Here is a 72,089-nt window from a genome sequence, read left to right on the forward strand (position 1 = left end):
TATCTGTAAACTGTTAGGCTTTGTCTGGAAGCTTGAGGGTTTTCTGGTTCTAAATTAAAAAAAAAATGTTTCACATCCAGCATATTATACTGTTTAAAACTGATAACATTTCACATTGTTTTGGATTCTTGTTGTGTTGTTTTATTGAATTATGCTATTTACTTACTAAATTTTTCCTAGATGCATTATTTTATTAGGGGTTCCAATGGAGTAAGATTTTAATTCACTTCATTTTTCTGTAGTTATTAACTATTATTATTCTATAAAATGGAAGCTATCTACATGAAGTGTTTGGTTTTATGAAAATGTAAATAGAAACTAATAATCTTTACCAATTTTTAAGAAAAATTAATATAAAAAATACAATTCAGCTATCTAGTCAGACTTTTAAAAGTTGTATATATTTACAAACTGCATATTGATTTTACTATTGCATGTTAAAATAATGAAGAAAACTAGCCTGATGTGTTGACACACGCCTTAAACCCCAGCACTTGGGAGGCAGATATAAGAGGACTGCTATAAGTTCGAGGCCAGCTTGAGAGTACACAGTGAGTTCCAGGTCAGCCTGGGCTAAAGTAAGACCCTACTTTGAAAAACCAATAATAATAATCATAATCGAATTAAAAAATGGAATACATGGACACAATACTTACTTGTATAGGATGACTTACATTTACATTGCCATATGGTTTCAAATAGTTTAGATATTAAAGAATTGACTCAGAAATATAAAATTCATTTGACTAAAAGAATGAATTATTAAAAGAATGGGCTAAAAAAGCAAGCTATTTCCAAAAAATTGCATTTAAGAAGTTAAGATCCAATTAGAAATATTTATTCTCTCTGAGTTATTCCATAGTAATTGCTAGGCACATTGTTCACAATTTTCCATGTATATAACATTCTTACACTATGGAAAAGGTAAGGATTTGTAAGGGGCTATCACATTCATCAACTATAATAGGAAACCAACTCTTTTCATTGTTTTAAATATACCTTTCCTTAGCAGTGAATTCATTTTAGAAACTTGGCTATTAATGGACTGTGTTTTTAATAATTGAGGACCTTGTGTTTAAATACTTTAAATGACTAAGCATTTAAAACTACATCAATATTATCTTTTAATTTTCAAAGTAACTTAATCACCATCAAAATATTTAAATTATTTTAATCTTCATATCTAGAATAAGTAATTCTGTTTATCTACTCATTTTTTCTCAAAGCAGCAACATTATTTTATACTGTGTTTATTTGATGTTTTATTTCTTGGTAACTGTTGGTTATACAAGCTGGAAATTTCACTCAAAAATAGTTAGTGTCAACAAAACAAAAGAACTGCAAAGAAAAGTCGGCCTTGGACCTGTGAACTCACTGTAAATCAGGATCAGATGGAAGAGCATGCGGCTCACACCTAACGAAAGGACACATCAGCAAAGCTGTGTAGTCCCACCTGGCCAGCTCAAGATTTCCCCCAGTGCCCGACATATACACCTGAAACACAGTGAGGGAGATCCCATTAGGAACAGTTCACTGATTTTTCCACTGCTGTTACAAGGGTTCAACTCAAAGTTGTCACCTAATTTTATTTTCCCAAGCTGTGGATCCAATGAAGGCCAAACCCACCCTGAAGTTTCCTAGAAAGATGAAATCAAATCTGTAGGTGTCCGTGAATTCCTTTAGAGGAAGATGCATGAAGCAGAGACAGAACGGAGCTGGGGAAGGTATTCACAGGAGGAACAGGTAGGAAGCCTGGGTGCGGGCACCCGGCTTTGTCACCTCGGTACTGCAGCAGCACGTGACTAAAGGCAGAGATCAGGAGAGCAGCAGCAGCGCGTCCGTGAAAGTGAGAAGACTCACTTGTCCTAGCGCTGGTCTGACAAGGCCGACGTTCACACACACAAGGGGCGTTTAGAATCTGCCAGGCTGCTTGGTTCATAGATGGAGACGACTTTGGGAGCTTTGAATAAAGCCAACAATAGCCGAACACCGTGTGAAACTTTGTAATGACTTCTTCTCAGGTGTCCATTAACCCCTTACCCTGTCAATTGATGCTGATGTACTACATGCATTGTGGTTGAAGGGAATATTTACTTATAGCTGATGACTGGTATCTGGTTAAATATAACTCTGGAAAATGCATGAAAAATTTTGGAAAGAAAAAGGAAGTCAATTGTCTCAAATCAACGGTTGTATATTACATAAAGGAAGCATGGATGAAAATAGGAAATAATGCATGGTATATGTATCAGATGTGTTCTTCAGGGCATTTCGCACTTTAAACACTTTCACGTGTCTATGTGTGTGTGTGTGGGTGACAGGTGTTTGAAGGTGAGAATGCATCTGTGTACATAGGCGTGTAGATGCTGGAGGTTTGGTGCTTTCCTTAGATACTCTCCAAATTTTTGAGACAGGAGGACCCTTACCAAACCTTGAACTCACAAACTGAACTAGGCTAACTTGTGAACAATTTCTAAGAACCCTTCTGCTTCTTGGATTCCCAGTTCTGGGATTCTGTGAGCATTCCCAAATCTAGCACTTTTGTATGAGTTCTGGGGATCTGAATTGAGGGTCTCCTACTTATACAGCAAGCACCTTATGGAATGAACCACCTCTACAACCCCTTATGAGACCTTAATGGGACTGTGATAAGCTAAATACCTTCACTTTCTTCAACTTAAAATCTACAGCAAAAATTTAAGGAGTGAATAATCACTAAGATTTACCTTGGTCTTAAGACATAATGTCACCATTAATTGCATTTTGGGCATATAAATATATCAAAAGTGTACACATATCACTGCACATTTTATAGCTAAATTTAAATCAATATTAATAAAGTAAGAATGTATTTCTTTCCTTTGGTCTTCTTCTGGTATGTTTCTGAGTTAGTTATGTTGTTTGACATTTGTTTTATTATTAATTTATTACTTCATACAAATACTCATATCTCATTTCATAAATGTTGAGACTGAATGATATCATCCCACATTTTTTTCTAAACTACTCCAATTTAAATCTTGGTGATGATGACATTAACACAGTTCAACACTTATTCATGGAGTCATGTTTTTTTTACATACAATATTTATCCATTTTCTATAAAGCCTACAGATGGAGGCATGGTGAGCCTGCCCTAAACCTGATGAATGAATGAATGACAACATAAAACACTGACCACATATATTAGTGAGCACACAAACAAGGGGGAATGTGCATCTTAGCTGAGTACTTTTTTTTTTTAAATTTTTTGGTTTCTTGAGGTAGGGTCTCACTCTAGCTCAGGCTGACCTGGAGTTCACTATGTAGTCTCAGGGTGGCCTTGAACTCATAGTGATTCTCCTACTTCTGCCTCCCAAATGCTGAGTACTCTTATTAAAAACAGCATTATAGCATGTTCATGTATGAAAACTCAAATAAAATCTTTGCAAGGAGAGTAAATCTTACGTTAAGCATTCTTATGAAAATAATAGTGAGTGTAAGAGAAAACTTCCAAAGTGAGTGACTCCCTTATTAAATTATATTTAAATAACAATATTTTATTAAGATAAAATTATCTCATTATCTTACAAACACACCTTATCTCGGGGGCTAGCAAGATGGCTTAGCAATTAAGACACTTGCCTGTAAAGCTTAAGGACCCAGATTCAACTCCCCAAAACCTACATAAGCCAGATGCACAAAGTGGCACATGCATCTGGAGTCTTTAATACAGTGGTTAGAGGCCCTAGCATGTCCATTCTCTCTCTCTCTCTCTCTCCTCCTTTTCCTCTCTCTCAAATAAATAAATTAATTAAATATTAAAAAACACATTATCTCTGTTGTAATCTAAAGGGGAAAATGTTTATAAGGAATAGATATGTTAATGATGCAAATTGTGCTAATGGTTTCAGGGATGTGTATGGTGAAAAAACTCATCATTATTTATTGTTCTTTATGTATAAAAAAAGACAGCAGTGCTGATGAGATGGCTTAGCAGTTAAGGTACTTGCCTACAAGACCAAAGGACTCAGATTTGCTTCCACAGAACCCACATAATCTAGATGCTCATGGGGACACAAGTATATGGAGTTCATTTACATTGGCTGGAGACCCTCATGCCCATTCTCTCTCTCTTTCTCTCTCTCTCTCAAATAAATAGATAAAAATAAAATAAATTAAATTTAAAAGACAGCAAACCCTCTTCTACAGACTCTTCCAAGTCATTCACTACTTTTTCGGCCAGTGTTGCTTTAGCCCTAAAAATTAAAACAGATTTCCTTAGGGACCTGGAAAGAAATTAAGAAATAATCTGTTCTCATAAATTAAGGATGAATTAAGAATTTATCATTTCTAGCTCACGCTGAGATATGATTTTACCACGTGTTTGCTTTTCCTGTAACAAATCAAATTAAAAGAAACTGAGCCAAGCACACATGTCCATCTGCCTATCCAGGACCAACAAATTCATGTTCTGACACAACTCACTTTGTGGTTCCAAATCCCAAACTACAGCCAAGGACTGACATCTCCTATATCTTGACTAATACTTCTGATGACATAGAGTTACTACGTAGTTCTCAGAATGGTCAATGTAGTAAGAGTGCATTTATGTCCCTTTTGCTCTTCTCTTCAAGTGTCCTAATATTTCAAATCATGCACTAGTTTTACAGATTCTACTGTCACTTCATAAATTAACTAACAAAGCAGTGGATAGTCATGCAGTCTTTTTGGTAGATTTCAAACTTGGTCTTTTTTATCAAAAAAATTCACTTTTGAATTAGTAATTTGGTGACCCACGAGATGGTTGGGTCACGTCTTGCCAGCATTTGCAATCTCTTTAAAGTTTCAAAAAGTTAACTGTTTTGATGTTTAATTGTCAGAGATTTTGTAAAGATCTGTGCAATCTCTGCAAACCAATTACTAATCCTGCCTTAGATTTTGTAAAGATCTGTGCAATCTCTGCAAACCAATTACTAATCCTGCCTTATTATTATCTATCAATATCTTATAAGCAGTTTTTCATCTGCTTCACAATATATCAGAATTATATAACAGCTTCTATAAAAATCCGGATAGTTCACTCAGTATGGATATTTATATCCATTTACATTTTTAGATAGCATTCAACATAATTTACGTTGATTCCTAGTGTTTCGATGTCTTCTGAATTTTATTCAGCTGTTATGAAATTTGTAGGAAAGTGGATGGAATTGCAAAAGAAATATGCTAATGAAACCCAGGTCCAAAAGACAAAAATTTCTCTCATATAGAGATCCTGACAGTCAATGTTTATATGTATATAGATAATGTATATAGTATATGAAACTACCCCACCAGTGGGGGAGCCAGAAGTGAATAGAAGTGGGGTGTTCAAAGTGAAATGTATATCGTGAAGTAAAAGAGAGGCTAGGGTAGGAGGAAAGTACAAGAAAAGAGGGGGAGAAACACAAATAAAATTAGTTTGAAACACAGAATAATTATAAACCTGTTTCTTTGTTTGCTAATGAGAAGCAGAAGAAACGTTGTTAAAAATCCCGTATCTGAGGTGAGTAGCTCACTGGCGTCCCCTGGTCTGAGCCAGATCCCAGACGTTGTAGCAATTTGCAATGCAGAAACAACTGGTTCTAATTAAAAAGACAAAGGCGTGATTGCCGTCAGAGGATCACCGCTGCAGGTTGCAGGTGGCATAAATCAGTATTTGATGGGACTTTGGTCTAAATACAGATGAGCAAAGTAATTGCCATGTAATTACCATCCGAGGTGGATGGAGCAGCAACATGGCCGCCAAGCGCAGAGAATCCCCAGGTGCTTTCGATCCCCGCTGTTTGCGTGCAGGTGTATGTTGTTTGAGTTTAACTCATGTTTCCTTGAATAAGCTTTATGAATTCAATTTCAGTCAATACATTGGCTTTTTCGTCATTGTAGTTCTCTATCCAAATACATGGCATTGTACCAGTGATTGATTAGAGCTACCATCATCTGCTGTCATACGTATCTGACATAATATCCACCACGCATATGTCATACATAACTCTACTGTAGCTCCTATGCATCAAATTTCATTAAGTAGACTCATCAGAATTGAGTGTAATAATACATTATTTTTGTACTGATACTATAGCTTTCATCAAATTCTTGTTATTTACCAGTTTTCTTAACACCCCCTTGAAATGTCCTTACATGAAGTGTCAAGTAGCATTAACATTTCTTTCACTAATAGGATTTTTTTTTTTTTTTTGTGAGCAACTCATAACTTTAAATACTGACACAGATTCTCAACAGGTAGGACGAGTAATAATTTAGTGATAATAACTTCATTTCTTGATATAAAATAATGAATATTTAAGTGAGGGAGAAAAAGTTTATAAGAAGCTCCCACATATATAATCTTCAAATAGAAATAGATCAATATTTAGTATTTGTGCATCTCATATTTTATAAAAATATTAGTAATGATATATCATTTCTAACTCATTTTCCTAAAACTTGGTCAAAGTTTGAGTTATAAATATCATAGTTCATTAATAATAATAAAATTCAGAAGACATCGAAACACTAGGAATAGTTAATTAATGTGTGTGAAGTAGATATTTATAAATTTTCATGACTCAGGTACAATTGTTTATAAGCTTTTGTATTTTTGCTCTCTAAGAGCAAATCCATCCTTTTCTATGGCCTTTTCAGGACTCATTCTATGCTGGTGGGAGAAGAAATATGGAAAAGAAATTACTTTCTACAGTGCATAACAACACCCTAATGTCTGCTAATTCTTCAAATATCACATGACCATTTTGCTATTAAATCACTGATTGTCATCAGCAAAATAATAATAATAATAATAATAATATTAATAACTTGCCAAAGATTAATATTTCTCAGAAAGTATATAAGCTGAATCTGTATTAAAACAAGGACTTTTCCTTATATTAATTAAAATAGCAAGTCTGCACTTCTGACCCCTTCAATTCTGAGTTAATTGTCTATTGTCTTTAACTTTCTTTCAGGGTGATGGTAAGTTTGCTAACACTAAAGAACAAACACGGCTGGAGAGATGGCTTAGCGGTTAAGGGGCTTGCCTGCAAAACCAAAGAACCCTTTTGCGAATCTCCAGGCCCCATGTATAGCCAGACGCAAAAGTGACGCAAGCATTCAAGGTCGCACAAGTGACCCACCGTCTGCAGGTCATTCATAGCGGCTGAACGGCCGTGGTGTGCCCATTCTCTTATCTCTCTCCACCTTTCTCACCTTCTCTCTGTCTCTCTCTCAGAAATAAAAACAAATGAAATAAACTTTTAAAAAAGAAGAAACAATACTATGTGAGGAAAGACACCTGGCATTTTATCATCTATAACTTTGAACTTTATAGCTCTGTCATTGTAACCACAAACATTTTTAAACATGCGATGGATGTCCTAAAGTCATGGTGACTTTGAATTATTAAAAAGATGTTAAATGCAGTGTTTAAAATTGTGTCTTGTCTTCAGTGTTCTCTTCAAGTAGGGCGGGTTCTTATCTTCTGTGCTCCAGAGGCCCCTTAGGGTCACCACGCACCTTTCTCCGTTTCCCATCTTACAATGAACCAGCAAGCAGGAGACTCTGATCATGATCGTCAGGAAGCAGTCCCGGGCAGACGCTGCAGGCCTCCTCCGCCTGGCACAGTCGCATCCCGCGCCGCAGTCACTCTTCAGCAGCCCACGAAGCGTTTAATGTGCGCACAGTTCTCCCCTTGCACGTCCCCACTGCCTCTGGAAAGTGAAACACTTTATTCATCGTCATTCTTTGCCTTTGCAATTCATCTGGTTAAAAAAAGCAATGGGTTTCTAGGCTTCACTAGGTAGATACTTCCTATGACAGCAACAAAAAGAAAGAAAAGAAAAGAAAAAAAAAAAAAAAAAACAGCTGAAGCATGAATATTCCTCAAACGCGGTGCTTCCACCTCAACCAGGCTGCCAAGCAACAGACAGCCATCAACAACATTTACTTTTAACGAATCTCCAGTGACTGGAAGGATCCACTGCTCTTCTCTAGGGCCAACAGCAGAATTTTGTTGTTATTAATTTGTGTGTGTGATTTGTTCAGGACAGCAGCAGCAGCTAATCCACATCAGGGAGTAGGATATATGCTGCGTGGAATGAAAAAAAAAAAAAAAAAGACAGCTTTTATAGCTGGAAATAAAATTTTAATTAGTAAAATAATTACTTCAGAGGCTAAAATGAACAGCCAAGAAGTATACCTATCTTGCATTTCACATGCATTTTGGACCCTGAGACAGCCTCAAACTTGAGTACAATTTTGAAATACCTATGCTCTTGAACAAACCCCACAGAGAGAGAAACTGTCAGTGTGAGGAACAGGCTTAAGACCCAAGCCCCTGGCTAAGAATGATAGTGTAGGGTATTAGCAAAATGAGCCCTCATAGGGAGCAAAGTATGTTGGTGGACAAGCATCATTTAATATTGGGTTGGGATGGATGTGAACATTGGGTTCTCTTGCGGTTTATGCCTAAGAAAGAGAGTTATCTGGATAATTGAGGTGGGATGACAGAGTCCCAAACCCGGAAGTGTGGATGAGGTTAATGCTTAAAGCAGCTAGGGGGATGGGTCCCTAGGCATCACTCAGATATGTGCACCTTGAAGACAGTTAATATGTTTTGTATTGAGTGCAGATTTTCAAAATGTTTGCTGTAGAAAATTTTATATTAAGGAGAAACTTTGTATGGACACATCATGTGTTGGTACCATTATTTCCTTCCTCCCTGCCCCTACCTTAGAGCTTTTATTATTTTTATTTTATTTTTATTTATTTGAATGAATGAAAGAGGGAGAGAGAGAGAGAGAGAATGGTTGCACCAGGGCTTCCAACCACTGTAAATGAGTTCCAGATGCATGTGCCACCTTGTACATCTGGCTTACATCAGTCTTAGGGAATCAAACCAAGGTTCTTTGGCTTTGCAGGTAAGCATCTTAGACCAAGGTTTTTGTTGTTGTTTGTTTTAAGCCCAGCTGGCTATATGCAGCCTGCAGTTAATGTGGTTTCCTTTTCTTATTAAATTAGACACATTCATATTTTAAATTTTATATTCTTCCTGTGAATTAGAAAGTAATTTAAAAATTCTCTAAAGCAGCCAGGCTCCAGGTAAGAAGATCTGCATGCAGAAGCAGTAATGAACTTGGACAGTGCCAAAAGGGGATAAAGAAAACGAAAGAAACAGGAGATGGGAAAACACATGTTGCTCCTTCCTTTTAGTTGTCCATAGAATCAAGTTAGAATCATTGCTTTTTTTTTTTCCATTTTTATGTGATGCATTTAAATTGTAAAGCAACTGGCATATGGAAAGAATGTAGACAATCAAATATACATATTTCATTTTACTATTCTCTTTTCCTCACAATTTAGAAACCACAGTAAAGCCCATTTCTCCCAGAGCATAAATTCAAACAGTTTTTATTTCTTCCTATGATTCAAACTTATATTAGTAAAATCATCATAGCATCAACATATTCCGTAAGATTTACCTGGGATCTCACTCAGTTTTGTCCGGCTATAAGTTCATGGAATAGATGAGGGAATACATTTTTTCATCCTAGTATTTTAAAATACTCCTGGTAAATGCCCAATTTGTTTTAATTGAGATTTTTTTTTTTTAAATTAAGATGTAAGGTGTGGGGTAAGATCTCACATTTCAGAAAAAAAGGTGTGTTTATAAGTAATGGGGTAGAGAGTATTTTATGCTGCAAACTTTCCATCTGGAAGTGTACTGAAAGTACAATTGTTGCCAAAATACTTTAACTGTGTTTAATCTTTCTATGCTAACGTGCTATTCCATGTCCTATTGCTATAACAAAAACACAGGAGGTCATCCAAAATAGAAAAATAAGACATTTGTTTGGGCTGAAAATTATGCGGTTCCCAGTAAATGAAAGGGTGGTGTCGCAGCCTTCTAATGAGTGTGCTGAGAATGCAGTTGAAACTGTCCATACACACTGTGGTGAGGAGAAAGAAGGGGGTAGAGTCTCTGGTGTGACTCCCCCAGGCTGATGTGAACTCACTTCTATTCACTCCATTACAAATAGATGTCTAGTCTTCTTTATGTCTAAGGAAGCACATCTTTGCCAAAGCCCCCAAAATAGAACCCTTGCGTTCTATTGAATAAAAATGATCTTCCAGTTCTCTGTTAGTTCACAGTACAGAGGATTCACCTGCCGAAATCATGCTGCTGAGTTATTAAGCATTCATTAATGATAAGATGATGAAAAGACGGGTGAGGATAGTCATTGATTTTATCCAGGTAGCTACTTACTTGTTGTCATGCTGGCAGAGTTGCCAGTTCTTTAGCAAACCCAACATCACAGCCTGGCATTAGCTGCCCCTTGCGTACTGGGGAAATCAGCAGCTTCTCTATTCCCTGTGATGTCAGGGGTCCCTGCTGAAGAACTAAGTCTCCTTCATTGTAATGACATTTCTTCTTAAACAGTCACTTTTTTACAGGTACCAATTCCCACTTGTTATAGATGTTCCCCGTATAAAAAAAAAAAAAGTTAGTTAGGAATATGCAAATGAACAAATATGCTCAGAGAAATGCATTCTAACGTACTCTGAAAAAAATCTTTTGTAACATAGTACACTACAGTTTTCTTACAGCTTTATAATGTCAGTGTTATATAGATTCTTAGAGCTAAGCATATATTTCATATATATGTTAATACAGAATAACAGCTAAATTTCCCAAAAGATATTAGCAGTAAGCTTGACTGCTTGAAAATAAATGCAATAAAGTGCAATAGGTGTATTTGGATTTGACCAAAGCAAATATCTGTTGCCATCAGTGGAAATGGTGTTCTGCTATCCTGTGTCGGCCACAGAGCTGAGCCTCAGCTTTTTATATTTTGAACCAGGATGTTTATTCCTTGTCACTTTCAATTTGACATTTTACACAAACTAGAAACATAAGTCAGAGAGAAAAACATGTTCCACATTGTTTGTTTGTTTGCTTTTTCCCCTCAAGCTGACTATCTCTAACCTTAAATGTCAGCAATGTCAGATTTCAATTTTGTTGCTCAGTGAATCACCACCTTGTGCATTAGAAAATGATCTTTACTACTCTTATTGTTCCAAGAGTTTCCTATGTAGTGATTAAGAAATAAATAAGAGAGAGCTGGAGAGATGGCCAGGTGGTTAAAGGCACTGGCTTATAAAGATTGATGACCTAGGGTTGATCCCCCAGTGCCCATGAAAAGCGAGATACATAAAGTGGCACATGCCTATGGAGTTTATTTGCAGTGGCAAGAGGCCCCATTCTCATCCTCTGTCACGCGTTTTCTCTCTCTCTCTCTCTCTCTCTCTCTCTCTCTCTCTCTCATTCTGTGTGTGTGTGTGTGTGTGTTCAAATAAATTAATAGGGTGTGTTGGACTTGAGTGGAGTGTAATGGTCGGGAGAGGACACAAAACTTAACCTAAATGGAACCGGTATCACACATCCTGGAAGACAGACTAAAATGTTGAACCCTCAACAGTACCTTAGGGGGAGCACCTGAATGGAAGGGCCCTGGACAGGGTGAGATGAAGCCTAACCTTAATTTAATTTTACCATTTCTTTTTTTTCTCCCCCCCCCCCTTTCTTTTTTCTGTTTTCTTTCCTTTCCTTGGCATTGTGCTATACCTCCCAGTACCAGGATGTGGTGAACAACTACAATGAGCTATTGCTCAGAGACCTACAAATTTTCCCAAAATAAGACAGACTTCAGTCAGAGCACTTAATCACCCTCCAGAGGTAATGGTAAGACCCTACTTCTGAAGACACCACATGCTGTCAGTATGGAGCATAGAGAGACCTGGCTGGAATCTGGAAGAAAGACAATTCCCAGTTAGCCAGACCAGTGCTAGAAGACACTACATGAGCTACTGGGGAAAAGTAGCCAACATCTGTCCAGGAAACTCAAGGTCTAAGTTACTCAGAAACAAGCAACCTGACATGATGTTCACACAAGTGCAATAGTAGCACACAGCCATAGTGGGTAACCAACTGCTTTTGGATTGGCTAGCAGATCCACTCAGTGGAAAGGAACACATATCTGGAACTAGGAAATCAGTCAGAATCATATCCAGATAATGAGCTTGCTTGCCCATATCAAGCTCTTGGGCTACAAGAGGGTTTATACCCATTGGATTCTTTCTTTTTTATATATATATTATTTTATTTTTTATCTTTTCACAATTTTCTAAACTAATAATGGTTTATCCCATTTAACCTGTGCTGACTTCACTCTCCATTGGAGAATTTCCTTCTCTTTTTCAGATAGAGCTGGGACCTGAGGAGAGAAACGAGCAAGAGTACTCTTTCTCAGTGAACTGATATCAGCACAAGGGTGAAGGACGTAGACACTGAAGGCACTCAACACCTACCACAACAGAGAGCCAAGGCTCCTAAGAGCCCATCACTGAAGTAGATTTAAAACAAACCCAACATGGCTCAGGGGATTTTGTGGAAGAGAGGCAAAAAGATTGCTAGAGCCACAAGATGGGAAATTGCCTCTTCCCCATAACTGATTGCTACCCCCACAATCACAAGCCACAATCCCCATGGGGATGTCCTGCAGTCCCAGTGAGGAGGCTTCCTTTGGAGTGGGGGCAGTGACGAGGGAAAGGATGGTAACAACATGTGCTGTTTAGATACTGAACATGTCCATAACTAATAAAAAATAAGGCCTATTTATAAAGCAAAAACAAACTTAAATAGAAATAAATTAAATAAATAAATTAAAAAACAAATATTTAAATTAACTGACAATGAGCTATGGTTCCTTTTTAAACATTATGGTTTGGACATCAAAAACTAAGCCATGGTGTGCCAATCACCTGTATAGTACTATAAATATTAACAATAAATAATTAATCTTTTAGAAATATTTTATTGATTGATTGATTATGTATATGTGCACATATGGATATGTGTGGTGAGTGTGTGGGCCTGTCAGCCACTACATGCGTGTGGAGGTGGGAAGACAGCCTGGGGTTTTTTCCCTCTTTTCAGCTTCTTATTTATTTATTTATTTGAGAGAGAGAGAGAGAGAGAGAATGTGTGCACCAGGGCCTTCAGGCACTGCAAATGAATCCAGGTGCATACGCCACCTTGTGCATCTGGCTAACATGGGTCCTGGGGAATTGAGCCTGGGTCCTTTGGCTTTGCAGACAAATGTCTTCACCGCTAAGCCATCCCTCCAGCTGATTTTCAGCTTCTTTTTGAGGAAGTACCCCAGTCATTATTTTGCGGCTTTGGGGAGCAGTCTATATTACCACCAACACTCTGGACTCCCCTGGCTGTGCCTCCCATTGTCACAAGAGCACGTTGGGATAATTAGAAGGTTTTCACGGCAGGCTAATTATTTTAGGTTTTCTTTTCTGGTTCTGCGGTGAATGCTATTAACATTTGCGACAAAATTAATGGAATCTGTAGTTCACTTTGGGCAATGCATTTTAACAAAATTTTTTTTTTCTTAAAATCTGTAAATCATCCCTCTATCTCCATTTCATTTGAGTCATTTTCAATTCATTTAATTGTGTTTTATAGTACAGTCTTTGGCACCGTGGTTTAAGGAATAGTGTGTCTTTTATGTATGCATTGGTGTGAAAGTGTACATCATCTTTATGTTCATTATATCCATGAAAATAATACAAATATTTATAAACTTATAAACTTGTCATATATATATATATATATATTTATGCATATATATACATATATATATATATATATATATACACATACATACACATATATACACACACACACACACACACACACACACACACACACACACACATATATATATATATATATATATATATATATATATATATATAGTCACTTCAAGGAATTATTCACCAATAGAGTACAAAAGAGTTTCTCTTACAGTTACAAAGAATAAAATAATGTCTACCAAAGGCTAAGGTAATTAGGAGACAGTAGAAGATCATTGTTTCATGGTGACTATATTCAAATGTGCCACATTATGTTTTTAAAGCTATGAAGACAAGAGGAGTATTTTCATCACAAAAGTCACTAGTAATGAAATGTTTTTAATTAGTTATATATAGCCACACCACTATGTGTACATGTCAAAGCATCCCATAAGTATGAGAAAATTATACAGACTTACAAAAAGCAGAGAATATGGGCTGGAGACTTTGCTCTGTGGTTAAGGCACTTGCCTAATGACCAAGGTTTGATTCCCCAGTACCCACATAAAGCCAGATACACAAAATGGCACATGTGTCTTTTGCTTGTTTATAGTAGCTTAGTGTTCTAGGCATGCCCATTTCCCCCCCTCTCTCTTTCTCTCTCTCTTTCTCATAGTAAATAATAAATAAATAAATAACAAATTTAGAAACAAAGGAGATATTAACACATAATATCTTCAAACAAAAATATTAAATAATTATTTTACATAATCTTTCTAAATTTTCTCCTTCTATTTAAGGACTTACTTAATGGTCATACAAAGGTTATAAAAGAGCATTTTTCTAGAACCAGTATTTGAGCATTTCAGCATTGAAAGCCCACAATTGAGTTTTCACTTTAACCCCAGGCTGACCTGGAATTCACTATGTAGTCTCAAATTGGCCTTGAACTCATGGTCATCCTCCTACCTTTGCCTTCCAAATTCTGGGATTAAAGCCATGTACCACCATGCCTGGAATATTCTTTTTTAATTTAAAAATACATCTTAATAAATAAATGCATATCCCATTTTACATTAAAATCATTTAGACAATCCTTCACTTGTAGAGTCCATTACAAAAAGTTAATTTTGTTAAAAAATTAAACCAGGGATGTGGACAAGGCCTATAAATTAAAGGCACTTGCTTGCAAAGTCTGAAAGCCAAAGTTCAATTCCCCAGTAACTCTATAAAGCCAGAAGTGCAAAGTTATGCATGTGTCTGGAGTTCATTTGCAGTGGCAGGAGGCCCCAGCACACTCATTGTCTCTCTCACTCTCTCCCTCTCCCTCTCTCTCTCTTCCTCTCTGTGTGTCTCTCTCCGAATCTCATAGTCCATCCCTCTGAACTAAATAAATAAATATTTTGAAAAATGAATGAATGCATAGGATAGCCAAAGAATAGTCCATGGTGAGTGAGTGCTTTTCATTTTTATTGTCTGTTCTTTGATTTTTCCACATGTGCACATGTTTATTTCCATGACATTTATAAGGGTAAGTGTCACCATTATTCATACTACCACACGATTCCCATGAGCTCTTGAAGAGATGCAGGTATCACTAGTAATTAGATTTAAGAGTTATCCCACAGTATATATAAGAATACAGATATATGCATCCAAGGTATACAAATTATATCTGAGTTGGCCAAAACATTACTTTTAGGTGGGAATAATGTGTCTTTTATGTGTGCATGGATATGAAAGTATGAAAGTGTGAATTCTCTTTATGTTCATTATATTCATACAAATAATACAGTTACAAACTTGTATGCATATATTTTCCTTAACCAATATATACACTGATGAAATTTTAAAAAAGGTATTTTAACATCTTGTAACAAAAAAAAAAATGTGTTAGGTTCAACCTAAAGAAAGAAAACTGTCTCCAACTGTTTAACCATTTATCTGTCTACTCTTGCTTTCAGTTTCTTATGTTAAATTTTCAGTATTTGATAAGAAAAATAACAACATCTCAGAACCAATATGTGGCTGATAATAAAAAATGAAAATAATATGCAAACTACCTACTTCTCAGTTACAGAAGAACAAGTACAGTTCATCTGAGGGACCATGAGTCTGTGTGATAAGCACCCCATTGATACATGATATCACAACTTATCCCCAAATATTTTCAGAAGCACAGGTTAAACCTCATTGTCAAGTGGTTCCATAAGTGAAACTCCAGTCTCAAAGATTTATTCATTCCTAAAACCTTCATCTTAGAAACATGACACTACCTCAACAATACTTTCTACGATGTGAACACAAATTTTAATAACAAAGCAACTTATAATTATCTTCTGAGTAATTATTACTTAAACATCACCTTTCATAATAAACCACATGGAAGGATAGTAGAATTTTCTCCATTTTTTATTTATCAGAGTGAGTATAATCAAAGAAAATATTATAGCATCTTCATTCTTTCATTAGATAGGTGGTCAAGGGTTTTCAAAGTTGGAAGAAGTAGACAGCGGTTATTTCTTACTAATAATAAGGATAGAATCTCTCTCCACAAGGAGAACAATAACCAGGGGAGACAATGGAAGGTGAAGAATGGGTCAATAAACACATTTTGACATAAATGGGAATTAATTTCTTTAGAATGCCATCATCCCAAGAATCAACAATTGGTTCTTGAATTATGCAAGATGAATGTGACAAGCATTTCCATCAAAGGTAAAAGCAATGTTGGGGTGGAGAGATGGGTTAGTGGTTAAAACATGTGCCTGCAAAGCCAGGGACACAATTTCAATTGCTCAGGACCCACATGAACCAGATGCACAAGGGGCACATGTGTCTGGAGTTTTGTTTTGTTTTCTTTTGTTTTTTTGCAGTGGCTAGAGGTCCTGGCATGCCCATTCTCTTTCTTTCTCTCTTCTCTATAGCTCTCTGTGCTTGAAAATAAATAAAATTTATATAAGAAGTAAAAGCAATGTGAATAAAAGTTGTAAATGACAGTGTTTAAACAAAAGGTGAGCATAAATAATTAAGAAGAAATATTGCTCAGGTAAACTCAGTGCCATGTGGCTTTGTGGCTGCTAAACAATGGCACATTTAAATGGCTCTATCCTCAACTTGAAAGTTAAATGTTACTTTTAAAAAATATATTTTTTTAATTTTTACTTATTTATTCTGGATACAGAGGGAAAGAAGGAGATAGAAAGCAAAAGAAAAAAAAAATGAGAATTCCAGGGCCTCTACTCACTGCAAATGAATTCCAGACACTTTCACTACCTTGTGCATCTGGATTACTTGAGTCATGGGGAATCAAACCTGGATGGTTTGGCTTTACAGACAAGTGTCTTAAGTGCTAAGGCATTTTTCCATACCTAAATATCCCTTTCTACCTAAGGCACTATTGTAGGACTTTATGTTTGATACAAATTTTCAAAACCCACTAGGTAAGAAAGAAGTTCTTATGACATTGATATAAACATTTTCACTGCCACTAGCACTCCTATCAATGTACCATTTGAAACAAAAATCCAGACAAAGTGAGCCTGTAAATATTTTGCAGTAACATAAAACAAAAAGTGATCATTAATATTTGAGAGGATAACATGAGAGCAAAGCCTGCATAAACTTGTATTATCCTCGAGGGGGAAAAAAAAATCTTAAAATAGAATTCCATATTAAATTAATGAGAAAGTTATGTTAAGGTTGTGGATGGAAACCAATGCCAGTAATTTTTAATAGATATTCTTCAATGATGAAAGACAACTCTTTCAATGTCTTGATTACAAATATATTAGCGAGGGCTATGTTTCAAAGACGCAAGTCTTCAAAGGCAAAATTCAACTTCAAAGACATGTACAATGCATACGTAGAGGGTGCCTTGTCTAAGGGATTTTCAAGTGTGGGATGAGTTTTCATGTTATAAAACTGATCTTTTCAGTTGAGTGAATAAAAAGGATGAGGTCCTATAAAATAATATGTGCTTTGAAATGCCCCACAGGAGTATAATTCAATACTAGTAAAGTATAAAAAAGGACATTCCTGCAAAACTTGTTAAATAAAAAATAGCATTAGAGGTTGATGAAGGTCAAGTATATCATGATCTTCTTCTTTTACTTTTTAAAAAGTTTTCACCTTATGGTTAGGGACACTGGACATTTTCTTAAGTGTGTGTGAGCCATTTGAAATTCTTCCTCTGAGAACTCCCTATTTAGTTCTCTGCCCCACTTTTGGAGTGGGTTTTTTGATTTTTTTTTATATTGTTTAGCTTTCTGAATTCTTTGTAGATGCTAGATATTAGGCTTCTGTCTGTGGTATAGCTGGCAAAGATTTTCTCCCATTCTCTGCTTATGGTATGTTTGTCTATGCAAAAGTTTTTAGCTTCCTGAGATCCCATTGGTTGAATGCTTGTTTAATTTCCTGGGCTACTGGGGTTTTGTTCAGGAACTCTTTTCCCAGTCCTATATTGTGAAGAGTGCCTTTGCCCCAGTAAAGAAAACAGACATTAAATAAATCAAATTAAAACAAATGTTGGAGAGAATGCGGAGAAATAGGAATACTCATTCATGGTTGGTGGGAATATAAGCTGGTACAACCACTATGGAAATCAATAGGGAGACTTCTGAAAAAGATGAATATAGAGTTACCAGCAGACATTGTTATTCCCTTACTGGACATTTACCCCCCCTCAAAGCTACACATCTCAGTTCAGAGATATTCATGAGTCATGTTTATAGCTGCTCAATTCCTAAATAGCTAGAATTGGAATTAACCCAGCTACTACCCATCATTGGATGAATGGATAACCAAGATGTGGTACATCTACACAATGGAATTCTACTCAGCAGTAAGAAAAAGTGACACATAGAAATTTGTAGGTAGAACTTGGAACAAATCATTCTAAGTAAACTCACACAATCACAGAAAAACAATCATTGCATGGTCTCACTCATCTTCAGTTCCTAACCTGGATCAGTCTGAGTTGCTGACATATGGAATAGCATCTTGAGGTTTGGACAATAGGGAGGGCAGGGCTTGTGGTAAGGGGAAGGATGGGGGGACACAATACTGAACCCAAGTTGAACTGGTACCATAGAATCCTATATCCTGGAAGTCAGACTAAAAGGTGGAATCCTCAAAAGGACCTTAGGTGGAGCACATGAATAGAAGGGACTTAGAGAGGGTGAGATAAAACCTAACCTCAAATTTCTCCAGCTTCTCTTTTCTTTTCTTTTTCTTTTTCCTTGGTGGTACCCTATACCAGAATGTGATTTAAGTCCACAATAAGCTGTGAATCAGACAGACCAACTAGATCTCCTAAACAAATAAGACAGACTTGTGTAAGAGCACTTGATTACCCACCAGAGGTTAATGGTAAGATCCTACTACTAAAGACGCCATGTACTATAGGCACAGACCATGTGCAGAGAACTGGTTCACAGAAAATTAGCCCATCTACTGCTGGAAGGCACTACATGAGGTATGGGTGGAAAGTGGGAAACATCTGTCCAAGAAACTCAAAGTCTAAGTGATTCGGAAGCAAACAGCCTGATGTGATGCTCACATAAGTGCAATAGTGGCACATGGTCAGGGTAGGTAACCAACTGCTCTTGGATTGGCTAACAGATATGCTCTGTGGCAAGGAAACTATCTGGAACTGTGAAATAAGTCATAATCATATCCAGATAATGATTCTGCTTCCCATTGCCAAGCTCCCACTAACCTTAGACTATAAAAGTGTCTAAACCCTTTTAATTCTCTCTAAATTAATGATTATCCCATTTAACTGGTGCTGACTTCACTCTCTGTTGGAGAATTTGTTTCTCTTTTTCACATGGGAGCTGGGCCTGTGGAGATAAATGACACAGCGCCCTCCATTCCAGCCCCAGCTGAAACCACAGAAGAATTGGGGAAATGAGAAAGAGTGCCACTTTCTTAGTGAATCTGATATCAGCACAAGGGTGATGGAGATACACACTGAGGACACTCAACACCTCCCAAACCAGAGATCCAGAGTCTCCTAAGAGTCCATCCCTGAAGTTGACTAGAAATGCTCCCAGCATGGCTCAGGGAATTTTGTGGAAGACAGGGTGGAAAGACTGTTAGAACAAGTTGGGACATTTTTTCACAGAGATGTTACCTTCCCCGCCCCATAATGCATGACCCACAATACCCGTGGGGTTGGCCTGCATTCCCAACAAGGAAGGCCTCTTCATAAAAGGGGCAGGGAGGAGGGAAAGGATGGTACCAACAAGTATTGTTTATATACTAAACATGTCCATAGCAAATTTAAAAAAAAAAAAAAAAACCCTCAACCAACATAACAGTTACACCAGCACCAGAGCGTTTCTACACTGTAAAATTTAATTAGTAATTTGTTAAGTACTAAAAAGCACCAATGTTCTCCATATGCCCAATAATCTGAGAGAGTAAAGCCTCCTGTTTGCAAGTGAAAATTGTGATAAACATGTTCAACCTCATTTGTCGGTAGATTCATTTTCTTTCAGTAGTTAAGTGAATCTATCCCTGAAGGAACGGAAACGCTGGCATGTTAATGCAGGGTTTGCTAACCAGCGTCTACAGTGATCTTATTCTCTCTCCTTCAACCTGTTTTAAGTAGCATGCTAATAAATTAGTATATATGGATTCAAATTTCATTTCTAGATAGATGAAGCAGGTAACTCACCTGCTATATGCAAACAGCCGTCCTGAAAAGATGTATACACCTAGGCAGTGCTGGCACCTAGGTAGGTAAACAATACCTTTTTGATTGGCTAAGAGATGCAGTCATTGGAAAGAAAGCCATAGCTGGAATTGGGAACCAGGCCTGAATCCTGTGGTTGCAGACTCCAATGAAAAACTTCCACTAATCTTTGAGCAACAAAATAAGGCTACACACACACCAAAATCTCTTAAATTAACAATGCTCAATCCCTTTAACCTATACTTATCTCACTCTCCAGAGCAGATTTTTTTTTTTTTCCCTTTTCCAAAAGTAGCGAGAACCAAGGACAACCAGCATCTACCAGTAGGACAAGGATTGCTGATATTCCATGTCAGCCAGCGATCCACCCCTGGCACAGCAGCCAGGGTCCAGGTGACAACATAAAGGAGTTGTCAAGAGGAGCAAGAGCTTTGCTTCTGCCGCAAACCTGCCAACCTTAGCCAGGGTGTCAGAGACACGACATTGAAAACACCCAAAATGTACCAATGCAAAGATCCAGAAGCTGCTGAGAGTTCAATACTAGAGGAGACTTAAATCCCTCACATCAAGATTCGGGATTTTTTTTTTTTTTTTTTTTTTTGAAGAGTGGTCAGAAAGAATGTAAGCACCAAAGGATGGGAGAGAATTCCCAGAGGCCCTGCTGCACCCCCACGACAACTGACTGACGGCGGCTCTCACCACTCTTCTCCCACAACCCCATGCTGAACACCAGCAGCCCCACTAAAGGAGGGCCCTCAGCGCAGCGCAGCCAGGGAGGAGGGAAGTGATGGCACCAACACTTCCTACGTGACACAAAGTTTCAACTTAGAAAGCTATTAAATTTAATAACGAACAATAAATTAGTAAAATTAACTTTAATTTTCATACTTCTAAAAACCATTTCCCCCTCTCTCTCACACACACACACACACATACACACAAACATACATACATATGAACACCAAGGGAACAGATTTATAAATCATATTAAAGATGTAGGTCTGCAGCCTTAATTGGCACACATTTGTGAAAACAAAGGAACGGGATGACATACTATTGATTTCAAGGAAGATTTTTATTTTTATTATGCCCCAAAGAATTTGCTGCAGTGTGCAAGACAAGAGTACAATTTCTGGAATACAGGACAGACTGTTATTTTTGATAACTGAGGCTGTTGCTGTTTGAACTGTCATTACAGAAAAGTATTGCTGCCTTGACAAGACATAGGATATCAAAAATTAATAAAGTGCTTCAATGAATTGCATGGTACTGCGAGCCCCAAATCTGTATTCTTTCAAAGGCGATACACAGATGAACAAGAATTACCTTCCTCCTCGGTTTACCATAGCCAGGGCCTGTCTGCTACTGTGAGCATCATGGGCAGCGGGAATCTGAATTTGGAGACAGGCTCAGTTTGGTGCTGGAATTAAAAAGCAGACACACAGCAGCAGGTAAAGACCTGCTCTGATTCCCACGCTAGGATCAGACTCCCATGGGCCATACTAAGTTGTAGATTGAACATTCCATTTATACCGTTCTATCTGCTTATTAATTTGATTTAACTTCTTACTTCTGGTAGATTAATGAAATCTAAGGACCCAGACACATGTATAATAGTGCAAAAAAAAAATCACAAATCTATATTGTAATGACATCCCCTCAGAAATCAATATCACTTTAAATAATGACCTGTGTAAAATAAAAGCATCATAGCAGCATAAAGGTGTAAATCTTCGAAGCTTCATCTATGTCACTTCGGCTCATTTCAAAATGGTGGGCTATTTAAAAAATAAGAAAGAAGCAATTCTATTAAATTACATAGAAACCTATCTGAGGATCTTTGTGAAGTGCTTTCATTAATGACTCCCTGGAGATGTCTTTGATCATATACTTTCTTCATATACATATGAAAATACTACTAAAACTTTAGCCATTTGAAATACATAAAAGTCTATCATTATAGCTCAGTAAAACTAATTTGGCTGGAGGATTCAAATTAATCAAAAATGAATCTACCACTTTCAAAGAATATTTTATTTTCTTCATTTATTTATTTGAGAGAGAGAGAAAGAGAGAGATAGAGAGAATGGGCATGCCAGGGACTCTAGCCATTGCAAACAAACTAGAGATTCATGCACCACCATGTGCATCTGTCTTACGTGGGTCCTGGGAAATTGAACCTAGGTCCTTAGTCTTCACAGACAAGCACCTTAATCACTAAGTAATCTCTCCAGCCCACCAGCCCTTTGTTTCCTTTTTTTTTTTTTTTTTTTTTTTTTTTTGTCTTTTGAGATAGGATCTCACTACAGCCCAGGCTTACCTGGAATTCACCATGGGGTATCAGGATGATCCTAAACTCACTGCAACCCACCCACCTCCACTTTCCAAATGCTGGGATTAAAGGATTGTGCCACCACACCCACCTTTATTTTATCTTTTAACCAAAATCTACTGTTAAAAATCCAAGAATTTCATGAAAAAAAAATTACTTGGGCTGGAGAGATGGCTTAGTGGTTAAGGCACTTGCCTGCAAAGCCGCAGCAGCTCGGTTTGATTTCCAGGACCCATATAAGCTAGATGCATATAGTGGCGCATGCATCTGGAGTTCATTTGCAGTGGCTGGATGCCTTGGTGTGGGTGCTTTCTCTTTCTCTCTTTCCCTGACTCCCCTTCTTTATCTGCTAAATAAACAAATAAAACATTTTAAAAACATTACATTTAAATGACTGGCATAATCAGCCTGTGTAAAAATGTAAGCAAATATAAAATAACAAATGAAGAATAGATCATGAAAATGTGGTATATACACACAATGGAGTGTTATTCAGCTGCAAAGAAAAATGGAGCAGTGTGTAGTAACATGGGTGGATCTAGAAAATATGATAATGAGGTAACACAGGCTCAGAAAGAAAATGCCATATGTACTCAGTCCTGTTGATCATCAGTCCTAACTTTTGTGTTTGTATGTGGGAGTTAGTAGAGGCCAGGTGGCTGGACAGGAGCCCTTGGAGAGTTGAGGGAGGAAGGCTTAGGAAAGGAAACAGTAGATATTTAAGTAGAGGAGTGGTGTATTAGGAGTGGATTTCTTTTTATTATTTTTTAAATCTTAAATAACATTTGCAGAGAGGTAAGTAACAACATACAAATATGCAAACACTTTATCCACAATTAATTTCATCTTTCTAGAAGAGTGAAAAATGAAGAGAATATTTTAAGATTGCTTGATAACCAAAGAGTGAGGGAAGGTTAAGGGAAATAGTTACTTATAAAAATATTTTTTAGGGACTGGAGAGATTGCTTAGTGGTTAAAGCACTGCCTGCAAAGCCAAAGGAGCCAGATTTGACTCCCCAGGACCCGCATAAGCCAGATGCACAAGGGGGCACACATATCTGGAGTTTGTTTGCAGTGGCTGGAGGCCCTGGCATGCCCATTCTCTCATACTCTTTCTCTCTACCTACCTATTTCTGTATCTCTCTCTCTCTCTGAAAGAAATAAAAATATTATATATATATATATATGTATAATTTTCATTTATTTATTTATTTGAGAGAGAAAGAGGAGGAGACAGAGAGCTAATGGACACTGCAAACCTAATCCAGACACATGTTCTACCATGTGCATCTGGCTTATGTGGATACTGTGTAATTGAACCTGGATCCTTAAGCTTCATAGGCATGCACTTTAAGCATGAAGCCATCTCTCCAGCTCAAGGGTAACATTTGATTGACAGCAAAACAGCTGCTTAGCTCAGTAATTGTTAATAAGAGTAATAGACAATTTTCATGTTGTTAGTTGTAAAGAAATGAAGGGAAATTTTCTTAATTTTTCTAGGATCATTGAATGGAAATTTCTTTCATTTTTAACTGAGAAATTGAACAAATAATAAAAATCTACAGTATTTTATCATGGTCCCATACATCTTTTTATTCCTGTTGTTTGTTTGTTTGTTTTTTTGATCCTTCTCCCATGTGCTCCATCCCAAGGAATCTCCTCATTCCAAGTCCTCTTTCTTGTGTTCTGTTGTCTCATTTCTTTGTTCTTTTCCATCATTTATATCACATTGTCGATGGGCTCAGAGCCAGGCTGGTCTTGGGAGGGGTATCCATAGAGAGTCTGGTGTTTTGAATGCACTGGGAAGTTCATGTTAGGGTGAAAACTGCCCAAAGTGTGACTACAAGGCTCTTACATTCTTTCCATCCCTTCCTCCACAGTATTCTCTGAGCCTTGGAGACTGTGACAGAAATATCTTTTAGTTTAAACCTTTGATAGCCTCTTTTTGTTTTCCCCACTTTCATGAGTTTTGACTCTCCTCTGTGTCTACCAATGTCCATATAGAGATGGGTCTCTAGCCAGCATTGTGAGCAGTTGAATAATGGAAGTTTCTAAGTGGTCTAAATACCCTACCATTTTCAACAAGGACTTCAGTTCCACAACTTCTATAAAAAGGATATTCCTTTATTTTTTGTAACAATATCTATAAAAGTTTAATAGGCACAGTCTAGTCTGCAAATAGAACTGCCAGATAAAATGTTAGAACTTCCTTTAATTTATCTACACAACATAAGATTTCAGCTGTTCTAAAAATTAATATGTTGTATTTGAGGAAAGATAATAAGGAAATACCCAGAGGCCTGGAAAAAATAACCTAATCGGGCAAAGATTGCAAAATTGGAAAATAAAATCCTTAAGAATCCAATTTGATTCTTCTTACATTAATTTAAATCTTTCTGTTGTAGGAATATTGATTGCACTCTTAGGTAACCCATCAAAGGCCCACTGTCTGTGATAATTTATCCTGTGATCAATAACCTAAGATCATATCCTTTTGCCCCAGAGAAACTGAGTTTTCGACTAAAATATTTAAAATCTCTACACTTCATGTCTGAAAATCATATTTCAGTCCTGTGCTACTGTAATTAGTGAAATCATATGGAGTCAAATGTCATACTTACTTTTACTTAGTTAACCAATTGTAGTCTCTTGTGCTTTTTTATTCCCATATTGCTATTCACTTGTGTGGTACACTTAATCAAGTAACTTTAAAAAATGCTATGACATGAAAATCTCTTGTGATTGTTTTTTGTGTTCTGCATAATTACTTATAACTAGGTAAGATTTGTGTTCCTGCCCATAACCAAACAAGCTGGCAGTTTTCATCATGGAAATTATTGTATTAATGAAGATTCCATTCCAGATCTGATATATATATATATATATATATATATATGTGTGTGTGTGTGTATGTATGTGTGTGTATAATATTAACCATATATATATATATATATATATATATATAATATTAACCATATATATATATTAACCATATATAGATAGATAGATAGATAGATAGATAGATAGATAGATAGATAGATATGTGTATATATCCTTTAGAATCCTCCATTTTACCAGAAATAAAATAAGTGCATATGGTCAAATGTTGATTCTTTCCAAAGTATGTCAACTTCTTATCAAAATAATAATAAATATATGGGCTGGAGAGGTGACTTAGCAGTTAAAAGCACTTGATTTTCAAAACATGGTGGCATGGGTTTGATTCCAAAACACCCATGTAAAACCAGACCCAAAGGTGGTACATGTGTCTGGAGTTTGCAGAAGCAGGAAGCTCTGACACAGCCAGACACACATTCTCTGAGAGGAATAAACAAAATGTTTTTTTTTTTTAATGAGAAGTATGCACATAGAAAGTAAATGCATATGGAGCAAGAATTATGTGATACATTTGTAATTAAAGTAAAACTCAAGACTAAAAGGATGCATAGGGTAACAGATGTGTGTACTAAATAGAATACCCTAGCTAAATATTTATTCAGGAAAGGATTATAGATGATAAACACCAATCCACAGGGAATATAATATAATATAATATAATATAATATAATATAATATAATATAATATATATATATATATGTGTGTGTGTGTGTGTGTGTGTGTGTGTGTGTGTAAAATATGACACCAAAATATGAAAAGTGCACACTGAAAGTGATTGGATTGTATAGCTGATAAAAGATAATATGTAATAAAGTTACAATGGTAAACTGGTTGACCAAAGTAAACTTCACATGGATATGTCATGAAAACTTTGAAGTAGGGTTTGAGAGATGGCTGAGCAGTTAAGGCACATGCCTATGAAGCCTAGAGACCCAAGTTTGATTCTCCAGGTCCCATGTAAGCAAGATGCACATGGTGGCACATGCATTTGGAATTCATTTGCAGTGCCTAGAGGCCCTTGTATGCCCATTCTCACTCTCTATCTTTCTCTACCTTTCTCTGTCTCTAATAAATTAAAAAAAAAAACAAAAAACTTTAAAGTAGTGGGGATGAAACTCAGTAAAATTCTATAGAATTGCTGTAAGCAAAGATTCCTGAGATAATTCAGGGGGTTAAGATCATTCACTTTTCTGTCACTGTTAATTCAAGAGGAAATCAAGAGGTGAATGAATAGGAGCCTTTTTCTGACATATCTTTTCTGCTTCTCCCAATATATTTCACATAACAGTAGTTAATTTTATCAACTGGGTGGATAATTTCCTGCAGAAAAATAGCAAACCTCACAATGGTTACAGCAGAAATAGATTTTGTGCTTTCTGTTGGAATATTTCAGATAAATCTCTCCACTAGGACAGAAAAATATTTAGCCTGGTAAATTTATTCATAAATTATTCAGGGATGTATTACATAGTCAAAAACTTTAGGTTTGTGTCATCACCAACACTCCAGGAAAGTGGAAAAATAAATATTAATTATATTATTAATAATAAATAATATTAATAATTGATCCAAAACCTAATGTTTGACCTATCTGAAGGCATTGAATTTCTATTATTTAAATTAGTGTCTAACTCATCGAGCTATGTCATTGATGCTTATATATTCATAATTTTTATGTGTATGAACTACCTATGAATAGTCCAAATAGTTAAAAAGAGTGTGTATAACCTATCTCAGCAATATACTTACCGATTGTGTTGATTTGAATCAGTTGTTTTCCCCCAAATATCCAGAGTTTTCGGTGCTTAGTCCCCAGCTGGTATCAAATTGGGAGATGGAGCCTTGGTGGAGGATGTGGTTGGGGGGCAGGCTTTGGGGTACTTTCAGAGCTGGGTTCACTCTCCTGATGCTATTTCACACCTGCCGTGGCAAGGAGATGATGCCCAGCCCATGCTCTTCCATGTATTCACACCATCAAGAAGCCTCTCTTTGAGACCCTCAACGAAAGTAACCCTTGACTCCCACCATCTGCTTTGGGTAGGGTGTTTCATCACAGCAACAAAGTAGCATCGATACTGACATAGTTTATCACGACAGATAAATAATCAAGCACAATTACTCTCACCATGACATTTCTGAAGAAACATTTGGGGTTGTCCATAACTCTGCAATTGCAGGTGGATTGCTATCATGGAAAGAATCCTCTCAAATCTACTGAAAGAATCCTTCCCAGGGGATGTTATACTATAGAGTGAATGATAAATCACAATAAGGTTTCAGATCAGAATTGACTCTCATTATGATGCCAGAGTCTGGACCCTGGGAAGATTTAAATTTCATAAAGTGGGCTGGAGAGATGGCTCAGTGGTTATCAGTGCTTACTTGAAAGACCTGATAGCTAGGGTTCAATTCCCCAGGGCCCATGTAAAGCCACACACATGGAACAATGCATATAGCTGGAGTTTGTTTGCAGTGGCAAGATGCAAGCCCATACCAATTTCCCCTTATCTCTCTCACTTGCTTGCTCTTGCTCTCACTCTATTTCTCTCTTTCTGCTTGCAAATAAATAATAAATACATTTTTTAAGAAATTACATAAAGATGCAGAACTCCATGTCCAAGTACCCCAATGTTTGGGTCCTTATATGTGCTACCAAATATTTTTAAAAAAAATAGACTCTGAGAAGGGAAAATTATAAATTATGAGGTTTATTTTTAGGTAGAATTAGGATCCCAGGAGTAGGTTAGCTGAAAGACTCTTAAACCAACATGAAATTCCCCTCCTGCCTAAAAAGGAGAGGGAAGAATGGAATCACCTTCACATAGAGAAATCTCCAGGGAAGAAGTCAATGGAGGAGACACACACACACACACACACACACACACACACACACACACACACACGGGGGAGGGGAGGAGAGGTGAATCAAAATATGATAGCCCAAGCCACAAGATTCCTCTGACAGAGTATTAAAAGATAGTGAAGGACTAAGAATGAGCATGTGTCAAAACAGAAAAAAAAAAAAAAATTCCAAAAACAAGGCAGGAAAGAACATGGGAAAAAATAAATTCCTCTCCCTTCCCAGCCAGGTTGGGAAGGGGGAGAGTTTACCAAAGGAGGAGGCAGGAGATTCGGTATGTAGGAGAAAGAGAGCAGGTCCAGAGAGTTACACGTATGTGCCAGATCCATGTATGGATCCAACATGCAATTAGGATGAGCCTTGTCTTCAGGCTCAGGCATGTAAGATGGAGGCTTAAGGGGCTGATGGACTCAAAAGGCGGACCTAGGAGAGGCCAGCCCCTAATGTGTGTGCTGTGCTGAGGAAGAAGCGTGAAGCTGTGTTGCTGGTGAGAGCTGCTCGCATCCAACTTGGATGAGACTGGATCTCATGCTGGATGGGCACGGTGGCATCTACTGTTCTTATTTCAATAACGAAATGGGCGTGGAAGCTTACAGATGTCCACCTAATGCAGAGAGACTATCAAAATCCCAACCCAAACCTGAGCCTGGCACAAGAACGCCAACACGGACATCTTTCTGGTTCTTCCTCCAAGGAAAGTCCCGTGAGCTTTAGTCCCCTTTCTGAGTTTGCTTTCTTCTCTCTGACCTACCAGCTAATCAAGGTCCTCCACATTTATATAAACTTAGAGCATGTGCCTAATCCAGTGGAAACCCCCTCTCTGCATTGCTCATAGACTCACTGCTGAGCCTGCCTGTTTGACCAAGTTCTAAGTCAAACGGCATAACTTTGTCTCTCACCCACTTTGGATGTTGATAGAGATCCTAAAAAGCATGCTTTTCCTGACAGGGTGAGGATTTATCTCCTGTCCTTACTCATGCCTCATTGTCCTCGTGTTTAGTTTTGTCTGGTAACAAGAATTTGGCAGTGCGAAAATCCCCAACAAGAATAGAAGAGATATACAGCAATATTATTATAGTTGTGCACAGAGTGTCTTAAAACATCTTAATATAGGGACTGGAAAGATGGCTTAGCAGTTAAAGTTGATTATTTCCAAAAGCATGATGCCCTGGGGTCCATTCCCCACTACCTACAAAGTGGCACATGCATCTGGAGTTCATATTCAGTGGCAAGAGGCTCTGGAGCACCAATTCTCATTCATTCATTCTCTCTGTCTCTCTCTCTCTCCCTCTCCCTCTCTCTCTCTCTCTCTCTTTCTCTATCTATCTCTCCCTCTCTCTCTCTCTGTCTCTCTCTCTCTCCAAGCTAGCAAATAAAGAAAAGAAATATTTAAAAAAAATAGGGCTGGGTGTGGTTGCACTTGGGAAGTAGAGGTCAGAGAATCACTGTGAGTTCAAGGCCACCCTGAAAGTACATAGTGAATTTCATGTCAGCCTGGGCTAGAGCAAGACCCTACCTGGAAACACAACAACAAAAATAATAATAAATGCATAAAATAAAATAAATTAATTAATTAAAAGCATTAAAAATAAAAACAAAACATACAAAATGGACAAAATATAAAAACATAGATGTGTTACTGTCAATAAAAAGCAAAATAACACAAAAGCTCAATCAAATATTTTAGTTGTTTGCGATAGGAAAAAAATAGATACATGTATAACAACATATAGGTGTGGATATGACTCACCACCCCACCCCTTCCCTGCCTGAGGTCTCCTGTTTGGAAGGCTTGGCCCCATTTTGTGATTGTATTGAGAGATGACAGGATCATGAGGTCAGAGAGTTCTTTAGTGAGTTAGTTCATTGATGACTTCATAAATGTCTTAGGGAAGCAAGTTGTTCGTACCACATGTGCATTGAAGGATGCTTCTTCTTCCTGGACACTTCCTCTCCCTTTGTCTTCCTGGTTGCCAAGAAGTGAGCATCCCCTTGTTTTGATCAACGTCTGTGTCCCATGAGCTGCCTTACCATTGAACCACAGCCCTGAAGCCGGCTGAACGTGATTGAGATGTCTGCCACTTTGATCCAGTCTAAATCCTTCCTCCTTTAAATTTGTTTCCTTCTTGTATTCTGTAACAGTGATGGGGAAATACACAAAATCTTTGACTTTTGAGTGAATTCTAGGCATGTGTATGTGTGTACGTGCATGTCTCCTATTTCCATAAAACCTTTTAGTCAATGTCACAATTCATTGATGGTCATAAATGCATAATGGATATCACTGAAATTGTGATTGTTCTGTTCTTTCAAAGCACTTTTCAGCCATAAAACATACAAAATGGTATTATGATAGTTTATTAGCAATGAAGTTCCACTTTAAAAGCTTTATACTATTGCAAGAAAATTTTGTGTTAAACTAGCCCCAGTGAAATGCTTCTACAAGGGTAGCCAAATTTACTTCCATTAAAATTCACTTTTCCCACATGTAAAAATAATGATCAGTAAACTGTATGAGAACAAAATTTAAGTATGGTTTTAAAGAACATCTGTTATTAATGGATTTAAACTAATAGCATTTTATTTTCTGGAATTACTTGACCAGTGACATTCTGATTCTACAGAATAGTAAAAAACTTAACTGTCCTTGCCTTTTCTTTGTATAAAACACACATTTAAATATGAATTTTAAGACTGACTGGGAAAAATCTTGTGTGTAAGAAATCCACATGACTATTTGATGATACTTTAGTATTACCAAAAATTAAATAGTTAACGACTTTATGGAAAAATGACTTACTTGAAAACTGTGTTGATCAACTCAGATATAGGACACAGCTAATTGTTCTGATGGGTAAAACAGCTAGGTAGGTAATTCAGTATCTAGCAATATTCACTGGCTTATACTCATTGAGCCATGTAGGGTGTCTACAGCTCAAGTCACCTAATCAGAAAAGATTCATAAATCACTTCAGTGTAACCATTAAATACTGATTATTGCTTTAAATATTCAAATTCCTCCCTCATAACATATGAGATGTATGTAGACAACAAAAGGGAACGTTAGTTTCTTTATTCATTGTTCCTTCCTATGCATGCTTTATATAAAGGGGTGTTTATATAAAGTTTAATAGCTGGAAATACATAGTAGGCCATCAATGAACAATACAGAATAATCAGGCTCTTATTGTAAAGATTATAATGTGCTTTATGGTGGCTTAATTCTGGCATCCCCCAAATGCTAAGTTCCCTAGCTAAGGGCAATTGGAAATTAAAGCCTCCTGGAGGCAGTGTATTCTTGGGGGTAAGCTTATGGTTATTATAGCTGGTTTCCCCATGCCAGTGTTTAGCACACTCTAATGTTGCTATGGTATACCTTATGTTGGCCAGAGGATGCTGTCCACCCACACCTCATGTCCATAGAGCTTCCTCCTGAAGCCTGTAGCCCCACAAGCTGCTCTTGGTTGTATGATTTCTACCAGCAATGTGAACCTGACTGCAACAGGCTTTAAAATTAATATTTTTATGAATAATTTCTTCCATGCTACTAGGAATGAGTCAGATCCTCTCCTTTCCTTCTCATATCACTCAATTCCATTAAAAAGAAAACAGTTATTTATTATTGAGTTGTGGCCTATCTTTGGAAATAAAAAGGTAAGGAAGATTGAATTACATGAACACTGCCAGTTGCTGATTTGTTCCAAAAAAAAAGAAGTCTGTGTCAAAATGGGAAGAAGGTACCAGTAATGTCCTATCTGAGTTCCTGTGTTCTCCCCCTTCACATGGTCAGGGAGTGTGTCTCTCAAGCTAGTTCCAGTGTTCTCGACCCCTCACGTGGTCAGGGTGTGTGTCTCACAACATAGTTCTAGTGTTCTCGACCCCTCACGTGGTCAGGGTGCGTGTCTCACAAGCTAGTTCCAGTGTTCTCTACACCTCACGTGGTCAGGGTGTGTGTCTCACAAGCTAGTTCCAGTGTTCTCTCCACCTCACGTGGTCAGGGTGCGTGTCTCACAAGCTAGTTCCAGTGTTCTCTACACCTCACGTGGTCAGGGTGTGTGTCTCACAAGCTAGTTCCAGTGTTCTCTATACCGCACGTGGTCAGGGTGTGTGTCTCACAAGCTAGTTCCAGTGTTCTCTACACCTCATGTGGTCAGGGTGAGTGTCTCACAAGCTAGTTCCAGTGTTCTCTGCACCTCACGTGGTCAGGGTGCGTGTCTCACAAGCTAGTTCCAGTGTTCTCTATACCGCACGTGGTCAGGGTGTGTGTCTCACAAGCTAGTTCCAGTGTTCTCTACACCTCACGTGGTCAGGGTGTGTGTCTCACAAGCTAGTTCCAGTGTTCTCTATACCTCACGTGGTCAGGGTGTGTGTCTCACAAGCTAGTTCCAGTGTTCTCTACACCTCATGTGGTCAGGGTGAGTGTCTCACAAGCTAGTTCCAGTGTTCTCTATACCTCACGTGGTCAGGGTGCGTGTCTCACAAGCTAGTTCCAGTGTTCTCTGCACCTCACGTGGTCAGGGTGCGTGTCTCACAAGCTAATTCCAGTGTTCTCTACACCTCACGTGGTCAGGGTGCGTGTCTCACAAGCTAGTTCCAGTGTTCTCTGCACCTCACGTGGTCAGGGTGCGTGTCTCACAAACTAGTTCCAGTGTTCTCTACACCTCACGTGGTCAGGGTGTGTATCTCACAAGCTAGTTCCAGTGTTCTCTACACCTCACGTGGTCAGCGTGCGTATCTCACAAGCTAGTTCCAGTGTTCTCTACACCTCACGTGGTCAGGGTGTGTGTCTCACAAGCTAGTTCCAGTGTTCTCTGCACCTCACGTGGTCAGGGTGCATGTCTCACAAGCTAGTTCCAGTGTTCTCTACACCTCACGTGGTCAGGGTGCGTGTCTCACAAGCTAGTTCCAGTGTTCTCTACACCTCACGTGGTCAGGGTGCGTGTCTCACAAGCTAGTTCCAGTGTTCTCTACACCTCACGTGGTCAGGGTGCATGTCTCACAAGCTAGTTCCAGTGTTCTCTGCACCTCACGTGGTCAGGGTGCGTGTCTCACAAGCTAGTTCCAGTGTTCTCTATACCGCACGTGGTCAGGGTGCGTGTCTCACAAGCTAGTTCCAGTGTTCTCTATACCGCACGTGGTCAGGGTGCGTGTCTCACAAGCTAGTTCCAGTGTTCTCTATACCGCACGTGGTCAGGGTGCGTGTCTCACAAGCTAATTCCAGTGTTCTCTACACCTCACGTGGTCAGGGTGCGTGTCTCACAAGCTAGTTCCAGTGTTCTCCCCCTCACGTGGTCAGGGTGCGTGTCTCATAAGCTAGTTCCAGTGTTCTCTACACCTCATGTGGTCAGCGTGCGTATCTCACAAGCTAATTCCAGTGTTCTCTGCACCTCACGTGGTCAGGGTGCGTGTCTCACAAGCTAGTTCCAGTGTTCTCTACACCTCATGTGGTCAGGGTGCGTGTCTCACAAGCTAATTCCAGTGTTCTCTGCACCTCACGTGGTCAGGGTGCGTATCTCACAAGCTAGTTCCAGTGTTCTCTACACCTCACGTGGTCAGGGTGCGTGTCTCACAAGCTAGTTCCAGTGTTCTCTACACCTCACGTGGTCAGCGTGCGTATCTCACAAGCTAGTTCCAGTGTTCTCTGCACCTCACGTGGTCAGGGTGCGTGTCTCACAAGCTAGTTCCAGTGTTCTCTGCACCTCACGTGGTCAGGGTGCGTGTCTCACAAGCTAGTTCCAGTGTTCTCTACACCTCACGTGGTCAGGGTGCGTGTCTCACAAGCTAATTCCAGTGTTCTCTACACCTCACGTGGTCAGGGTGTGTGTCTCACAAGCTAGTTCCAGTGTTCTCTCCACCTCACGTGGTCAGGGTGCGTGTCTCACAAGCTAATTCCAGTGTTCTCTACACCTCACGTGGTCAGGGTGCGTGTCTCACAAGCTAGTTCCAGTGTTCTCTACACCTCACGTGGTCAGGGTGCATGTCTCACAAGCTAGTTCCAGTGTTCTCTACACCTCACGTGGTCAGCGTGCGTATCTCACAAGCTAGTTCCAGTGTTCTCTACACCTCATGTGGTCAGGGTGCGTGTCTCATAAGCTAGTTCCAGTGTTCTCTACACCTCACGTGGTCAGGGTGCGTGTCTCATAAGCTAGTTCCAGTGTTCTCAACACCTCACGTGGTCAGGGTGCGTGTCTCACAAGCTAATTCCAGTGTTCTCTACACCTCACGTGGTCAGGGTGTGTGTCTCACAAGCTAGTTCCAGTGTTCTCTCCACCTCACGTGGTCAGGGTGCGTGTCTCACAAGCTAATTCCAGTGTTCTCTACACCTCACGTGGTCAGGGTGCGTGTCTCACAAGCTAGTTCCAGTGTTCTCTACACCTCACGTGGTCAGGGTGCATGTCTCACAAGATAGTTCCAGTGTTCTCTACACCTCACGTGGTCAGCGTGCGTATCTCACAAGCTAGTTCCAGTGTTCTCTACACCTCACGTGGTCAGGGTGTGTGTCTCACAAGCTAGTTCCAGTGTTCTCTCCACCTCACGTGGTCAGGGTGCGTGTCTCACAAGCTAATTCCAGTGTTCTCTACACCTCACGTGGTCAGGGTGCGTGTCTCACAAGCTAGTTCCAGTGTTCTCTACACCTCACGTGGTCAGGGTGCGTGTCTCACAAGCTAGTTCCAGTGTTCTCTACACCTCACGTGGTCAGGGTGCGTGTCTCACAAGCTAGTTCCAGTGTTCTCTACACCTCACGTGGTCAGGGTATGTGTCTCATAAGCTAGTTCCAGTGTTCTCTACACCTCACGTGGTCAGGGTGCGTGTCTCACAAGCTAGTTCCAGTGTTCTCTACACCTCACGTGGTCAGGGTGCGTGTCTCACAAGCTAGTTCCAGTGTTCTCTACACCTCATGTGGTCAGCGTGCGTATCTCACAAGCTAATTCCAGTGTTCTCTGCACCTCACGTGGTCAGGGTGCGTATCTCACAAGCTAGTTCCAGTGTTCTCTGCACCTCACGTGGTCAGGGTGCGTGTCTCACAAGCTAGTTCCAGTGTTCTCTACACCTCATGTGGTCAGGGTGAGTGTCTCACAAGCTAGTTCCAGTGTTCTCTACACCTCATGTGGTCAGGGTGCGTGTCTCACAAGCTAGTTCCAGTGTTCTCTACACCTCATGTGGTCAGGGTGTGTGTCTCACAAGCTAGTTCCAGTGTTCTCTACACCTCATGTGGTCAGGGTGCATGTCTCACAAGCTAGTTCCAGTGTTCTCTACACCTCACGTGGTCAGGGTGCGTGTCTCACAAGCTAGTTCCAGTGTTCTCTACACCTCACGTGGTCAGGGTGCGTGTCTCACAAGCTAATTCCAGTGTTCTCTACACCACACGTGGTCAGGGTGTGTGTCTCACAAGCTAGTTCCAGTGTTCTCTCCACCTCACGTGGTCAGGGTGCGTGTCTCACAAGCTAATTCCAGTGTTCTCTACACCACACGTGGTCAGGGTGTGTGTCTCACAAGCTAGTTCCAGTGTTCTCTACACCTCACGTGGTCAGGGTGCATGTCTCACAAGCTAGTTCCAGTGTTCTCTACACCTCACGTGGTCAGCGTGCGTATCTCACAAGCTAGTTCCAGTGTTCTCTACACCTCACGTGGTCAGCGTGCGTATCTCACAAGCTAGTTCCAGTGTTCTCTACACCTCACGTGGTCAGGGTGTGTGTCTCACAAGCTAGTTCCAGTGTTCTCTCCACCTCACGTGGTCAGGGTGCGTGTCTCACAAGCTAATTCCAGTGTTCTCTACACCTCACGTGGTCAGGGTGTGTGTCTCACAAGCTAGTTCCAGTGTTCTCTCCACCTCACGTGGTCAGGGTGCGTGTCTCACAAGCTAATTCCAGTGTTCTCTACACCTCACGTGGTCAGCGTGCGTATCTCACAAGCTAGTTCCAGTGTTCTCTACACCTCATGTGGTCAGGGTGCGTGTCTCATAAGCTAGTTCCAGTGTTCTCTACACCTCACGTGGTCAGGGTGCGTGTCTCATAAGCTAGTTCCAGTGTTCTCAACACCTCACGTGGTCAGGGTGCGTGTCTCACAAGCTAGTTCCAGTGTTCTCTACACCTCACGTGGTCAGGGTGCGTGTCTCACAAGCTAGTTCCAGTGTTCTCTACACCTCACGTGGTCAGGGTGCATGTCTCACAAGCTAGTTCCAGTGTTCTCTCCACCTCACGTGGTCAGGGTGCGTGTCTCACAAGCTAATTCCAGTGTTCTCTACACCTCACGTGGTCAGGGTGCGTGTCTCACAAGCTAGTTCCAGTGTTCTCTACACCTCACGTGGTCAGGGTGCATGTCTCACAAGATAGTTCCAGTGTTCTCTACACCTCACGTGGTCAGCGTGCGTATCTCACAAGCTAGTTCCAGTGTTCTCTACACCTCACGTGGTCAGGGTGTGTGTCTCACAAGCTAGTTCCAGTGTTCTCTCCACCTCACGTGGTCAGGGTGCGTGTCTCACAAGCTAATTCCAGTGTTCTCTACACCTCACGTGGTCAGGGTGCGTGTCTCACAAGCTAGTTCCAGTGTTCTCTACACCTCACGTGGTCAGGGTGCGTGTCTCACAAGCTAGTTCCAGTGTTCTCTCCACCTCACGTGGTCAGGGTGCGTGTCTCACAAGCTAGTTCCAGTGTTCTCTACACCTCACGTGGTCAGGGTATGTGTCTCATAAGCTAGTTCCAGTGTTCTCTACACCTCACGTGGTCAGGGTGCGTATCTCACAAGCTAATTCCAGTGTTCTCTGCACCTCACGTGGTCAGGGTGCGTATCTCACAAGCTAGTTCCAGTGTTCTCTGCACCTCACGTGGTCAGGGTGCGTGTCTCACAAGCTAGTTCCAGTGTTCTCTACACCTCATGTGGTCAGGGTGAGTGTCTCACAAGCTAGTTCCAGTGTTCTCTACACCTCATGTGGTCAGGGTGCGTGTCTCACAAGCTAGTTCCAGTGTTCTCTACACCTCACGTGGTCAGGGTGCGTGTCTCACAAGCTAGTTCCAGTGTTCTCTACACCTCACGTGGTCAGGGTGCGTGTCTCACAAGCTAGTTCCAGTGTTCTCTACACCACACGTGGTCAGGGTGTGTGTCTCACAAGCTAGTTCCAGTGTTCTCTCCACCTCACGTGGTCAGGGTGCGTGTCTCACAAGCTAATTCCAGTGTTCTCTACACCACACGTGGTCAGGGTGTGTGTCTCACAAGCTAGTTCCAGTGTTCTCTACACCTCACGTGGTCAGGGTGCATGTCTCACAAGCTAGTTCCAGTGTTCTCTACACCTCACGTGGTCAGCGTGCGTATCTCACAAGCTAGTTCCAGTGTTCTCTACACCTCACGTGGTCAGCGTGCGTATCTCACAAGCTAGTTCCAGTGTTCTCTACACCTCACGTGGTCAGGGTGTGTGTCTCACAAGCTAATTCCAGTGTTCTCTCCACCTCACGTGGTCAGGGTGCGTGTCTCACAAGCTATTTCCAGTGTTCTCTACACCTCCCGTGGTCAGGGTGTGTGTCTCACAAGCTAGTTCCAGTGTTCTCTCCACCTCACGTGGTCAGGGTGCGTGTCTCACAAGCTAATTCCAGTGTTCTCTACACCTCACGTGGTCAGCGTGCGTATCTCACAAGCTAGTTCCAGTGTTCTCTACACCTCATGTGGTCAGGGTGCGTGTCTCATAAGCTAGTTCCAGTGTTCTCTACACCTCACGTGGTCAGGGTGCGTGTCTCATAAGCTAGTTCCAGTGTTCTCAACACCTCACGTGGTCAGGGTGCGTGTCTCACAAGCTAATTCCAGTGTTCTCTACACCTCACGTGGTCAGGGTGCGTGTCTCACAAGCTAGTTCCAGTGTTCTCTACACCTCACGTGGTCAGGGTGCATGTCTCACAAGCTAGTTCCAGTGTTCTCTCCACCTCACGTGGTCAGGGTGCGTGTCTCACAAGCTAATTCCAGTGTTCTCTACACCTCACGTGGTCAGGGTGCGTGTCTCACAAGCTAGTTCCAGTGTTCTCTACACCTCACGTGGTCAGGGTGCATGTCTCACAAGATAGTTCCAGTGTTCTCTACACCTCACGTGGTCAGCGTGCGTATCTCACAAGCTAGTTCCAGTGTTCTCTACACCTCACGTGGTCAGGGTGTGTGTCTCACAAGCTAGTTCCAGTGTTCTCTACACCTCACGTGGTCAGGGTGCGTGTCTCACAAGCTAATTCCAGTGTTCTCTACACCTCACGTGGTCAGGGTGCGTGTCTCACAAGCTAGTTCCAGTGTTCTCTACACCTCACGTGGTCAGGGTGCGTGTCTCACAAGCTAGTTCCAGTGTTCTCTACACCTCACGTGGTCAGGGTGCGTGTCTCACAAGCTAGTTCCAGTGTTCTCTACACCTCACGTGGTCAGGGTATGTGTCTCATAAGCTAGTTCCAGTGTTCTCTACACCTCACGTGGTCAGGGTGCGTGTCTCACAAGCTAGTTCCAGTGTTCTCTACACCTCATGTGGTCAGCGTGCGTATCTCACAAGCTAATTCCAGTGTTCTCTGCACCTCACGTGGTCAGGGTGCGTGTCGCACAAGCTAGTTCCAGTGTTCTCTACACCTCATGTGGTCAGGGTGAGTGTCTCACAAGCTAGTTCCAGTGTTCTCTACACCTCATGTGGTCAGGGTGCATGTCTCACAAGCTAGTTCCAGTGTTCTCTACACCTCACGTGGTCAGGGTGCGTGTCTCACAAGCTAGTTCCAGTGTTCTCTACACCTCACGTGGTCAGGGTGCGTGTCTCACAAGCTAATTCCAGTGTTCTCCACACCTCACGTGGTCAGGGTGTGTGTCTCACAAGCTAGTTCCAGTGTTCTCTCCACCTCACGTGGTCAGGGTGCGTGTCTCACAAGCTAGTTCCAGTGTTCTCTACACCTCACGTGGTCAGGGTGTGTGTCTCACAAGCTAATTCCAGTGTTCTCTACACCTCACGTGGTCAGGGTGCGTGTCTCACAAGCTAGTTCCAGTGTTCTCTACACCTCACGTGGTCAGGGTGCATGTCTCACAAGCTAGTTCCAGTGTTCTCTACACCTCACGTGGTCAGCGTGCGTATCTCACAAGCTAGTTCCAGTGTTCTCTACACCTCACGTGGTCAGCGTGCGTATCTCACAAGCTAGTTCCAGTGTTCTCTACACCTCACGTGGTCAGTTGTGTGTCTCACAAGCTAGTTCCAGTGTTCTCTCCACCTCACGTGGTCAGGGTGCGTGTCTCACAAGCTAATTCCAGTGTTCTCTACACCTCACGTGGTCAGAGTGCGTGTCTCACAAGCTAGTTCCAGTGTTCTCTACACCTCACGTGGTCAGGGTGCGTGTCTCACAAGCTAATTCCAGTGTTCTCTACACCTCACGTGGTCAGGGTGTGTGTCTCACAAGCTAGTTCCAGTGTTCTCTCCACCTCACGTGGTCAGGGTGCGTGTCTCACAAGCTAATTCCAGTGTTCTCTACACCTCACGTGGTCAGCGTGCGTATCTCACAAGCTAGTTCCAGTGTTCTCTACACCTCATGTGGTCAGGGTGCGTGTCTCATAAGCTAGTTCCAGTGTTCTCTACACCTCACGTGGTCAGGGTGCGTGTCTCATAAGCTAGTTCCAGTGTTCTCAACACCTCACGTGGTCAGGGTGCGTGTCTCACAAGCTAATTCCAGTGTTCTCTACACCTCACGTGGTCAGGGTGTGTGTCTCACAAGCTAGTTCCAGTGTTCTCTCCACCTCACGTGGTCAGGGTGCGTGTCTCACAAGCTAATTCCAGTGTTCTCTACACCTCACGTGGTCAGGGTGCGTGTCTCACAAGCTAGTTCCAGTGTTCTCTACACCTCACGTGGTCAGGGTGTGTGTCTCACAAGCTAGTTCCAGTGTTCTCTCCACCTCACGTGGTCAGCGTGCGTATCTCACAAGCTAGTTCCAGTGTTCTCTACACCTCACGTGGTCAGGGTGCGTGTCTCACAAGATAGTTCCAGTGTTCTCTACACCTCACGTGGTCAGCGTGCGTATCTCACAAGCTAGTTCCAGTGTTCTCTACACCTCACGTGGTCAGGGTGTGTGTCTCACAAGCTAGTTCCAGTGTTCTCTCCACCTCACGTGGTCAGGGTGCGTGTCTCACAAGCTAATTCCAGTGTTCTCTACACCTCACGTGGTCAGGGTGCGTGTCTCACAAGCTAGTTCCAGTGTTCTCTACACCTCACGTGGTCAGGGTGCGTGTCTCACAAGCTAGTTCCAGTGTTCTCTACACCTCACGTGGTCAGGGTGCGTGTCTCACAAGCTAGTTCCAGTGTTCTCTACACCTCACGTGGTCAGGGTATGTGTCTCATAAGCTAGTTCCAGTGTTCTCTACACCTCACGTGGTCAGGGTGCGTGTCTCACAAGCTAGTTCCAGTGTTCTCTACACCTCATGTGGTCAGCGTGCGTATCTCACAAGCTAATTCCAGTGTTCTCTGCACCTCACGTGGTCAGGGTGCGTATCTCACAAGCTAGTTCCAGTGTTCTCTGCACCTCACGTGGTCAGGGTGCGTGTCTCACAAGCTAGTTCCAGTGTTCTCTACACCTCATGTGGTCAGGGTGAGTGTCTCACAAGCTAGTTCCAGTGTTCTCTACACCTCATGTGGTCAGGGTGCATGTCTCACAAGCTAGTTCCAGTGTTCTCTACACCTCACGTGGTCAGGGTGCGTGTCTCACAAGCTAGTTCCAGTGTTCTCTACACCTCACGTGGTCAGGGTGCGTGTCTCACAAGCTAATTCCAGTGTTCTCTACACCTCACGTGGTCAGGGTGCGTGTCTCACAAGCTAGTTCCAGTGTTCTCTCCACCTCACGTGGTCAGGGTGCCTGTCTCACAAGCTAGTTCCAGTGTTCTCTACACCTCACGTGGTCAGGGTGTGTGTCTCACAAGCTAATTCCAGTGTTCTCTACACCTCACGTAGTCAGGGTGCGTGTCTCACAAGCTAGTTCCAGTGTTCTCTACACCTCACGTGGTCAGGGTGCATGTCTCACAAGCTAGTTCCAGTGTTCTCTACACCTCACGTGGTCAGCGTGCGTATCTCACAAGCTAGTTCCAGTGTTCTCTACACCTCACGTGGTCAGCGTGCGTATCTCACAAGCTAGTTCCAGTGTTCTCTACACCTCACGTGGTCAGGGTGTGTGTCTCACAAGCTAGTTCCAGTGTTCTCTCCACCTCACGTGGTCAGGGTGCGTGTCTCACAAGCTAATTCCAGTGTTCTCTACACCTCACGTGGTCAGGGTGCGTGTCTCACAAGCTAGTTCCAGTGTTCTCTACACCTCACGTGGTCAGGGTGCGTGTCTCACAAGCTAATTCCAGTGTTCTCTACACCTCACGTGGTCAGGGTGTGTGTCTCACAAGCTAGTTCCAGTGTTCTCTCCACCTCACGTGGTCAGGGTGCGTGTCTCACAAGCTAATTCCAGTGTTCTCTACACCTCACGTGGTCAGCGTGCGTATCTCACAAGCTAGTTCCAGTGTTCTCTACACCTCACGTGGTCAGGGTGCGTGTCTCACAAGCTAGTTCCAGTGTTCTCTACACCTCACGTGGTCAGGGTGCGTGTCTCATAAGCTAGTTCCAGTGTTCTCTGCACCTCACGTGGTCAGGGCGTGTGTCTCACAAGCTAGTTCCAGTGTTCTCTACACCTCGCGTGGTCAGGGTGCGTGTCTCACAAGCTAGTTCCAGTGTTCTCTACACCTCACGTGGTCAGGGTGTGTGTCTCACAAGCTAGTTCCTGTGTTCTCTCCACCTCACGTGGTCAGGGTGTGTGTCTCACAAGCTAGTTCCAGTGTTCTCTACACCTCACGTGGTCAGGGTGCGTGTCTCATAAGCTAGTTCCAGTGTTCTCTGCACCTCACGTGGTCAGGGTGCGTGTCTCTTAAGCTAGTTCCAGTGTTCTCTGCACCTCACGTGGTCAGGGTGCGTGTCTCTTAAGCTAGTTCCAGTGTTCTCTACACCTCGCGTGGTCAGGGTGCGTGTCTCATAAGCTAGTTCCAGTGTTCTCTACACCTCACATGGTCAGGGCGTGTGTCTCACAAGCTAGTTCCAGTGTTCTCTACACCTCGCGTGGTCAGGGTGCGTGTCTCACAAGCTAGTTCCAGTGTTCTCTACACCTCACGTGGTCAGGGTGTGTGTCTCACAAGCTAGTTCCTGTGTTCTCTCCACCTCACGTGGTCAGGGTGTGTGTCTCACAAGCTAGTTCCAGTGTTCTCTACACCTCACGTGGTCAGGGTGCGTGTCTCATAAGCTAGTTCCAGTGTTCTCTGCACCTCACGTGGTCAGGGTGCGTGTCTCTTAAGCTAGTTCCAGTGTTCTCTGCACCTCACGTGGTCAGGGTGCGTGTCTCACAAGCTAGTTCCAGTGTTCTCTACACCTCACGTGGTCAGGGTGCGTGTCTCACAAGCTAGTTCCAGTGTTCTCTACACCTCACGTGGTCAGGGTGCGTGTCTCACAAGCTAGTTCCAGTGTTCTCTACACCTCACGTGGTCAGGGTGCGTGTCTCATAAGCTAGTTCCAGTGTTCTCTACACCTCACGTGGTCAGGGTGCGTGTCTCACAAGCTAATTCCAGTGTTCTCTACACCTCACGTGGTCAGGGTGAGTGTCTCTCAAGCTAGTTCCAGTGTTCTCTACACCTCACGTGGTCAGGGTGTGTATCTCACAAGCTAGTTCCAGTGTTCTCTGCACCTCACGTGGTCAGGGTGCGTGTCTCACAAGCTAGTTCCAGTGTTCTCTACACCTCACGTGGTCAGGGTGCGTGTCTCACAAGCTAGTTCCAGTGTTCTCTACACCTCACGTGGTCAGGGTGCGTGTCTCACAAGCTAGTTCCAGTGTTCTCTACACCTCACGTGGTCAGGGTGCGTGTCTCACAAGCTACTTCCAGTGTTCTCTACACCTCACGTGGTCAGGGTGCGTGTCTCACAAGCTAGTTCCAGTGTTCTCTACACCTCACGTGGTCAGCGTGCGTATCTCACAAGCTAATTCCAGTGTTCTCTACACCTCACGTGGTCAGGGTGCGTGTCTCACAAGCTAGTTCCAGTGTTCTCTACACCTCACGTGGTCAGGGTGCGTGTCTCACAAGCTAGTTCCAGTGTTCTCTCCACCTCACGTGGTCAGGGTGCGTGTCTCACAAGCTAATTCCAGTGTTCTCTACACCTCACGTGGTCAGGGTGCGTGTCTCACAAGCTAGTTCCAGTGTTCTCTACACCTCACGTGGTCAGGGTGCGTGTCTCATAAGCTAGTTCCAGTGTTCTCTGCACCTCACGTGGTCAGGGTGCGTGTCTCACAAGCTAATTCCAGTGTTCTCTACACCTCACGTGGTCAGGGTGAGTGTCTCTCAAGCTAGTTCCAGTGTTCTCTACACCTCACGTGGTCAGCGTGCGTATCTCACAAGCTAGTTCCAGTGTTCTCTACACCTCACGTGGTCAGGGTGAGTGTCTCACAAGCTAGTTCCAGTGTTCTCTACACCTCACGTGGTCAGGGTGTGTGTCTCACAAGCTAGTTCCAGTGTTCTCTACACCTCACGTGGTCAGGGTGCGTGTCTCATAAGCTAGTTCCAGTGTTCTCTACACCTCACGTGGTCAGGGTGCGTGTCTCACAAGCTAGTTCCAGTGTTCTCTACACCTCACGTGGTCAGGGTGCGTGTCTCACAAGCTAGTTCCAGTGTTCTCTACACCTCACGTGGTCAGCGTGCGTGTCTCACAAGCTAATTCCAGTGTTCTCTACACCTCACGTGGTCAGGGTGCGTGTCTCACAAGCTAGTTCCTGTGTTCTCCCCCTCACGTGGTCAGGGTGCGTGTCTCACAAGCTAGTTCCAGTGTTCTCTACACCTCACGTGGTCAGGGTGCGTGTCTCACAAGCTAGTTCCAGTGTTCTCTACACCTCACATGGTCAGGGTGTGTGTCTCACAAGCTAGTTCCAGTGTTCTCGACCCCTCACGTGGTCAGGGTGCGTGTCTCATAAGCTAGTTCCAGTGTTCTCTACACCTCACGTGGTCAGGGTGAGTGTCTCATAAGCTAGTTCCAGTGTTCTCTACACCTCACATGGTCAGGGCGTGTGTCTCACAAGCTAGTTCCTGTGTTCTCCCCCTCACGTGGTCAGGGTGCGTGTCTCACAAGCTAGTTCCAGTGTTCTCTACACCTCACGTGGTCAGGGAGTGTGTCTCACAAGCTAGTTCCAGTGTTCTCTACACCTCACGTGGTCAGGGTGCGTGTCTCACAAGCTAGTTCCAGTGTTCTCTACACCTCACGTGGTCAGGGTGCGTGTCTCATAAGCTAGTTCCAGTGTTCTCAACACCTCACGTGGTCAGGGTGCGTGTCTCACAAGCTAGTTCCAGTGTTCTCTACACCTCACGTGGTCAGGGTGCGTGTCTCACAAGCTAGTTCCAGTGTTCTCTACACCTCACGTGGTCAGGGTGAGTGTCTCACAAGCTAGTTCCAGTGTTCTCTACACCTCACGTGGTCAGGGTGCGTGTCTCACAAGCTAATTCCAGTGTTCTCTACACCTCACGTGGTCAGGGTGCGTGTCTCACAAGCTAGTTCCAGTGTTCTCTACACCTCACGTGGTCAGGGTGCGTGTCTCACAAGCTAGTTCCAGTGTTCTCCCCCTCATGTGGTCAGGGTGTGTGTCTCACAAGCTAGTTCCAGTGTTCTCTCCACCTCACGTGGTCAGGGTGCGTGTCTCACAAGCTAGTTCCAGTGTTCTCTGCACCTCACGTGGTCAGCGTGCGTATCTCACAAGCTAATTCCAGTGTTCTCCACCTCACGTGGTCAGGGTGTGTGTCTCACAAGCTAGTTCCAGTGTTCTCTACACCTCACGTGGTCAGGGTGCGTGTCTCACAAGCTAGTTCCAGTGTTCTCTACACCTCATGTGGTCAGCGTGCGTATCTCACAAGCTAATTCCAGTGTTCTCTGCACCTCACGTGGTCAGGGTGCGTGTCTCACAAGCTAGTTCCAGTGTTCTCTACACCTCATGTGGTCAGGGTGTGTGTCTCACAAGCTAGTTCCAGTGTTCTCTGCACCTCACGTGGTCAGGGTGCGTGTCTCACAAGCTAGTTCCAGTGTTCTCTACACCTCACGTGGTCAGGGTGCGTGTCTCACAAGCTAGTTCCAGTGTTCTCTGCACCTCACGTGGTCAGGGTGCGTGTCTCACAAGCTAGTTCCAGTGTTCTCTGCACCTCACGTGGTCAGGGTGCGTGTCTCACAAGCTAGTTCCAGTGTTCTCTACACCTCACGTGGTCAGGGTGCGTGTCTCACAAGCTAGTTCCAGTGTTCTCTACACCTCACGTGGTCAGGGTGCGTATCTCACAAGCTAGTTCCAGTGTTCTCTACACCTCACGTGGTCAGGGTGCGTGTCTCACAAGCTAGTTCCAGTGTTCTCTACACCTCACGTGGTCAGGGTGCGTGTCTCATAAGCTAGTTCCAGTGTTCTCTACACCTCACGTGGTCAGGGTGTGTATCTCACAAGCTAGTTCCAGTGTTCTCTACACCTCACGTGGTCAGGGTGCGTGTCTCACAAGCTAGTTCCAGTGTTCTCTACACCTCACGTGGTCAGGGTGCGTGTCTCACAAGCTAATTCCAGTGTTCTCTACACCTCACGTGGTCAGCGTGCGTATCTCACAAGCTAGTTCCAGTGTTCTCTGCACCTCACGTGGTCAGGGTGCGTGTCTCACAAGCTAGTTCCAGTGTTCTCTACACCTCACGTGGTCAGGGTGCGTGTCTCACAAGCTAGTTCCAGTGTTCTCTGCACCTCACGTGGTCAGGGTGTGTGTCTCACAAGCTAGTTCCAGTGTTCTCTACACCTCACGTGGTCAGGGTGCGTGTCTCACAAGCTAGTTCCAGTGTTCTCTACACCTCACGTGGTCAGCGTGCGTATCTCACAAGCTAATTCCAGTGTTCTCTACACCTCACGTGGTCAGCGTGCGTATCTCACAAGCTAATTCCAGTGTTCTCTGCACCTCACGTGGTCAGCGTGCGTATCTCACAAGCTAGTTCCAGTGTTCTCTGCACTTCACGTGGTCAGGGTGCATGTCTCACAAGCTAGTTCCAGTGTTCTCTGCACCTCACGTGGTCAGCGTGCGTGTCTCACAAGCTAGTTCCAGTGTTCTCTACACCTCACGTGGTCAGGGTGCGTGTCTCACAAGCTAGTTCCAGTGTTCTCTACACCTCACGTGGTCAGGGTGAGTGTCTCACAAGCTAGTTCCAGTGTTCTCTACACCTCACGTGGTCAGCGTGCGTATCTCACAAGCTAGTTCCAGTGTTCTCTACACCTCACGTGGTCAGGGTGAGTGTCTCACAAGCTAGTTCCAGTGTTCTCTACACCTCACGTGGTCAGGGTGCGTGTCTCACAAGCTAGTTCCAGTGTTCTCTATACTTCACGTGGTCAGGGTGTGTGTCTCACAAGCTAGTTCCAGTGTTCTCCCCCTCACGTGGTCAGCGTGCGTATCTCACAAGCTAATTCCAGTGTTCTCCCCCTCACGTGGTCAGGGTGCGTGTCTCACAAGCTAGTTCCAGTGTTCTCTACACCTCACGTGGTCAGGGTGCATGTCTCTCAAGCTAGTTCCAGTGTTCTCTACACCTCACGTGGTCAGGGTGTGTGTCTCACAAGCTAGTTCCAGTGTTCTCTGCACCTCACGTGGTCAGGGTGCGTGTCTCACAAGCTAGTTCCAGTGTTCTCTCCCCCTCACGTGGTCAGGGTGCGTGTCTCACAAGCTAGTTCCAGTGTTCTCTCCACCTCACGTGGTCAGCGTGCGTGTCTCACAAGCTAGTTCCAGTGTTCTCTACACCTCACGTGGTCAGGGTGCGTGTCTCATAAGCTAGTTCCAGTGTTCTCTACACCTCACGTGGTCAGGGTGTGTGTCTCACAAGCTAGTTCCAGTGTTCTCTACACCTCACGTGGTCAGGGTGCGTGTCTCACAAGCTAGTTCCAGTGTTCTCTGCACCTCACGTGGTCAGCGTGCGTATCTCACAAGCTAGTTCCAGTGTTCTCTGCACCTCACGTGGTCAGGGTGCGTGTCTCACAAGCTAATTCCAGTGTTCTCTACACCTCACGTGGTCAGGGTGCGTGTCTCACAAGCTAGTTCCAGTGTTCTCCCCCTCACGTGGTCAGGGTGCGTGTCTCACAAGCTAGTTCCAGTGTTCTCTATACCTCACGTGGTCAGGGTGCGTGTCTCACAAGCTAGTTCCAGTGTTCTCTACACCTCACGTGGTCAGGGTGCGTGTCTCACAAGCTAGTTCCAGTGTTCTCCCCCTCATGTGGTCAGGGTGTGTGTCTCACAAGCTAGTTCCAGTGTTCTCTACACCTCACGTGGTCAGGGTGCGTGTCTCACAAGCTAGTTCCAGTGTTCTCCCCCTCATGTGGTCAGGGTGTGTGTCTCACAAGCTAGTTCCAGTGTTCTCTACACCTCACGTGGTCAGGGTGCGTGTCTCACAAGCTAGTTCCAGTGTTCTCTACACCTCATGTGGTCAGGGTGCGTGTCTCACAAGCTAGTTCCAGTGTTCTCTACACCTCACGTGGTCAGGGTGCGTGTCTCATAAGCTAGTTCCAGTGTTCTCTACACCTCACGTGGTCAGGGTGCGTGTCTCACAAGCTAGTTCCAGTGTTCTCTACACCTCACGTGGTCAGCGTGCGTATCTCACAAGCTAGTTCCAGTGTTCTCTACACCTCACGTGGTCAGGGTGTGTGTCTCACAAGCTAGTTCCAGTGTTCTCTACACCTCATGTGGTCAGGGTGCGTGTCTCACAAGCTAGTTCCAGTGTTCTCTACACCTCACGTGGTCAGGGTGCGTGTCTCATAAGCTAGTTCCAGTGTTCTCTACACCTCACGTGGTCAGGGTGCGTGTCTCACAAGCTAGTTCCAGTGTTCTCTACACCTCATGTGGTCAGGGTGCGTGTCTCATAAGCTAGTTCCAGTGTTCTCTACACCTCACGTGGTCAGGGTGAGTGTCTCACAAGCTAGTTCCAGTGTTCTCTACACCTCACGTGGTCAGGGTGCATGTCTCACAAGCTAGTTCCAGTGTTCTCTACACCTCACGTGGTCAGGGTGCGTGTCTCACAAGCTAGTTCCAGTGTTCTCTCCACCTCACGTGGTCAGCGTGCGTATCTCACAAGCTAGTTCCAGTGTTCTCTACACCTCACGTGGTCAGGGTGCGTGTCTCATAAGCTAGTTCCAGTGTTCTCTACACCTCACGTGGTCAGGATGTGTGTCTCACAAGCTAGTTCCAGTGTTCTCTACACCTCACGTGGTCAGGGTGCGTGTCTCATAAGCTAGTTCCAGTGTTCTCTACACCTCACGTGGTCAGGGTGCGTGTCTCACAAGCTAGTTCCAGTGTTCTCTACACCTCACGTGGTCAGGGTGTGTGTCTCACAAGCTAGTTCCAGTGTTCTCTCCCCCTCACGTGGTCAGGGTGCGTGTCTCACAAGCTAGTTCCAGTGTTCTCTACACCTCACGTGGTCAGGGTGTGTATCTCACAAGCTAGTTCCAGTGTTCTCTACACCTCACGTGGTCAGGGTGCGTGTCTCACAAGCTAGTTCCAGTGTTCTCTACACCTCACGTGGTCAGGGTGTGTGTCTCACAAGCTAGTTCCAGTGTTCTCTACACCTCACGTGGTCAGGGTGCGTGTCTCACAAGCTAGTTCCAGTGTTCTCTACACCTCACGTGGTCAGGGTGCGTGTCTCACAAGCTAATTCCAGTGTTCTCTACACCTCACGTGGTCAGGGTGCGTGTCTCACAAGCTAGTTCCAGTGTTCTCTACACCTCACGTGGTCAGGGTGTGTGTCTCACAAGCTAGTTCCAGTGTTCTCTGCACCTCACATGGTCAGGGTGCGTGTCTCACAAGCTAGTTCCAGTGTTCTCTACACCTCATGTGGTCAGGGTGCGTGTCTCACAAGCTAGTTCCAGTGTTCTCTACACCTCACGTGGTTAGGGTGCGTGTCTCACAAGCTAGTTCCAGTGTTCTCTACACCTCACGTGGCCAGGGTGCGTGTCTCACAAGCTAGTTCCAGTGTTCTCTATACCGCACGTGGTCAGGGTGCATGTCTCACAAACTAATTGTGTTTCTACACAGCAATCCAACAGATAGAGCAACTCTAAGCTTCCTACGTGCTAGGCTGTCTAGGAGTGAGGAGAATTTCTTCCCCTGTGGCTTCTACTTTATGAATGAAATATCCCTTTCTGGCAACTTCCAGGGATCACAGATTTGTAAAGAGAGATACAGAATGATTTCTGAGACAATTTCTGCACCAAGGTGATGGGATTATAGGGTCAATAAGACCACACCCTTGGTGCTGTTAATTGGTTAAGATTACAGATCCATTCCTGGGATAAAATATAATAAAAGCTTACAAAAGTATAAATCTCTGATAGAACATAATAAGAAATATTTTAACCTGGCTCTGTCCTGCAAAAGAACGTCAAAGACCAATTTAAGAGAGATAAAGTAGTTTGATGTGGAGGGGGTACATTTATTTATTTATTGTTTTGTTATTTCAGTGAATTGGACATGGACAAGCATCCTTATCACTGAGCTATAATCCTCACCCTTAAAAACATGTAACTTATGGCATAAAGTGATGGGTTAGCAGTGAAGGCACTTGCTTGTGGAGCCTAACCTCCCACATTCAACTACCCAATACCCATGTGAGCCAGATGCACAAGATGGCACATGTGTCTGGAGTTCATTCACACTGGCTAGATGCCTTGGCACACAGCCATTCCCCACTTTTTTCTCTCAAATAAATAAATAAAATTAAAATATTTTTAAATGCAATTTAAAAAGTTACCAGTATAGAAATAAAATATTATTAACTTAATGATGTATATTTAAAAATCATTACTTCACTGACTGAAAGTGAATTAGGAAATCCTTGGATTTTCACTTCTGAGAATTGTCATGAAGGCTGAAGAAATGTAAGAGTATATAGAGAGTTATATTATGTAACTCAGAAAAAGCAAAAAGGGCCCCAGAACTCTAACTTAGTCATTTCCCCAAAGTCAGATGCACTGTTCTTTTTTTTTTTTTTTTTTTTTTTAGAATGTAGTAACTGATAAACTAGGTACTTTAAAGTAATACTCAGTTCTGATACTTTTGAGATTCGATACATTTTGAAATGGGACTTAAGTGGGGGGTTCAAATGCATACTTCAAACCTGAGCTTTTCTGCTTTACTTAAAGAGTTGAAGGAAGGCTGAGAAGGATTATTTTTGTGAATTATATTTATTCAGAAATCAGGAGGGGTGAGGGAGAATTCATGGACCAACGAAAGAGGAACGGCAGGGGAGGTTACTCTGAGAACCAAAGGGTGAGAGTACAGAACATCATTATGCTGCACCTACGTGTAAAACACATGGTCAGAACCAAAGCCTGGTGTTTCTTTCTCTCTGCCATTTCTTCTCTCCTCAGTGAGGACACACTGTGAAATGCTGTAGCAAGTCCTCATCTCTGAGAAATGATAGCACACGAATACTTGTTTTCCCATGCACACACTCATAGCCCCTCCTGTTCTGTGTGAGTGGTCATTCTTTTGTCTGCAGCTTCATGAATGAGGTCATTTATTGTCCTTTTACATACCTGTACATTAGCTCTGAAGCCATAAAAATAAACACAGAACAATCTTTGGAAGCAGTAAGTAGGTCTGGGTTTTGACTCAGCTGTTTATTGACTATGGTTGCAGGTTTGTGCAAGATATTGAGTAAATAGGACTGAGGAGAGTTTATATACCTTGTAGTCTGAGTACATAGTCACTTGATGTTCCAAGATCAAAATATCTTCTCCAAGCCAGGTGTGTTTATTCATGCCTTCAATTCCAGCACTTGGGAGGCAGAGGTAGGAGGATTGCTGGGAGTGTGAGGCTACCCAACGACTACATAGCAAATTCCAGGTCAGCCTGGATGAGAGGGAGCTGTTACCTTAAAAAAAAAAAAAAAAAAAAAAAAGCAAAAACAAATCCTCCCCCTTCCCAGAAGCAAGATCAGTGCTATTTATTGAAAGGTTTGTTGGGGCTGGAGAGTTGGTTAAGGCACTTGCCCGGGAAGCCTAAGGACTCAGGTTTGATTCCCTAGTACATACATAAAACAGATTCTCAAGGTAGTACATGTATCTGGATTTGATTTGCAGTAGTTAGAGGCCCTGGTGTGCCCATCCTCATTCTCTCTCTGTCTCTAAATAAAAGAGCTTTGTAATTCTTTACTGCAGAAGGCATGCTTTAAATAAGTTAAACAAGAAGTTATACCATGGGGTCATTGCTGTGACAATTACATCAAGTCTTCATAGACTAAATATGACTTTACCTTCCCCTATTGATAAGTTCAATAGCAGAAATGAGCATATGGACTGATTAACTGTGTAAATGTTTCTCATCTGGGTCTGGATTCATGACAGTACTTCATTTCTCTTGACACAGGTTGGGACACATTCTGAATGGTGAATCATGCTGGCAATAGGACTCAAGAAAGACCAGAGGAATGTGCTCTCACCCTTCACTGTGGGATGTGTAAAGTGCAATAATTTGTCCTTTACTTCCTGCATTCCAAATGATTAGCTTACCTGTACATTTCAACTGTCCAAGTAAAATTGTATTTTTACATCTACAGAAATTTTACATTAATAATTCTACAAACATTTGGGTTGATCTCTTACTGGGATTAAAATAATATATTTGTATTTCAGCAAAATAATGTAAATTTAAATTTATTGTGGTTTCTCTATCGAATTATAAGTACTCATTTGGACTCCAGTCAAATTCTTGGGAGTAACCACTTTGACTATTTCGAAGTCATTATGTAACTGATAAACAATGTACAATTGTTCTAATTCACATGAAACAAAATATATTATTAATGATCTAAAAATTGTATAATCAAAGCCCTGAGTAAATTTGAAATATTTTTTAATGAAATTAAACAATGAGGGGCTGAAGTGGTTGAAAGAACTTGTTTGCAAAGTTTGAAAGCCTGAATTTGACTCCCCAGTACTCACATAAAGCAAGACACGCAAAGTGGTACATGAGTCTGGCATTCATTTTCAGTAGGTCGAGGCCCTGGTGTTCCCTCTCTCACACACACATCAAAGAATTTAAAAAAAAAATCTGATTTTATTAAAAATTGAGCAATGAGAAGAGAAATCCACTCTTAATAAGATGTTATGTCGTGCTGCTGCTGATAAGTAGTTGTGAATGTTGAATGTTGTGAAAGTGATTGATTCAAATTGTAACTTCTGCAGATTAAGATAATATGATTGCTTGAAACAGGTGCTGAAATGTTTTTCAAGACCAAACTTGTGGACAACTTGAAGTACTTTTAATCACAAGTGAATCTTCTTGTGGTAAATATGAACTCCAACTTTTGATTGTAACATAAATATAAACCATCAAGATTTTAGCAAGTCTAATCTACTGGGCTTATGTCACAATTAACCAGAAAAAGAGTTTCATGGAAATCACAGTTGTTTTCGATGTAGGAAAGAATATAAGCCATTTCATTTGATAGAATGATTTGTTCTATAGTGCAGTTTAGAAAAATAATTAGAGCTCTTTGATTCAGTTGACAAAGACATTGATTCAGAAAGCTTTTCAAATTTATTCAAGGCTTTCTGATGTCCCATAGCTACTTTATAATTGTCCACTGCATTTCCACATCAACATGAGGAATACTAATCACTTTCAAGTCAAAACATCCAAATTTCCTCAGTTCTAGCCCCACTGAATGTGCCACTGAAATTCAAGTCTTTCTTGATTGCTCAATATTAGGAACAGTATTTCTGCTTCACAAATAAAGTTGTTACATTTGAACAGCATGGTCTTTACAGTGTTGTTCTGACTATATTATTCTATGCTCTTCCTATGTGTTTACAAAGTGAATGAATGGATTTCATTTAAAACTTGAACATTTTCTAATTTGAACAAAATCTTGGTAATCTTTAGATGGTTTTGAGCAAAAAAAATTCATATACATTTTATAAATTTCTCCAACTGCGTATTACTCATCACTCATCAAATAATTTGGTATGAAAATTTTGTCAAGATAACTTAATTTACATCGTCATTCCATAAGCATTATTGTCTGAACACTGAATAGCTTCTCGTAAGACAAAGTCATGCAAGTTACCTTAGTAGATTTGTCAAAGGAAAAAACATGGAATTAACATATGCTTAGTAAAATTATATACAAAGTTTTCAATAGTCAAAAATAAATGACTATATCCACAGTGCACCCCCAAATCCCATTAAATTCAATAAATCAATAATTTTAATATATATTCAAAAATATACCATATGGTTTATGTTATGAAATAACAATTATTTATCAGTCATAAAGTATTGGCATAAGCTCACAACTCTTCTTCAAAACCCTCAGACTGAGATTTATTTCAGAAGTGAAATACGTAGCATTTTAGAATAGTAACTCAAGGCTGAAAGGGTGGCTCTGTAGAAAACACGCTTGTTATACAAGCATGAGAGCCCAAGTTTGCACTCCGAGCACTTGCAGACCCAGGCATGGCGGCAGGTACCTGTAATTTCGGTGCTAGGGAGACAGATAAAAAAGCATTCGTAGGACTTACTGGCTCAATGGTGTGCTGACTCTGTGAATTCTGGATTTCGTGTGAGACCTTGTCTCAAAAAACAAACAAACAAACAAACAAAAACATGAAAAGCAATTGAGAAATACACCAGGCATCGAATTCTAGCCTGCATGTATATACAATGTGTACCTGGTCACACATACACCTATGCACATCGTAATGTGCACATGCATATGTGTACTAAAAATAAAGAAGAGTAATTCAGAATACATATTCCACACACACACACACATAGATGTATATACATAAGTATCCATACGCATATATAATAATATGTCAAGAGGACTTAAAGTAATCATATATAAATAAGGACACACATACACACATAGCAAAATCTGTGATTGCTGAGTTTGAAGGATCCATACTCATAATACATAATAATTGCAAGTAGTCCAGTACACACATGCTGTTTGCCTTTGCAGAGAATTACCGAATCTTCACTTCATGGATACAGTATTTTTAAAAATATGGATTGTAGCCAGGCGTGGTGGCACACGCTTTTAATCCCAGCACTTGGGAGGCAGCGGTAGGAGGATTGCCATGAGTTCGAGGCCACCCTGAGACTCCATAGTGAATTCCAGGTCAGCCTGGACTACAAAACAAATATATATGTATATATATATGGATTGTTATTTAACAGTTTGTTAAAGTTTATCGAATTTTGGGAAATAATATAAATAACAAATGACCTGAACTGTGCAAAACTATGCAAAAGTTAGTGACTTGACTTGTGAACCTGAAAATCAATTTGGAAAAGGCAGTAGAAATGTGCAGACATCCATTGCTCACTGATTGGAAGAATTGGGGTCTAGAAAAGAACTATGTAGCTAAAAGAAGTTGATAGTTTAAAGAAATAAAAATGACCATAAATAGAATTTAGAATACAAAAATATATACTCATGAAAACATTAGAGTTGTGGGCAGGTTAAGGAAATATTATATGAACATCAAAAAATAAGTTAATAAAATTAAGAGAGAAAGAAAGAGAATAAAGAAAGAAAGGAAGAAAGAGAGAGAGAGGGAGGGAGGGAAGGAGGGAAGAAGGAAGTAAAGGAGGGAAGGAAGAAGGAAGGGAGGGAGGGAGATAGGAAGGAAGGAAGGGAGGGATGGAGGAAAGAATGAAAGGAGAGAAGGATGGAAGAAAGGGAGAAAGGAAAGGAGGGAGGGAGTCACAATTGGAAGAACTGTTCCAAATATTTAGTAGTAAGAATCTTGGGTAATACCTTTCTTAACTTCAACAGAAACCAAAAAGGAACTTACTTATGAGGTTGGATATCCTGCAAGTGATAAACCTGAAACAGACAATGAATAAGGGACACAAGTAAATAGATTTCAAGGAAAACTCATTAAGAGCCATGGAATTTAGAAGTGAATGGTACGATTGGTCATTTTGCATAAACAGGAGTCTCATAACAGAGCTAGGTACGATGGCTCGTGCCTGCCATCCCCAGCACTCACAAGGTTGAAGCAGGTGTGTTCCTGTGAGTTTTAAAGTCCATCCTGGACTACAGTGTGAGACACTGTCTTAAGGAAGAAGAGAAATATTATAATATGATCAAATCTATATGGAAACGGTGACAAAATAAAAAGAACATTGACAGAAGTTTCAATATTGTAGTAACAAGGTTGTTCTCTGTCATGTGTCCTAATATGAAAAATGGTATAGATATCTGAATATTATTTTTTTTATCAGTTTGGTCATAATGTTTAAAACTACTGGTGGAAGTGTTTGTGGTGTGTGTTAACAATCTCGTTTGATGTTTATAAAAGAAGACTGAAAGGAAAAAATTGCAGTAAATTCCTTTTATTTCTTTAGAGATAATGACTGATTTTTTTTTTTTTTTCCAGCTGAATTCTAAAATGGATGCATCAGTTGGCAAGTTCCTTCCTGGATACACAGGGGTTTCTTTCTTTCTTTCTTTCTTTCTTTCTTTCTTTCTTTCTTTCTTTCTTTCTTCTTTCTTTCTTTTTTTTCATGCAGCCTGCATGATGTCTTTCAGGTCACTAGAGTCACATCTAATACTCATTGCCTCAGTTGCTCCTCAGAGAGTGTACTTTGCAGCCTTCCTTCTTGTTATGTTCTGGGCAACTGCCAGAAAATTAGAAGACATTCCCCTTGTAGTATTTTGTCACTTTAAGCATACAGCCTGGCTGAAAACCCAACGAGAATAGTAGAAAAAGGTCAAATCTCTTAACATGAAAAATTTATAAAACTCCAAGTGAACGTGAAATCCCAATGGTCTTTGTGTGACAGCAGACATAAAGTAATATCATGGATCACAACTTGTTGACTAAAAATGTGCCTGTCTTGAGATGAGTATCAATTTCAATTAGCTAAGTTTGTCTTCTAACTGTAGGTTGCCCATGGAAAGCAAACAATTTGAATATTTGCTGGAAATCCTGTTTTCAAAGTTCATAAATAAAGTGTCTTTATAACATATACATTTTTGATATCTTTATACTCTTCATCACATGCTGGGCAGGATCTTTTATTTCTTAACTTTGCAATGTGAGGAAGATGTCAGGTAGTGTCACATTCAAGGGATGTGATTACTGCCATCTGATGGGTTGCTGTGCTCTCCTGCAGGAAAAAAAAAATCAATCAAATGTATAAACACTTAAAATATTTGTGATTATAATAGTACAAAGTAGTATACATTATACAATTAACTTTCTTCTATGATTTAACTTCTATTTTATTATTTTTGAATATTAATAGTCTATTTTGGCATAAATGGAGAAGTGGAATGAAAACTAGGTGGGAGCAAGCCTAATGCACTTTTATTTTAACTTATTTCTTTGCAAGGAGAGAGAGAGAGAGGGAAAGAGAGAATAAACGGGCATGCCAGGGACTCTAGCTGCTGCAGATGAACTCCAGATGCACGTGCCACTTTTATATGTACCACTTTGTGCTCATGGCTTTATGTAAGTACTGGGGAATCGAACAGGGGCCCTTACACTTCACAGGCAATCACCTTAACTGCTAAGTCGTTTGTCCAACACCCCCTAATGCACCCCTCTACACACAGTTCTTTGTGCCAATACCATCCCTGAAGAGAATTATTTTTGTTTGTAAATATTGACTTCATTAATATTTATTTACTTTGTTTACTTGTTAATTTACTTTTTTTTTGTTTCTTTTTTGACGGAGGGTCATGATCTAGCCCAGTCTTACTGAGGATTTACTATGTAGCCTCAGGGTTGCCTCAAACTCACAGCAATACTCCTATCTTTCTGTCTCGCAAGTGCTGGGACATTTTACTTATTTATTTGGAGTGTGTGTGTGTGTGTGTGTGTGTGTGTGTGTGTGTGTTGTATAATAGATTCCTCCAAATTGAAACATTCTCTCCTGAAGAAAGGATGAGGCTTTGATTTGGGAGCTCACTTGTGTGGGAGACCTGAAACTTTAAGGTCACACCACCACTCCCTAACATTGGGTTGATTAGAAAGTGAGACATTCCTTCCTTGGGGCTGCTTAGGGAGTCTAGGGAAGTGAACATGCCTAGGAAAGGGTTGCAAGACTGGTCCTAAGCCTGGATAGAGCAAAAACTGCTTGGAGATGAAAATCTGCAATTGAACCACCAGCAAATGTTGCAGTGTGCTCTCCAGCCAGCCTCTCTACCTGTAGGTTCTGTAGCATGGGGCAGAGACGGCTTCTGTGAGTTGTCCCCTATGCTGGGGAGGGCTATGGCGTGATCCAGCTGCCTTTGAGTCATCCTTTGCTCCTGAAAGCAACCCCTCACCCTGCTCTGTAAGTAACCTCACCTAAACTAGTTTTGGTATAATTCATCCATTATGCCTTAGCTGTGGAGAAGACATATGTTTGCATCACCAAAGTGTGTGTTTGTGTGTGTGTGTGTGTGTGTGTGTGCACGTGCCCGCATCATAGAACACTTGCAAAGATCAGAGGACAGTTTTGTGAGGATGTACTTGTAAGAAAAGTAAAAACGAAAACACACGGGGCTTGACTTCAGCAGACAGAGACTGTTTATTGAAGCATAGCAAGGGGCTATAGACTTCCCATGGTATGGAGGCTTAAATTCTGAGTGGGGGATGGGAGCCAAGCTTATAAAGATACAGTTTGAAAAGTCGGACAGGAGCCAGGTGCAGCCTGGGGGGAGAGAAGCTAAGTAAGTAACTGAGAAAAGTAGCTGTTTGTGGTTTTTCTCGGAATGCGGCAGAGTGAGCTGCCTTGGTGAGTTTACCTAGGGGTGGAATGCCCTAGAGAGTTTCTGCTCCTTAGGCCTTCTGGTTGCAGGGGAGTTTTAGTCCTTCATGTGCAGATTCTGGAAGGGTAAAAGAATTCTGGATAGGGAAGGGGGGCTAGATCTAGCTCCAGCTACTTCCTGCTGGAAGGGGTTGCTGGTCTTTAGGGAGAGGGTCTTGTGTTGTCCAGGGAAGGGCAGATGTTCCAGGCCTGCAAGGCTTGGTATCCAATACTCACTAAGAACTCAATGACTTATGAAGTAAAGGCTCACAGTCTCTCCTGGAGAAATTCAGTAAAGCATGTGTACATGCAGGAACCTAAAGAAAGTGTGAGTATCATACTTATGGGACCCAAGAAGGGGGCCAGCCAAGGGCCCCAGGAAGCCCAGTTGTCTTTCCACTGATACTGTTTATTAAGGCTGTATTTAGTTTTAATATTTTTCAGGAGTCGTTCGGCATTTTTCACTAAGCATAACTGACTGATTAATGTGAAAGCAACATTCTTCTCCCAGGAAAATCAGATTCCGCTCCCCTTTTTGGTGATTATGAGGTCAAGCCCTCTCCTGGTTTGGAGGACCATCCTGGCTAAGGAGTCAAGTTGGTTTTGGAGGGTTACTAGGCTTTGTTGGACTAGGGAGAGGAACTTTTGATTCGGTATGCTAATTGGCTGGGTTGTACTTGGTGCACCCCAATAGTGGCTGCTCCTGTCCCTATGCCTCCAGTGACAGCCAACCCTAGAAGTATAGGGAGCTGTATTGGAGGTCCTCTTTTTCTAGTCGATGGTTGTATGTATTGCTTGATTTTGTTTCCTGGGAAGATGTCTAAGTATCCAACCAAGAAGATCATGTCATATTGGCCTCCAGGGCAGCAAGTGTCAATTCCATCGGGGCAGGCAAAGTCAGTGCAATTGTGAGCCACAGAACTTATGAGCACATGAGTACAGTTGGGAAGGGAGCTGAATCCTTCAGGTTCCCCAGTAACTTGGATGGGTGTGTGTGTTGGGGGGGATCCTGTGAAACAAGTGTTGTCTTTGGTATCATTATGTCAGGTTAGGTTGGATAACACCACTCCAATATAAGAGACCTTGCTTGCTCTCAGGTAAACGCAATAGTCTTGGGCTAGATCCATGTAAGCCCATTTGTATAGCTGGTATTGGCTAGAGTTACCATTTGTATTAGAAGAAGAGAGGAGATGTTTTCTTCAGAAGGGTATGGTTGCAGGGAAGCACCCAGGGGTCAAGCTGTTAGCTTTGCTAAAGGGGAGATGCTAGCTACCTTAATTTCTAGCTTGAGAGTTCTGAGAGGGCCATTTCCCTCCCAGTGCCAGTAGTTTTGTTTTGTATTAATTTATTTTATTTTATTTTATTTTTTTCAAGTCCACCCTAGGGCAAAGTTGCACATTCCCCAATGGAGAGGGTCATCTGGGTAAATTTCCCAGATAATTCCTTGACAGCATTGTTCTGTATGGGGTGTATCCCCACTGATGATGGACATCCTATTTCCTTTAGTTGGGGCCTCTTGCCAGGCCCTGGGGGAGGCAAAATCTCCAGTGTACCAATACCTGAAGAAGACCCAAACTCCACCTCAGCATTCTGATTCTGATTTGGCGACCACAGTCACAGAAGTCAGCTATCCACCTGCAGCATGAACAGGGGCCATGGTTTAGTGGTGCAGCAAGTTTTTCCTCTGTGGAGGAACCATAGGTTACAATAACAATAGCACCATTGAAATGAGAGAAGGCAGGAGTCATGGGTCTGGCATGAGGTTTGGTTGGTAATTTCCCAATTTAGGGAAAGAGCGGCCTCTAGGACGAGTTTGCAGTGGCTGTTGAGTTGAGAGTGGATGGGAAGTGCTAGGAGGAGTGAGACATAGAGAGAAAGGGGTCACATTTTGTACTTAAGATAATGATGAAATATCACCATAGTAGAAGGACAGCATAGTCTGAAGGTGTGGCTGTGACCAGTCTAATGGTAGCAATTGTGGTAGTGATGTGGTGGAGGAGGAGGCAAAGCGCAGGCATTCCCGAAAAGCAAAGTGAAGGCAAAAGTGAGGAATTCAACCTGGTGGGGCTGAAAAGACCTGAAAGTTCCTTGTAAACAAAGGATCTCAGTGGCCTCGAGTAGCTGGTCAAGGCGTGGATTGACCATGGTCTCAGCCATACATACTTTAGATCAGTCAGGAAGAGATGAAACTAATGAAGGTCCAATGCCATTTGGTAGGTCTGAGAAAGGAAGTATGTAGTCAATGGTGGTTTGGACTGACTCCTTAGGAATCAGTGGAAGATGGGCAGAGTTGTAGATCAAGAGGCTCCTAACTGCCCATTACTGAAATAGACTTAAAATGCTCCCAGCGTGGCTCAAGGAATTTTGCACAAGAGGAGGCAGAAAGACTGTAGAAGCCACAAATTGGGACATTGTTCACAGAGACATTGTTCCCCCCCAGTAATTCATGGCCCACAATCCCCATGGGGTTGGCCTGCATCCCCAATGAGGAAGGACTTCTTTGTAAAAGGGTAGGGAGGAGGGTAAAGATGGTACCAACATGCACTGTTTCCATACTAAATATGTCTATATCTAATAAAATAAATAATAAAATATACATTGTGCTACAATAAACTAGATCTAAATCTAAAAAAAATAAAAAGAGCTGGGTGCCTTTTGAATGAGAGGTTGGATAAAAGCCCAGGTTTTGAGGCTTAGTGGCAATAGGGGTGAGGAGGAGGACTTTGTGAGCTCCTTGCCCTTTAGGTTTAGAGAGAGAGGGTGTTGGAAGAGATAAAGACCAAGTCATCAATTTGGAGATAGGGGAAGGGGCATTAAGGATAGATGCGGGAAAGTTTGAGCCTGAAGTATTTCATAGCTGCATCCTGAGAAAGGAGAGATGATCGTGAACAAAGTTAGGGGCAGACAGGAATCTGTAGGAAGGACTCCTAGGGGGAACGACAGACCTGCCATACTTCAGTTCAAATGGACCAACATTGGATAGTTTCCAATGAAGGTTGCAAAGGTGCAGCAGAGCCGGGGGTAAGTATAATCAAGTCTAACTTTCATTCTGAGATTAGTTTAGTCAGTTTCTTTGAGAGAATGATTGGTCCTTTCTACTTTTCTGGAGGATTGGGGATGGTAGGGGATACAAAACTTCCATGGTATATATGTGAAAAAAAAAAATATATATATATATATATTTGTAAAAGAAGGGTTGACACTACATGCTGAGAGATGGTGAAAGTAAATTCTGAACCATATGTGATAGTAAAGAGGGAGAAAAACATAATAGGGGATTAATTCAGAAAGGAGGAGTTCAGCAATAACGGAGGCTCTTTTGTTTGTACTGGGGGGAGGCTTTCACCCATCCTGAAAAAGTGTCACTAAATCTAGGAGATATCAAAAATGTCTGACTAGTGACATATGGGTAAAGTCTGCTTGCCAGTGCCTGGTGGGGGAGTGAATAGACATGCTGAGAACAGCCACTCAATAATAAGTTTAGTCCTCAGCACATGGGAGAAAGCAGAGGGTATCGGTCTTAGCAGATGTGTAGGCAGAGGGTCTTTGCAGGTTGTGAAGACGGGAGGGTGGTGAGAGGGACGGCGGGGTTGGAGGAGTCGCATATTGCAGGGTTGACAGAGGATAGCAGAGAGGCAGTTGTTGGAGAACAGATCTATGATGGCTTTGGCCCCTTTGTAGGAAGGAAATACTGGCTGCTTTTAGAGGAGGTATACACAGAGAGACTCTGAATTCTGATAAGAGGTCTCAGCCAAGGACAGGGAGGGACCTTGTGGCATACCAATGAATTGGTGTGTTAAAGTTAGGTCTCCGAATCTGCACCAGGCAGGTGGTATACATTGGAGGTTACGGGAGTTCCCTGAGATCCCATGGGTAAGGGCCTTAGTAGAAAGTCTCTTCCCTGCCGTGGGGTAAGGACAGGAAAAGCAGCCTCCATATCCAAGATGAAAGCGACCTCTTCATCAGCCAGCGTGTCCATACCCTGAGTTCTGATCAGATGGGTGTTAACTTGGCTTCGGGCCAGGAACTCAGGTCCCGTCTTTGGAGGAAGGTGTGCGATGGAGCACTGATGTTGGTGCCAGAGTCACTGCCAGGCCAGCTGTCAGCTGGACAATCCATTTACCAGTGTCCACAGATAGGAAAGGCCTTGGTGAGGATGGGGTTAAGGGCAGTCCTTTGCCTAATGGCCAGTTTGGTTACATTGGGAATAAAGACTGGGTGGGGGGGTGACCTCACTTCCTAGAGATTGGCGGTGAAAGTATTGGCTGAGACGGTATAGTTGCAGCAAAACAAACAAACAAACAAAAAAAAAAACCCTGAAAAATCATCTTGGCATTCTTTTCTATTTCATTCTCTTTCTCTTTTCCTTCTGACCTCTTTCTCTCTACCAGAGAAGACTCTGAAATCCAGGTCAAGTAATTCATTCTGGGGAGTGGTAAGGCCCTGTTCGGGGTGTTGGGGTTTGTGCCTGATGTCAGGAGCTGACTGTCCTAGGAAATGGACGGGGAGAAGCAAGGTGTCTTCATGGGAATTTACATCCACATTAGTGAATTTTGTAATAGCTTTGGATAAGCAGTCGAGAAAAAGACCAGGATTTTCAGTGGGATCTTGAGTTTCTTCCTTTATCTTATCAAACTTAATCCCACCATGAGCATTTCCATGCATCTTCTCAGCTAGTTAGGCTTCCACAAGTAGGAGACAGTCTGAGTGTGAGACTCCCCCACTTGGTAGTTCCAACTGGGGCCTGCCATGGGAACTGCCTCGTCTCCAGGGGGAGATTGGGCATTTTCTTGATTGACCCTATTGGTATGAGCACTGGCCACCTTCCAAATACACTCTTTCATCAGGGGTAAGAGTTTCACATACAATGTGAAAAAACATCTCTCCAAGTGAGGGAGTAGACTCGGGTGTGCCTTGGAAATTGGAGCTTATAGAGGAGGGAATTTTCTGAAAAAGACCCCAATTTTTATTCGATTGAGTCCATTTAATTAAGACTGGAAGGGACATGGACATGGGTGGGTCTAGCTCCCCTTGATACCTCATGTAGGGAAAACATCCCATCCCTCCTTGTGGGTACTCCCCATAATACAGTATGGGGGTAAGGACAGAAGGGGAGAATGTGAAGGAAGAGGGGTTAGGTAGTAGGGGTGCTATTGCTGCGAGTTGCAGGGGCTAAGACAGAGGAGCAGGAAGAATGGAAGGGTGGGTCAGAGGGAGGTGGGTGCTGATGGGGTTTAGATGGAGGGTTAGGGGGTGCAGAGGGATTGGAAGGTGGGGATTTGTCTGCTGAGTCAAAAAAGAAGGCAGGTCTTGGGAAGACTTTTGTTTAGCGAAGGTTTCAGTTTGCAAAGGAGAATTTCGTAAGTGTAACAAGGGGAGCAAAGGCAGGGGCAGGAGACAGGGCAAAGAAGTCTGGATGTAGGGAGCCCTAGACCACTTGCCATCCCATCAGAGGAAGTTATTGAGATCTGTGAGCGTGTTACAAAGAAAGAAGTGCATAATCTTATATATGCATGGAACTATAGAGTATCCAAACTGCAATTTGGTCCCATAATAAAGCAAGCAAGCAATTAAATGTACATCTTTCTACTTTGTAGCTTCCAGGCAACATGGAGACGTGTTTGGCAGTCTGGAAGTGGGCATAAATCACAGAAGTATTAAGTTCTGAGAAAGCGTGTACAATTTGTTTTAACAGCACATTGCAGGCAGCAGGCTCTAAAACAATCAGAAACCAGAAGCTCATGAAGAGGATTGCAAGGACTTGTAGGATAATTAGAAAATCTCTAGGTGAAAGAGAAAGGAAGCTGCCCTTATCTGTTTTACAAAGTCTCCAAGAAAAAAGCAAACAAGTTTGCTTTAAGGCAAGTAGGATTTAAAAAGAGGTGATACTGAGTGATTTGAAGCAAATGAGGAATCTAACATTTCGCTTTAAGTACTTGGTAGCCCATATACATACAAAAAAACATACATACCTACATACATACATACATATATATAATTCCTCCTCTCTCACACACATACACACATAGCGTTATAAAGTGATTTTAACAGTAGACAAAAAAAGATGGGCAGTGATCATTTATTACATTGACTTTTTATCTGAGATAATATCTTAATGTTAAAAACAGACTACCTCACATTACTCGTGAAGAATACATTGTCTGACATAAGGTGAGCGTCCTGAAGATAAGTGTCTCTTGAGCCTGCTTATGATTCTTACAAATCTGTAGAAGAGAGAGAGAGAAGACTTGAGGTATGGAGAACCACTCAGATTCTATGAAAATATCTATGATCATTTTGTCTTGCTAGACTCACAAATATTATAGTAACAAATTATAACAATGGAAACAACTACAAAATAAACTCTACTAAAGAAATAAGGAGGTAAATTAGTTCCATTGTGAGACACACACACACACACACACACACACACACAGAAAGAGAGAGAGAGAGAGAGAGAGAGAGAGAGAGAGAGAGAGAGAGAGAGAGAGAGAGAGGGAGAGGGAGAGAGGGAGGGAGGGAGGGAGGGAGGGAGGGAGGGAGGGAGGGAGGGAGGGAGGGAGACACCATCTGGGTCAGGACATGTAAAGAAATTCTCCAAGCCATTTGATTTTGTAAGTGGTTTATGGAAGACATATTCATAAATGTTACAGTATAATTTGTATGTTTTGTAAATGCACATCTGTAACTTATATTCTTCTGTTTACACTTACTAAATAGAGCCACATCTGTGAAATGCTCACAGGTGCAAAACTCTGGCCTCAAATTTCTGAAAGATAACAGTCTTCAATGTGCTAGTGTTAATAAAAATGTATCCTGTACATGTTTTTCTACTTTGGAATGATCTAAATCTAAATATAAAGATTATCCAAGTAAATAAACTCATGAATTTAAGTCTTTGATGGTAACATTAGGAATATGAGTTTAATCAATATAGCAACCTGTACATGTTTTTAAAAAGATAGATATATAACATATAAATGGAATATGAGTTTAATCAATATAGCAACCTGTACATGTTTTTAAAAAGATAGATATATAACATATAAATGTATATATGTATGTATGTGTGTGTGTGTGTACACACACACACACACACACACACACACACACACACACACACATATATATATATATATATATATATATATATATATATATATATATAAAACATTTTGGAAATGTTTTACTTTTTATGTCAACATATAAAATATTGAAATAAAACTGATTATGTTATATTTGAAAATACAATTCAAAGTGCCAATGAAATATCATTCCTAAATAATAAATAAGATGAAGAGAATAATAAGACTGTTGAGTTGATGTAAAGCTAAACAGAGCACTTTATGATGTGTCATTTTAACCAAACAATTGTAATTTAATTGTCACCTTCAGATAGTCTTTTATTTATGCATAAAAGTTTCTCTCCAAAGAAAAATTACATCACTGACAAAACTCATTTGATAAATGTTACTTTTCTTCCATTTCTGTGTCATGTTATCAAGATTTGACTGACTTATATTTTAAACTGCTTCACATTATTCTGTAACTAAATAAATTGTCCATAACTACAAAAACCCATGCACAGTAGCAATACAATTTTTAAGATTACTTTCGAGGGACAGTACTTACCATGAAAGTACTTAAGATTCTAATATCTAATTGTAGTCATCAGTGGGTAATGACACTGTCTTGTATGCACTGACACTAGATGTGAGCTGCTAGGCCTGAAGCTGGCTGACTCTGTCTCTTGCTTGGCTTGTTCAGTTCCTTGGCCACTCACGTGAAGATGCACAGCCATCCATCTGCAGCACCGAGAAACCCTATTGCATGCATGTGCACACATGTGTGCACAAATACACACAAACTAAATAATTTGTAAAGGTGCAAACTAAGTTTTTTCTCTGTCTCTTCTACCTGTCTTTCTAGTTAGCCTGGGATTACCTCAAAGTCATGAATCCTCTGTCCTCAGGTTCATAGATGAATATGCTGCACATGTTTTCCAAACCCTTTTGTAAAATGAGCAATTTCACAAGATGATCTATGATTTCTGATGGTGGTGAAATATTGTGGAGAAGATACCCATTCAGAAAATGAATTGAATACCTTGGAGTGGTAACACAAGTCTGTCTGTCATCCCAGTACTTTGAGGCCCCAAAAGAAGAAATGGGTTGTCACAAGTTCAAGATCAGCCTGGCCTATGGCATAGGAAATTAAATTCCAAGCAAACATAGGCTACAGAGTGAGACCCTATCAAAAAAAAAAAAACAGTAAAAAGCAGATGCACATGGTGGCACATGATTCTGTAGTTGATTTACAGTGGCTAGAGGCCCTGGTGCACCCATTCATTCTGTCTGTCTCTCTGTCTGTCTGTGTGTGTATGTGTGTCTGTCTGTCTCTGTCAGCTTTTTTATCTCCCTATCTCAAATAAATAATCAAAATTAAAATATTACAAAAGGAAGAGCATGCAGTTAAGAAAGTAACAAAGAAATGCTGGTGCGTCTTCGTCCCTGCTGGCTTTGGTTCGTGGGAAGAAATAGGTCATTGATACTTGTAGCCAGAGAACTAGTCTGTTGGGAACCCCTCTCCTGTGACAGCTTCCCCAGGAAGGCTTTTCATTTCGACCCAATCATATTTGCTCTACTCTTACTTCTTTGTCATGAGTGGAGTTACCAGCTGCTGAATCTGGGAGAACAATGTACAGAGTATATACTTCCGGTTCTCTCTTTTCCTCCCACTTCCCCCAGGAAGGAATGTTCCAACTTATCTTTCTTTCCTGACTTTATCCTTCCAAATTACTCCAGAGAAATTTCTAGCACTTGTTAGCACATGGAGGGTAAATTGACCTGAACTGGGTCAGAAATATTAGGGATCCCTTTTCTTTCCATGTTAATCCATTTTACTTCAATTTCTGTTTCTCTGTTCTCTCTTATAACAGGACAAACCTTAAACATGGAGGAAATATAACACTTTAACATAGTCCAGTTCATAATGCTGCCTCAATTTGTTACTGCATTCATGTATGCATACATGTACCTATTTATGCATGTGATATATATGCAAGTGTGTAACATACAAAGGTATAATGTAGGGGCTAGAGAAATAAATGACTTAGCAGTTAAGGCACTTGCCTGCAAAGCCAAAATACCCAGGTTCAATTTCCCAGTATCCATGAAAAGCCAGATTCACAACATGGTGTCTGGTTTGTTTGAAGTGGCTCAAGGCCCTGACGTACCCATTTCCTCTCTATTTGCCCTTTTCTCTCAAATAAGTGATTAAATAAATAATAAATAAACAAACAAATAAATAAAAAGCAAAGTTATAATGTGGAATATTAGCAAGATATCCCAAAACATATAATAAACTACAAATTGTGCTAAATATCAGAAAAAGATGGGTATAATAGGCTGTCTGCCTTCAACAATCTAGTAGTTTATTAGAAATAAAAGTAATTATAAAGTAGTATTTCCATAATTATCAGCTTCATCATGCTGGTAATATTTTAGATGGATAAATGCAGTTGTCAACAATTTCTACATGGGTATGTAAGCCCTGAATCCTCTGATCTTCTGCACAGCATGAGTTTATGAATAAATGACATGGTCATAAAAGCAATTTGGGCATCTTAAAAATGTTTAAATAAACATTATGATTTTAAAAACTCTGCCAAGAACTGTCAAAGGCAGCCAGAAAAAAAAAAAATCACAAGCGCACTTTCACAGCAGATGTGAAGCAGTTTCTCCTAACATAAAGTCAAAATTCATTAGTGTCTCGACAGTATGACAGCCAGCACCCTGGAGGGGAGCTCTTAACGTGCAGAAACAGGCTGAGGATGTTACTGATGCACTTGCGTGAGACTCAACCTAATGCTTGCATGTATAATACTGGAATACTGTCCCTGAATACAGAGTCACATTTTCAGATTTGGTAAGATAATGTAGTAAAAATGGTAATTTCAAATTGAATCTCCTTCATGGCAATGACACTCTATCAAACCATGAGATATGCATTTTCTTTTTATAGCAGTTTTACCAAGAGAATGAAGAGGTACACAAATTTTACCCGTTATCCAATACTAACCCGTTGGCCAACACGGGGCTGTACTTTCCCCATATCGAGATTAGATATCTTCCTCTTAAGTCATGTACCTGCAGGGCCACCTATCCAGGGAGAACACCTATGCGTACAATGGTCAAAGGCTTTCTAAGGACTGGAGACAGACTGACGTGATAAGAGAGGGCATTACAAAAACTTAATATTAAACAACATTTTTAGCTAAAGTGGTGAGTAAACAGGTGGAATAGCTCTTTTGTACTTTTTTGTCTTGTACTAGTGAAGTACGTACAGTGTGCACGTCTAGCACTTGTGTTTGCAAATACATATGCAGCCCTTGCCCACCAGCGTGCAGAAGGCAGAGGAGGATGTTAGGTGCCCTCCTGTATCACACACACATCTGCATTTTTCATGAGAGCTTGTCTTCTATCTGGAGCTACCATTTTTGGTCAGACTTATTCCTTCATGCAGGATCTCAAGTTCATATCCCAAATCACTACAGTTGGGTGGTAGGAGTTCCTTCTTCCTCAGACTGATCATTCTATCTAGAAGTTTGATTGACTGGGTGAGACTACCCACAATACATAGGATCATATTATTTAATGATCCATCTCCCAATTAAAATATTAAATTTAACTATAAACACCATCAGACCACTGAGAATATTTATTTATTTATGAGAGAGAAAGAGGCAGGTAAATAAAGAGAAATAGACATAGATGGGGGAGGTGTGGCAGGTCATTGCCTCTAGCAAAGGAACTTCAGATGCATGTGCCACCATATGCATCCTACTTTACGTGGGCACTGGGGAATCAAACCTGGGTCCTTTGGCTTTTCTGGCAAGCATCTTAACCACTAAGCAATCTCTACAGCCCCTGAACAATGTTTTTAACAATATCTAAGCACCATCTTGCCTAGTAAAGTGGACACATAAAATTAATTACCAATCTCCTTGTTATATACCCAACTATTCCTCTACACCACTAGAACCATTTGTTATTTCTTTTCACTGATTAAAAAGCTTAAATAATTTCCACTACAGGTAGACAGAGAGGACAACTTCACAATATGGTAGACATAGTAACATTTGGTTTGAACTTCAAACATTCTGTACATCCACACTATTTCAAACTATACCTTTGAATGCTCCTACTGAAAAGAATAAGATTTTTTTTTAATAAGCATCGTTTACTGTTTGTTAAAGAATCCCCATTTTGTCAGAGGTAATACCATATTTATTTTCAAATAGGGTTCAAATATATATTTTATTTTATTTTCAAAATTTCTAATTAGCTTCTCTGTACATGTCCACTATAGGCATGCATCTTGTGATTATGCTATGGTCAATCATACCATGAAGTCTGGATTCATGTAGTGTATTATTTGAAGTGAAATTCCCTAGAAATACTTCACAGTAAGTATAAGATGCAGGACTTACCTTTATTCAGTGAAACTCATTTTGTCTTGAAACTAGTATGCTCAGGAACAGTTGGAACAATTTAGGAAAATTAGCCACTTTATGAGAAGAGCCACTATGAGAGAAGTAATTTTCATTCTATACAAGTGAAGCCATGGCAAGATAATAAGAAGAAAGTATCTATATTTTGGAAGGGAATTTGATAATTCATAGTTAATATAGTTAGATGGTGAGCCAATCCCACAAAATTCACCAAAAATGCTCCTATAGCTAATCAATGAGATCAGCAAGATCACAGCACAAAACCAAATTATGGAAAATAATTATGAAAATCAGTACCATGTATGGCACTGGGATAAATCGGTAGCTTTTCCAAAAAAAAAAAAAATCAGTATTAGTTTCAAACCATCAAAAATATCAAATGTGATGTGTGAACATAAAAGCATGAGTGTTTCAAAAGCGCTGAGTTCCAAGATGAATGATACACAAAACAGGACCATATTTCTAATAGCATTGTTAAGTTTCAAAAACTGACATAAACACACATAAATACACATGCATATATCACTATTGGTATGTTCTTCTTTGAAAATCTCCTCTGTCTTCAACAAAATATGTGTATTAAGTATGAATTACTAAAGAGAGATAAGGTCAAGGTATTCTTAAGTAGCGAAGCTGAAGATCCACTTCTAGAACACATAAATTTACCAAATTATGTTTTATAGGAATTTCACAGGGAATTATTTTTTAAATTACATTCTTTCACTATACACGTGATATGAAAAGAATCACTGTGTTAGAAATTGTTATCTCTTTACAGTTTATGTTAAAAGCAGTACGTCTAGTTGTACAAAACTATAAAGGTGTTCTTTGCTCACAAACGTGTTAAATTTTAGATATTTTTAGAAATATATTCCAATGACTAAGCATCAATGGTAAGAATGAATTGTGGAATCATTCATATTACATGACAATAAGTTTATATCAGATTGTAAATCACCACAGTGCAAAATAAAAAGCCAGTCTAATGTCATAGGTAAATCATTGGCATATTTCCATAACTAGAACCACAAATGCATACATAGAGCAAAGGATTGAAAAAGTATTTTTTAAAGTAGAAGAATATTATTTTAAATATTATTTTCCTAAAATTTTTATTTTTAAATTTATTTTACTTGAGAGAGAGTTTGATAGATAAAGAGAGAAAGAGAATGGGCGTGCACTGGCGCCTCCAGCCATTGCAAACGAACTCCAGACACATGAGCCACCTTGTGCATCTGGCCTATGTGGATCCTGGGAATTGAACCAAGGTCCTTTGCCTTTGCAAGCAAGCACTTTAACCACTAAGCAATCTCCCCAGCACTAAATCTTATTTTCTTATTAAAAACCCCAACAGAAAAATGTAGAGTGCACTTATTTGGTCAATATATGATGTCACTTGTTGCTGAAATTAAAAAAAAAAAAAAGACACCTACTGAAGGCTGAAATACAAACTATGAAAGAGTAAAATCACTTTCTTTATGTTGGACACAAATGTAGTCCTTAATATCCCTGAAATTACCTTATTTTTCTTCCTGTTCAGTCAATACCTTCCTGAGATTGCCTTCTCCATATATCAAGTGTACTGTAAGCTAAGACCGACGTTAATTGCTCACAATAGCATCTAAAAATATTTTATTTTATTTATTTAGTTATTTGCCAGGAAAGAGAGAGAGAGAGAGAAGGGAGACAGAGATAGAGAATGGGCACACCAGGGCTAGCAGCCACTGCAATTGAAGTCCAAGTGCATGTGCCCCTTTGTACATCTGGCTTCATGCTGGTACTGGGGAATCAAAACTGGGTTGTTAGGCTTTTGTAGGCAACCACCTTAAATGCAGAAGCATCTCTCCAGCCCTATAGTGGAAATTTTAACTTTTTAAAATCTACTTTCCATAATTAATAAGCAAAAGGATAAAAACTTCACAAATATGCAGAGGAATTTTCCAAAATGCATACATAAGAGTTTAGGATGTGAACTTTTACTTCATTTTAACTTGTTATTTACAGATAAAAAACAATCAAAATGTTGCAGCTCTTATATTTCTCATATTAGTTACACACAAGAATATTTATTGAATAGTGCATATAGTTTTTCACCCCTTATTTTTCTATTGTATGTTTGATGTGAACATTAAAATGTGATTTTACATGTTATAACTAGTAGTAAATAAGGTTCCTACTTCATTTTCCTTTCTGACACTCCAGTTTCTAGCAATTTTATTTCATTGTTACATTTCATGTTCATTTTACAAAGCATAGATGCCAAACAATAAAAAATTGATAATCAAAAAAATCCCTGAAGACAAATGGTATGGGAAATGCTACTATTAAATCTACAATCT

The sequence above is a fragment of the Jaculus jaculus genome, chromosome 15, assembly GCF_020740685.1.
Source record: "Jaculus jaculus isolate mJacJac1 chromosome 15, mJacJac1.mat.Y.cur, whole genome shotgun sequence".
NCBI lineage: Eukaryota > Metazoa > Chordata > Mammalia > Rodentia > Dipodidae > Jaculus > Jaculus jaculus.